General features: G+C 40.0%; 2 long non-coding RNA genes across 3 annotated transcripts; one reads left to right on the top strand and one right to left on the bottom strand.

Annotated features, from left to right (window-relative positions):
* Nucleotides 1-17,346: 17,346 nt before the first annotated feature.
* LOC122026339 lies at nt 17,347-17,717 on the bottom strand. The gene is made up of 3 exons (XR_006124111.1): nt 17,631-17,717; nt 17,455-17,557; nt 17,347-17,381 (listed from the first exon to the last, which is right to left on the bottom strand). It is a non-coding gene; the product is annotated as an uncharacterized LOC122026339 (long non-coding RNA).
* Nucleotides 17,718-42,261: 24,544 nt separating this feature from the next.
* LOC122027503 lies at nt 42,262-44,861 on the top strand. Of its 2 annotated transcripts, none has more exons than XR_006124431.1 (5): nt 42,262-42,520; nt 42,583-42,684; nt 42,771-42,911; nt 43,014-43,132; nt 44,801-44,861. It is a non-coding gene; the product is annotated as an uncharacterized LOC122027503 (long non-coding RNA). The 2 variants fall into 2 exon arrangements; XR_006124430.1 differs by lacking the exon at nt 44,801-44,861 and adding an exon at nt 43,558-43,623 and having other exon boundaries at nt 42,263-42,520.
* Nucleotides 44,862-72,089: the final 27,228 nt, after the last annotated feature.

Consider the following 72,089-nt stretch of genomic DNA (forward strand, 5'->3'; position numbering starts at 1 on the left):
TAATCCATTAGGATGCTGCTGGCCTATGCAGCACACAAGGGGTTCAAGCTATACCAAATGGACGTAAAATCCACATTTTTAAATGAATTTATTAAAGAAGAGGTATATGTAAGTCAACCCCCAGGATTTGAGGACTTAGAATATCCAAATCATGTTTTTAGACTAAAAAAGGCCCTATATGGACTAAAACAAGCTCTTAGGGCTTGGTATGAACGCTTATCCAATTATCTAATATCAAAAGGCTTCAACCAAGGTCAAATAGATCCAACCCTCTTTGTAAAAATCTTAGAAAATGACATCTTTATAGCCTAAATATACGTAGATGATATAATTTTTGGATCAACCAACTCTAGATTCGTAAAAGAATTTACTAAATTAATGGAAGATGAATTTGAAATGAGTTTAGTTGGTGAACTGAACTTCTTCTTAGGCTTACAAATTAAACAAACCAAAGATGAAATTTACATTTATCAAACTAAATATGCTAAGGAATTAGTTAGAAAATTTGGAATGGAAAACTCAAAAATTATTAATACACCAATGACTACCAATATTAAAATTGACTCAGACTTAGATGGAAAACCAGTAGACTTGAAATACTATCGAAGTGCGATAGGAAGTCTACTGTACCTAACTGCAAGTCGACTAGATATTCTTTTTGCAGTAGGTATGTGCGCAAGATATCAATCTTAACCAAAAGAGTCACACTTAACTCATGCTAAAAGAATACTTAGATATATTAAGGGAACCCTAAATGTGGGACTATGGTACCCTATGACTTGCACTTTTGATCTGACTGGCTATTCTGACATAGACTATGCCAGGTGCAAGCTAGATAGAAAAAGCACAAGTGATAGCTGTCAATTTCTAGGTCAGTGCCTAGTAAGTTGGCCAAGCAGAAAGCAACATTATGTTGCCCTATCAACGAATGAAGCTGAGTACATAGCCCTAGGAGAATGTGTAACTCAACTATTATGGATGATGCATACCCTAAAAGACTATCAATTAGAATATCAGAACACTAAAATTTCAATTGACAATATAAGTTCAATTAATCTAACCAAAATCCCAATTCACCACTCAAGAACTAAACATATAGAAGTAAAACACTATTTTGTAAGGGATCACATAGCTAGGAGTGATATTATACTTAACTATGTTGAGTTCAAATCAAACCTAGCTGACATATTCACAAAGCCCTTACTTGAACTTGAGTTCAATGTACTTAGAAGACAAATAGGAATGTGCTTAGTAGAATAGACCTTATGCTCCTTATCTTTAATCAACTTGGTTCTTGTATTCTTCAAAATTTTAGGAAAAATAATGTTTTCAAAATCCCAATTTTATTAAACTTTCAAAATCTGAACTTAGCCTAGGCACTAATTAACCTTAGAAATCATGTTCTTCTAGTTTCAGTCAGAGCATCTTACAAGCACACTAGGCATAACTTGCTTGCGTTTGAGAAACTTAGAACGGCGTGAGATGCATAGGGTACAGCCTAGACTTCAGAATGCTTATTTCTGTGCATCGCAGTAAGTCTGGGCATTAAAAATCAACATTACATTAATCAAGTTAAGTCATCCAAACCTAGTCAAATCTAACTGGATCAATTGACTTAACTTGACTAACCAAGTGAAAGTTGTTGCCCTCTAGGTAATCAGCTAGTAGCTAAATGGTTAGACATGCGGTCAAGAGGATTAAGTGATAAATCTTAATATTTACTCATGCTTGGACTTTAGGACTTCTTGAACTTATGTGAAAATGGCCTTAGTTGCAACTTTACAAGCTAATTTTTTCTCAAAAGCCTTTTAAAACTTAGTCTTTTTTCGAAGTCTTTTCAAAATCCAGATTTTCAAATTATTTTACCAAATATTTTTTTTTCAAATTTAACCTAAATCTTAGCTAGATATCTCTCAAAAGGCTTGTTAAATTTAGCTAAGTGTTTTTCAATTTTTTCAAATATTGGTAAATATTATTTACAAGTTTTCTAAATTTAACTAAGTGTTTTAAAGTTTTTTTTGCTAAGTATTTTCAAAATTCAATTCTTTTTGCAAAAAGCTTTCTAAACTAAGTAATCTTTTAACTTCTTTTAAAATTTAGCTAAAAATTTTTTAGATTCTTTCAAATTTAAGCTAAGTATTTTTCAAAGGCTTTTTTAATTTTAACTTAATATTGTTCAAAAGATTTTCGGAATAAAGAAAATTTCTTTTAAAAAGGCTTTAAGAATTTAAGGAAATATTTTACAACCAAGCCTTTCAAATTTAACTTTTCAAATTAAGCATTTTACAAGCTTTCATAACTTTTTAAGCCTTTCAATATTTTTTCAAATTTAGCTGAGTTACTTTTCAAAGTCAAAATAATTTTTGATTAAAGTCATTTTTCAAACTTAATCAAGAATATTAATTTCTAACAGTTAAACGTTTCACTTAGCTAAAAGTTTTACAATAATATTAACTCCTAAAAGCTAAGTGTTTAAAGCCTTTATCTTTTCTAAACATCTTTGAAAAGTTAAAAACAAGCTAAGGTCATTGATCATTGTTCCTTTTTTTTTTTTTACTTTACTCCCTTGTTTATTTTGATATATGACAAAGGGAGAGAGTAGGGAAAATTATTCAAAGCAAAGCAAAATTTAAAATTTAAATTAAAAAAGAGCTCTTATTAAGGGGGAGTCTTACATCGTTAAAAGTTTAAGTATGTTTTAGCTTAAGTTATGCTTGCATTTAAATTTATTTACTTAAGATTGCTTATGTTTCTTACGTAAACTTTGAAGATTATTTATGCATCTATTTTACTTAACTTTGAATTTCAGTTGCCATAATAAAAAAGGGAGAGATTGTTGGTGTGGGAAGCATCCGATGATCGAACCCAAGTTTTGATAATGGTAAAGGAATCAAAATTAAGCTTATTTGTGATTTAACATGTCTGATGGAGATTGCAGGAAAGTCCTAAGTGTTCTTAGGCAAAAGTCCTAGCTGCGGTTAGGCAAGGTGAAAACCCTAAGGGGAGGCAACCTTAGGTCCTAGGGGGTGGTAACCCTAGGTGGAGGAAAATCCTAAGGGGGGCAATCTTAGGTCCTAGGGGGAGGTAACCCTAGGTGGAGAAAAACCCTAGGGGGCGGTAACCCTAGGCCCTATGGGGTGGTAACCCTAGGTAGAAAGTCCAGTCTGTTTGGAGGACCGAACTGGCGTCAGGTAATCTCTCCTGAGGGGAGTAGGTGATGACGCGTTCCCCAGAAGAGGGAACAGTAGGCGTCGGTTCGACCTAGGGTTTCCGGTCAGAAATCCGAAGTCAGAACCGGACAGTCCGAAGACTGTCAATTTATTTACTTAGATATTTTGCTATATTCTAACTCTGTTTTGCAGGAGAACAATTCTAACAGTTTCTATGCAGGATCAGAATCGACCGAGATCGATCGACCGAACAGGGTAATCGGTCGACCGAACCCCCCCAAGTCGCAGATCAGATGTCCAGCGAGTGGACCGGGCTCGACCAGATGATCGGTCGACCAAACCTGGGGATCGGTCGACCGAACAGGGGATAAGGCTTGACTAGATAGAAGCGGAGCGAGCGGATCGGGCGGATTGGATGAGGAGGAGATCGCCTGATCGGTCGACCGAACCGTGGATCGATCGACCGATCCGCCTAGGGTCAAAGATGATCCCAGATTTCGAGGATCTGGATCAAATCTGCAAAGCTATAAAAAGGAGCCTCGGGAAGCAGCCTAATGATCGAACTCAAACAGAATGACTTGTGCTTTTGAACGCTCTCCGAACGCTTCAAAGTTGTAATCATTAACGCTATTATAGTTGCTGCCCAACGTAAACGCTCAACGAGCGTGGGCCTTGGAGTAGGAGTCACCCTAGGCTCCGAACCAAGTAAATAACTTGTGTTCGGGATTGTTCTTTTAATTCCACTTCTTTACTCGTCGAGTTTTTCAAATCTGAAACGTATGAAAGCCATGAGCGCTAATTACCCCCCTCCCCCCCTCTAGTGCTTTCGATCCAACAGGAACAACCTATAAAAGTAGCATTCGACCAGCACCTTAAAAATATCACTCTAAGCAACTTTCGCTTCTTCGTGCTGTCGTGAAAATGCTTCCTCAACGCTCAAAAGCTGTCTCGACGACCACCGTGTTGAAGATTTAAATTTTCGAGTCATCAGCATTCTTTATTTTTCTAATTTCTTGTAATCATTTAAAATTGTATTCCCTTAACACATTTCCAAGGAACACTTTATGGGTGGCCATGGTGGATGCTTACAAAGTTTCTAAGGATCTGCCTCAAATTAGGCTAGAAGAATTATTTTCAGAATTTGAATTGTATGCATAGGCTAATGCACTTCCGTTCGAGAATGGTATTGCGTTGATTGTAGGTATAAGCAAGACAAACGAGACTATGAAGAAGTACCAGATCGTACCCGAGTCCGAAGATGAATTGGACTCAGAAGAATATGATGAAATTACAGCTGAACTTGTCAACTTAGTCCGAAGACTACACAAAAAGAATAAAGGATTCACTAAAAGAGAGATCAAGAAGGTGATCCAGTCAAAAACGACACAACCAAGCCCAAAGACCAAGCCTGACATAACCTGCTACGACTACAAAAAAAAGGGGCACATCAAAGAAAACTGTCCAAATCAAAAGGAAACAAAGAAGCAATGGAAGAAGAAGGCACTACAAGCGACATGGGATGAATCTTCATCAGAAGACTATAACGATGATCTCGATCAAACAAACTTTGTTGCGCTTCTGGCCTGAGAACAGGTCGTCGAGTCTGAAACCGAAAGTGAATAAAAAATTGAGTCCAAGAGAAGCCACAAATCCGTATCCATTTCCGAAGGACCTAACCACACTGTAAGTTCTTCTCAAGTAGATAAGTTGCATAACCTAGTAAATTATATAATGTGTAAGCTAGCAAAATCCAATGTTCGGGTCAAATCTGTAACGACCCACCTTCTACTGACTAGGCTGTGAAGCCGATCGCTACATTATGCTGTGCTAAATTACTATTGCGGAAATCTGGATTGATTAAAATTTTACTAAACTGATTACTGTAAAATCTGAACTTAATATTCTAGGTGTACCTAAGAGTTGTACACATGCTAGGGAAGATAATCTATGCCTCTCGGATGTCCTGCTAGCTGTAATCAGGCATTTCAATCGATCCATGAATCGATTGGGCTGTCGGATCGATCCAGTGATCGATCCAACTTGATACCGGCACGGAGAAAGACTCTGGATCGGTCGGCTGACCGATCCACAAGCTTTATCGCTTCTGTATGCGGCTGGATCGGTCTACCGACCGATCCAGGAGTAAACTGATCGGTCGGTAGACCGATCCAGTGGCTCACTGATCGATCGGCTGACCGATCAGTGAGCTTTGTACTTCTCTGTTCGCATCTGGATCGGTCGGCTGACCGATCCATAACCGACGCTAACTCTCTGTTCGCGACTGGATCGGTCAGCTGACCGATCCAGTGGCACAACCCAACTCTGATCGATCTGTAGATCGATCTGGGTTTCTGATTTCGAACCAGAACCCCTGATTTGAGCACTATTTCGTGCCTCAATCACATTACATGTTCTAAGATGGCTAGGACACACTCTAACAACCACAACTAACATTCTAACATCATAAAGAACAATGTTCTAAGCAAAATAGAGTGCATGGTTAACTAATTCATAGTGATCAACATACTAAAGTGCAAATTGCTAAAACACTAAAAAGTACTAATGTTTAAACAAAGCTTGCTAGAGTTCCCTAAGATCTTCTTTCCAAGTTTCTGCCCACACACATCTTCATAGCATTGTCCTCCAGCCTCCGCTAGTCCATCTTTCCTTTACCTTTATCTGCAGTATAAGGAAAAGAAAGTATCTATAAGCTTTCGCTTAGTAAGAAACCATCTACCTCACTAAAACATGCATTCGATGCAATATGCTTTTAAAACATGCTGTTTGAAAGTGCACTAATTAGACTGAAACATGGCATGTTATCATACTTAGAAATCAAAGCTAGTCATGACATACTATCATCTAACCATGTGTAATAAAAGCTGAACATGAACACTAAAGCATGGCATACAAAGCTAACCATAACTATCATGTGTAACAACAAGGAAAACTGAGTTGAACATGAATTAAACTAGTCTGGAACTGAATTCAAACTCAACTAACATAACTGATCTTTGTGAGTTTTGAAAAACTATAATATAATATATTAAAATACATAATCATACTGCTAATGGGCCCGACAACTGTACATGCTATGCGCGCATCCTTAACTAGACCCGGGGTTGCAAATCCCGAATTTAGTAAGGTTTACTAGGTTATCTAAACCTAGGGACCGACTATGGGAGCCCAGCCCAATGGATATCTAATCCTGTACAGTGCCACTACTGAAAATAAAATACTGAATCATAGCTAATTAATTTACCTTGCTTCTACTAGGTTATCTGAACCTAGAGGTGACTGTGGGTGCCCACCCATTGAACCGTAGTCCCATATATGCTGTGGCAAGGCTAACTAAACTATTTAAATGCTTCTATTGCATTTACTGAGCTATTAAAATGCCTAAGTTGCATTTTTCTGTGATAAATAATTTAATCGAACACTTAGTATGCACTAATTCGCATCCTTGTGCCGAAAGTCTACATATTACTAAACTAAAACATGGAATTCACACGGAAGCTACTTATACTGCAGGTGAGGGGTTTCTTACCTCGTACGCTAATTTTCTTACAACTCTATTCGCTAGAATTCCGGTGGAGACGATCCTTTCGACAATCTCCTCGCTCCAACGCGTTCTTCTCGTGGAGGGGAACGCTCTTGTGCTGGAATCGCTGCTGGAAGGTGCTCTTAGGGCCCCAGGGAGAGAACCCTAGGGTTGGCGCCAAGAGGAAGAAGGAGAAGGAGAGGAAGTTCTCGGTGGAAACTAAAAATAACCCTCACTTAAATTCCTATTTATATTTAGGAATTAATTCACCCAACTCTAACTTAAATAAAATTGTTTCCCTTTCCTTTCAGCACGGCCCTGCTGGGTTCACTTGGTTACCATGGTTCACCATAAGTCGTAGAACCCAATAGGTCTCGGGTTCAATTCCCGCGTAGGCTATTTTCGTTTTCTATTTATTTTTGCTACTTCCGCTACTCTAAAAATTCTGTAAAAATATCCTAAAATTCTAGAAAAATCATAGAATATTTCTAAAATAGTTTTGAGAATTTTCGGGCATTACAATCCCCCATACCTTATAAAAAGTTTATCCTCAAACTTAAAATAATTCTGGGTACTTCTGTCTCATGCTATCTTCTATCTCCCATGTTGCCTCTTCTGCTGTGTGACTGTGCCAAATGACTTTGACTAATGGTACTTCCTTGTTCCGTAATTTCTTAACTGCTCGGTCTATTATCTGAATAGGCCGACTGTCATAGCTGAGGTCTTCGCGGATCTGTACCAATTGGGGCTCAATCACATGGGTGGCATCTGGGATATGCTTCTTCAGCATAGAGACATGAAATACATTGTGGACAGCTGACATTTCCTGCGGTAGCTCTAGCTCATATGCTACCTTGCCCACTCTTCTGCTGATAAGGTATGGTCCCACATATCGGGGACTTAGCTTGCCCTTCTTCCCGAAACGCATTACTCCCTTCATGGGAGCTACTCTAAGGAACACTGAATCCCCAACTGAAAACTCCAAAGGTCTGCGCCGTATATCAGCATAGCTTTTCTGGCGGCTCTGAGCTGTCTCTATCCTCTCGCGGATCTGCTGTATAGCTGCTGTGGTATCTGCCACTAGATCTGTCTGAAGTTCTAGCTCTTTCTGTTCACCACTCTCATACCAGCAGATTGGAGATCTACACCTCCGCCCATAGAGAGCCTCATAAGGTGCCATACCGATAGTGGCCTGATAGTTGTTGTTGTATGCAAATTCTGCTAAACTCAGATATTTACACCAATTTCCCTTGAAATCTAGGGCACATGCTCGGAGCATATCCTCGAGTACCTAATTTACTCGCTCCGTCTGTCCATCTGTCTGCGGATGGAAGGCTGTGCTAAACTTTAACTTCGTGCCCAAAGCTGTCTGTACACACTCCCAGAAGTGTGACGTGAACCTACTGTCTCTATCCGAAATAATGGTTCGTGGGACTTCATGTAATCTAACGATCTCCTTGAGATACAACTGAGCTAGCTGTTCCATGGAGTAGGATATCCTGATAGCTAAGAAGTGGGCTGATTTAGTCAATCTGTCGACTATTACCCAGATGGTATCAAAACCATTCGTGGTTCTGGGTAATCCCACTATAAAATCCATAGAAATGTCTTCCCACTTCCATTCTGGTATCTGTATGGGCTGCAAAACTCCCCCTGGTCTCTGATGTTCTGCCTTAACCCTCTGACAGGTTAGGCATGTGCTGACATATCGATCGATATCTCTCTTCATCCCAGGCCACCAAAAATGTTTCTTCATGTCCTGGTACATTTTGGTGGAGCCAGGATGCATCGCATAGGGAGTCTTGTGAGCCTCGTCTAGGATTTTCCTCTGTAGTTCCTCCTGATTCGGAACACATAGCCTGTCACCAAAAGATAACACCCCGTTATCTGATATTCTGAACTCTCCACCTTCTGATTCTGCTAAACCTTGCTTGATTCTCTGAATTTCAGGATCCTGCTCCTGAGCTGTCTGGATGTCACCGAGCAAGGTAGACTCTAATGTCATAGTAGAGAGCTGTCCGACTATGAGCTCGAGACCGAAATCTGAGATCTCCTTCTGTAGGGGCGGTGACATGGCTACTAGAGATAATAGGGTAGCGCTGGACTTCCTGCTGAGGGCGTCTGCTACCCTATTCGCTTTTCCTGGGTGGTAGAGGATATCTATGTCGTAGTCTTTGACCAATTCTAGCCATCTGCGCTGTCGCATATTCAGATCCTTCTGAGTGAAGAAGTACTTTAGACTCTGATGATCTGTATACACTCTGCACTGAGCTCCATACAAGTAATATCTCCAAATCTTGAGAGCGAACACCACTGCTGCAAGCTCAAGGTCATGAGTAAGATAGTTCTTCTTATAATCCTTAAGTTGTCTGGAAGCATAGGCGATCACCTTGCCATCTTGCATCAGCACTGCTCCTAGTCCCAACTTCGAGGCATCACTATATATGTCAAAGCTATCTGCGTTCTCTGGTAGAGTCAGAATAGGTGCACTGGTCAATCTCCTTTTCAGCTCGCTGAAACTGTTCTCACAGTCCTCTGTCCACTGAAATTTTCTGTTCTTTCTGGTAAGAGCTGTCAGTGGGAAGGCTATCCTGGAGAAGTCCTCTACGAACTTTCTGTAATAACCTGCTAATCCCAGAAAGCTTCTGATCTCACTGGCGTTCTTGGGTCTTTTCCAGTTGCTCACAGCTTCTATCTTACTAGGGTCTACCATGATACCATCCTTTGAGATGATGTGACCCAGGAAGGACACCTGATCTGGCCAAAATTTACATTTGGTGAACTTGGCGTATAGCTGATTCTGCTGAAGGGTCTGCAATACTGTTTTCAGGTGCTCTACGTGTTCTTCCTGAGTTCTTGAATAGATAAGAATGTCATCGATGAACACGATAACGAACTTATCTAAGTATTCTCAGAATACCCTGTTCAAGAGGTCCATGAAAGTAGCTGGAGCATTTGTCACGCCAAAGGGCATGACTACGAACTCGTAATGTCCGTATCTAGTCCTGAATGCTGTCTTGGGTATGCCCCCTTCTTTAACCTTCACCTGATGATAACCTGATCTGAGGTCTATTTTAGAGAACACTGCTGCTCCCTTTAGCTGATCGAATAGGTCATCTATTCTGGGAATAGGATACCTGTTCTTAATGGTGACTTGGTTCAGTGCTCTGTAATCTATGCATAGGCGCATGCTCCCGTCCTTCTTCTTCACGAACAATGCAGGTGCTCCCCATGGTGAGTGACTAGGACGTATGAAGCCCTTGTCAAGCAGCTCCTGTAGTTGCTTATGAAGTTCCTTCAGTTCTGCTGGAGTCATGCGGTAAGGCGCTTTGGAGATAGGATTTGTACCGGGAATGAGTTCTATCTCAAATTCGATCTCCTGGTCTGGTGCTAGGCCTGGTAACTCTTCAGGGAAGACTGCTGGGTAGTCACATACAACTCGGACCTCTGCTAGCTGTTGGTCCTTGTCCTGACTGGTGTTGACTACGTGTTCTAAGAACCCCGTACATCCTGAATCCATCAACCTCTGTGCCTTTATAGCTGAGAGAAACTTCTTGGCCTTTCTCCTGGGTTCTCCGACGAATTTGAACTGTGCTTCCGCTTCAGGTTGGAATATGACTTTCTATTTACGGCACTCGATGGAGGCACCGTATTTGATCAAGAAGTCCATCCCGAAGATGACGTCGTAGTCGGTCATATTAATCACTATCAGATCGCAAAAGAGCTCTCTATCTGCTATAGTGACCGACACTGCTCTGAGCCAGTGCGTAGACGCCATGATTTCTCCTGAGGGTAACTGGCTACTGAGTACCTCTGGAGGTACTGCTAACTTCTCAGCAAATGCCTTGGATATGTATGAATGGGTTGCCTCAGTATCGAATAAGACAGTTGTACTTTGCTGTAAAATACTAATCTGACCTGTAACAACTATCGAGGCATTTGCTGCGTCCTCTCTGGTGAGTGAGTAGATCCTCGCATTGGTCGTAGCTGGAGGGGCTTCTAATCTGCCCTGGCTTATATGTGGACCATTTAAAGCGGCCTGCATCTGATGTAACTGAGCTGGCTGGCCTCCATACTGAATCGGTTGTGGCTGAGGAAGACTGGTCTTGTTTGGACACTGCTTGGCCATATGCCCTTCCTGTCCGCATTCAAAGCATCCTCGTGTGCCCTTACGACAAACTCCCGGATGGAATTTCCCACAAGTAGCACACTTTGGATAACTGGGCTGCTTGCTGGCTGGTCCTCCTTTTGGGTAACTCCCTGGTTTGCGCTTGTTGCTGGAGTTCCCTTTCCAGTTAGAGCCATGGGAGCTGTGGCCCTGCTGTTTCTGAGTGCCTGAGCCTCCTTGACCTTTAGCTTCTGAGAGGACTTGCTTCTGCTGCTTGATGCTATTCTGGTAATGCTCAGTGATTAGAGCACTGCTCACTAATTCTTCTGTGGTTTGTGGCCTATGAACGCCACCAGCCACGTTCATTGCTATTTCCGGCCTCAGCATCTTGAGCATCAACCGGATTCGTTCCCTTTCTGTGCTGACTAATTCAGGGCATAGACGAGCCAACCTGTTGAATTTCTTCACGGCTTCCTCAACTGATAGGTTGCCCTGACGAAACTCAGTGAACTCGTCGTAGTGACGGTTGGTGACCCGCATGTGAAAGAACTCCTCAAAGAATTCCTTCTCGAAGTCAGCCCATGTCATCTGGTTCACTGGGCGCTTCGCTCTGATTCTCTCCCACCACATACGTGCATCTCCTGTCAGACAGAAGGAGGCGCACTTCACCTTCTCATGTTCTGGCCAGTCCAGAAGCTCCATCGTACTTTCCAGTGTTTTGAACCATGCCTGAGCATCCCATGGTTCATTGCTGCCTGAGAAATTCTCTGGCTTGACTCTCTGCCACTGGATCAGATAGGCTTCTCTCTGCGTTCCTGCTGCTGGGGCTACTGGTGCCGTAGGCTGGACTGGTGGAACCTCTAAGACCACTGGTGTCGCTAAGTTAGGCTCTGCTGACTAGCCTTTAAGGTGGCTATTTCCTGTTGCTGTTCAGCTAACTGCTGCTGTAACTGAGCCACTAGTGTTGTAAGGTCTGGGGGAGGCACTGAACTGCCTGCCTCATGCTGGGGCTCAGTGGCTGGTGCCCTTCTAGCTGGGCGTCCTCGTGCCATTTCTAAAGACATGTAGGACATACATGACTAACACAAGCATAACAGAGAAACTATTGTTATCCTGTTAACTACTATCATAAACAAGCATGCTTTAGTTATCTATAACAGAAAAGCAATAAACATACAAAGTGAGAGGTATTCTTACTTGGAAGCTGCAGGTACAATGCTGATGTGTGTGTAGGAAGTATGGAAATTGCTCTGATACCACTCTATAACGACCCGCCTTCTACTGACTAGGCTGTGAGGCCGATCGCTACATTATGCTGTGCTAAATTACTATTGAGAAAATCTGGATTGATTAAAATTTTACTAAACTGATTACTGTAAAATCTGAACTTAATATTCTAGGTGTACCTAGGAGTTGTACACATGCTAGGGAAGATAATCTATGCCTCTCGGATGTCCTGCTAGCTGTAATCAGGCATTTCAATTGATCCATGAATCGATTGGGCTGTCAGATCGATCCAGTGATCGATCCAGCTTGATACCGGCATGGAGAAAGACTCTGGATCAGTCGGCTGACCGATCCACAAGCTTTATCGCTTCTGTATGCGGCTGGATCGATCTACTGACCAATCCAGGAGTACACTGATCGGTCGGTAGACCGATCTAGTGGCTCACTGATCGGTCGGCTGACCTATCAGTGAGCTTTGTACTTCTCTGTTCGCATCTGGATCGGTCGGCTGACCGATCCATAACCGACGCTAACTCTCTGTTCGCGACTGGATCGGTCAGCTGACCGATCCAGTGGCACAACCCAACTCTGATTGATCTGTAGATCGATCTGGGTTTCTGATTTCGAACCAGAACCCCTGATTTGAGCACTATTTCGTGCCTCAATCACATTACATGTTCTAAGATGGCTAGGACACACTCTAACAACCACAACTAACATTCTAACATCATAAAGAACAATGTTCTAAGCATAATAGAGTGCATGGTTAACTAATTCATAGCGATCAACATACTAAAGTGCAAATTGCTAAAACACTAAAAAGCACTAATGTTTAAACAAAGCTTGCTAGAGTTCCCTAAGATCTTCTTTCCAAGTTCCTGCCCACACACATCTTCATAGCATTGTCCTCCAGCCTCCGCTAGTCCATCTTTCCTTTACCTTTATCTGCAGTATAAGGAAAAGAAAGTATCTATAAGCTTTCGCTTAGTAAGAAACTATCTACCTCACTAAAACATGCATTCGATGTAATATGCTTTTAAAACATGCTGTTTGAAAGTGCACTGATTAGACTGAAACATGGCATGTTATCATACATAGAAATCAAAGCTAGTCATGGCATACTATCATCTAACCATGTGTAATAAAAGCTGAACATGAATACTAAAGCATGGCATACAAAGCTAACCATAACTATCACGTGTAACAACAAGGAAAACTGAGCTGAACATGAATTAAACTAGTCTGGAACTGAATTCAAACTCAACTAACATAACTGATCTTTGTGAGTTTTGAAAAACTATAATATAATAGATTAAAATACATAATCATACTGCTAATGGGCCCGGCAACTGTACATGCTATGCGGTATCCTTAACTAGACCCGGGGTTGCAAATCCCGAATTTAGTAAGGTTTACTAGGTTATCTAAACCTAGAGACCGACTATGGGAGCTCAGCCCAATGGATATCTAATCCTGTACAGTGCCACTACTGAAAATAAAATACTGAATCATAGCTAATTAATTTACCTTGCTTCTACTAGGTTATCTGAACCTAGAGGTGACTGTGGGTGCCCACCCATTGGACCGTAGTCCCATATATGCTGTGGCAAGGCTAACTAAACTATTTAAATGCTTCTATTGCATTTACTGAGCTATTAAAATGCCTAAGTTGCATTTTTCTGTGCTAAATAATTTAATCGAACACTTAGTATGCACTAATTCGTATCCTTGTGTCGAAAGTCTATATATTACTAAACTAAAACATGGAATTCACACGGAAGCTACTTATACTGCAGGTGAGGGGTTTCTTACCTCGTACGCTAATTTTCTTACAACTCTATTCGCTAGAATTCCGGTGGAGACGATCCTTTCGACAATCTCCTCGCTCCAACGCGTTCTTCTCGCAGAGGGGAACGTTCTTGTGCTGGAATCGCTGCCGGAAGGTGCTCTTAGGGCCCCAGGGAGAGAACCCTAGGGTTGGCGCCGAGAGGAAGAAGGAGAAGGAGAGGAAGTTCTCGGCGGAAATTAAAAATAACCCTCACTTAAATCCCTATTTATATTTAGGAATTAATTCACCCAACTCTAACTTAAATAAAATTATTTCCCTTTCCTTTCAGCACGGCCCTGCTGGGTTCACTTGGTTACCATGGTTCACCATAAGTCGTAGAACCCAATAAGTCTCGGGTTCAATTCCCGCGTAGGCTGTTTTCGTTTTCTATTTATTTTTGCTACTTCCGCTACTCTAAAAATTCTGTAAAAATATCCTAAAATTCCAGAAAAATCATAGAATATTTCCAAAATAGTTTTGAGAATTTTTGGGCGTTACAAAAATTATTGAAATAAATGTTTATTTGACTAACTGTTAAACCTAGTCTAACTCAAATGTAAAACAATTCCTTAGACTTCACTACAAGAAAAAAGACAAACAACAACGGTTTTAAACCATTGTCGTAGGCCATTTTGAACTGTTGTTAAAGGCTGTGTTGTTAAAAGGGGTGGCCAACGACAACAGTTTTTAACCGTTGTCTTTGACGCCAAAGTCAACATTTTTACAACGGTGAAAAACTGTTGTCTTTTCCTACAAAGACAACAGTTTTTCACCGTTGTCTTTGAGCGTATGCCTAGGCTTTTCAACAACAGTTTTGAACTGTCTACGACAACAGCTAAAAAGCGTTGTCTTTTTTGCCAATGACATCGGTTTGACAATGGTTAAAAACCGTTGTCTTTTTAGGCAACGATGTTAAATAACATCAGTTTGTCACTATTGTCTTTTAACGCCATTGACAACAGTTTGACATATTTAAACTGATGTCTTTGGGTACAATATACAACATTTTGACAATAAATAAAAAACTTATTAATCTTTTCCTACTCAATGGTTTATAAAAAACATCCAGTGCAAATTTCATTGATAAAAAACCTACATAATCAATATTTACAATGCAAATTTCATTAAAGTACCAAACATCATCATCCAAACATCATTAAAGTACCAAACATCAACATTCAAACATCACAAAAGTTTACACAGCCAAAAGTTTATATATATCACACATATAGTCCAAAATATCATGTTTTGTTGGAGCACGTCTTCTCTACCTGTGCATCTTCTAAACAGCCTGTGCATCTTCTAAACTGCAGCCTTTTCTGGTTTCTCCTCCCTCCTAGCTTCTCTTTTCTTCTCCTTTCACAGAAACGGGTCATTATCTTTTCCCTGAGGTAAATAGCATATGATTGCAAGTTAATTCATTTCCCAGGAGTAAATGGCATAAAAAATGGATCTCTTGGAAATTTCACACCTGACCTTATTACAGTTTTACAAAAACTCAGAGTAGTATGTCTTAAAAGACTAGCTATATGGCTTTACAAGTAACTCTTAAGTATGGTAAACCAAACCTATCAACTTTACATATACCAAAAAAAATTCTATCCAATTTGAAGTCTAGCGAAACTCCATCTACTATGGGTTCAACTGCTTTGTTAGCGAGATAATCCGCCAGCAATTTCTTTAGTAAATCAGCATAATTATTTAAATTAATCTAAAAATCGAAGACTTGCAGATCTACATATATCATTTGCTTAATTAATAGCAAATTCAGGAAAATCTACTTGTAGAAATGGCTTAGAGCAACAACCAGATTCGGGTTCTATCATCGAGCATCAAAAAAGCATTATAGAATCTAGCTAAATTAGACATGAAAAATCAAGTTCCAACTTATTTCCGGAGCATACAAAATCACAAATACAAACAAGGGCTGAAGCAACAAAGCAGCACACAGAGAATTAAGCAAACAAGCTTTACTAATTTAAATTCACAGAGCAAGCAAATTGATCAACCCACAATTATCATAAGGATCTACTCTCTTGATACTCAAATAGACTCAGTAAACGACCTAACTTCTAGCAGGAATCAAAATTCCTAACTATATTAGCATTTTCCCCAATTCATATTCGAATAAAATTCTCCGACAATCATGCAAAAGCATAGAGATGGTTTATTTAGTTTTTACACTGAATAGAGAGTAGAAAAGAGCAATCCAAACATCCAACAACATCATAGAGGATACTGCTAATTAGATCATGGAAATCACACAGATAGAACTAGTAAAGAACATAAAAACCCAAGATTTAACGATGAGACTGAGGGATTTAACAAAGGACCTGCATCTAACCATGTATCAAACCAGAAATTAATATGATCTTCACCTAAACGCCATCTAATCTGCTCTTCTGCTACGTTTCTCATCTGTAACGTCCTTTTCCAACAATGTGAAGCTTTGTTTTTGAGTAAAACCACCATAGGAGAGACTGACCCACAGTACATGCTAGACAGAAATTTCGACAAGTGTGTTCTCTACTCCCAATCCTCCTTCTAGCTTAGGTTTACAAATATCTTTCCAAGAGATCCAGTGAATCTTCCTATTGGAACTGATAGAACCCCAGAAAAAATTGGCCATAATCATCTCAATTTGATGTAAAATACCCCCTTCGTCACTATTAATAATGGAGTCATCTAAAAAATGAAGATGCTGCAATAACAAGATTATTACCCTTCTAAACAAAGACATCTACATTATAAAATTGAGAACCCCAGAAAGTTTGTTATGTAAACCAAAATACAGTATACATATTTGACAAAGGATTAAGGTTAATCAATTTTTATATTTGACAAAGGATTAAGTTATCGGTTTGTATTTGATGTTGGCGCATCAAGTATGCAGTTTAGTCATGCCGATTGGATTTGGTAAATGGACTCAGAGACAGATATCTCCAAATCAAGTGCAATCAAGTATAAGCAGCATGTATTCAATTTAACTGAATATTATTATTGTCAAATGCAATAAGATGAACTCATGTATATACCTATTCATAAATATGATCTTGTATGCATTCTGCTATCTCAGAGCGCACTTCATCAATTTCTTCTTGAGAGTACTCCGCTTTTGTGAACTGTGAACACACATAAATTATATGATCTTAAAGAACAAAATATAATTAATTGGAAAAAAATAATAACTAAATAACAATTCGTGAAGTGATACCAAAGATCATTTTGAGAAATTCGTCCTAGTTGATCTACTAAGATTACCCCAAAGAAGTCATCTGATATGATTCCCATGCTGTGAGCATAAGGTATTTAAGAATTGGTATCGACTTTTCCACCCGTGGATGGATTGCCAATCAAGTAACCCTGAAAGCCAAGGCTTTTTCTTTCATATAAACTATGACATAATTTAAAGATCAAAATTAGATTCTTTCCCTTTATTGCCAGTGGCCCATCAATTCAAGCAATTTACCTGGAGGTTAAGTAATGGTTCTTTCCCTTCATCAATACCTGAATTACAGTAAATGAAAATGACATGTAAATTAACACCCTCATCAATAGTTTACATTAAAAGTAGAGTTACCATCCAATATTCTTTTGGCCACCATAGGTACAATTTTTCCAGCATATGAATCCCCAGCAATGTAGATGGGATTGGAGATGAACTGTGGGTGCTCAACAAGCCACTGCAAAAGTGAAAGATTACATATTTAAGGCACTTACAGTAATTACATCAGGAATATATATGATCTTTCCCACCTGTAAAAGAAACTTAGAAGCCTGTTCGGACCAAATAGTATCGTTGGCATCATACCCTTCATATTTTCTTGAGTATGAGAATCCAGAACCCAACGGGGAATCTACAAAGATAATGTTGGCTACCTGCACGAATGTTTTCACGCAGACAGGACAAAAGCATGTATCATATTGCTTCCTCAATTACTGATCAAGAAGAAGAAGTTACCTTGGTCCAGGAATAAGGATGGTAGACCAAGCTTCCCTTATATGGTTTCAGGAAACTTAAAGATATGGTCCAGGACTATTACATCTCATCATCTCAAGCAAACTTAGCATAGTCAGATATGAACCAGACTGAGTTAGGAGAACATCTTTCAAACTTGTATGACAGCAAGCTAACTAAGGAAACTTCAAAAAGACCGATATGCATCTTGCAATCTTCTACAATTTCCGCCCTACAAAGGTGGACTAAGACATGAGTCACAATCTTTATTAGTCTACATGATGAAATCTAATTGCTTGTAACTTCACCCAGGTAGTATTTGTAACCAAGTCCAACTGGATATAACTTGCAAATTCAAATTCTCAGTCCTCATCCAGTTCTAAGCGCATTTCTTCATCAAGATGAATAACTAAGTTGTAGGTTTGCATACTCACTTTGCCTTTTGAGATCACTTGCCTACTAGAAAACTCTACTATGCAATGTGCACAGGTCAAGATCGTCCCATCAGGATCAATGATAGTGCCAGACCCTATACCCATTATAGGCATAGGACCATATACATCTGAAAAGAAGTATTGGAAAAAGCTCATCGTTCAAACGAATACACCTAAAAAAAATCCACATATTGAGGAAATCTGAAGACACAATAAAGTCCTTTCACCTTCAGTAAGACATATATTCACCACGGCAGGACCAGCTGCCGCGGCCGCTTTGACAATAAAGTTCCTTTTGAGGCATCCACTGCAGCATGCCACGTCCTTACTTGAATCCGGAGGTGGAAGAGGGCACGCGGTTGGAAAATGCCGTGCAATTTTCTCTACGAATCAGATTAAAAGATTATGCAACTCCAAATCGATGAAAGAAAACTTTAAGGACGATAGGTTAGGTTTAAACTTGGATAAAAGACTGAGAATGGAAGCATGAAATCTTGCGAGAAAATCGACGAAGTCAAAGACAGAAATTGCCGAAACGAATCGCGTATCGAAATGGCGACATCTTTTACGAAGGGGAGCACATGCGTGAGAAAGAAGAGAAAATATTGAGAAAGGAGGTGAAGGGAAAAGGAAGAAAGGAGGGTTACTTGTGGGGAGGGAGGGGCCGTCGGAGGAACCGAGAGTGAAGGCGGTGAGAGCGAGGAAGCCAGTGGCGACGCCACGGCGGGGATGCTGCAACAGGAGACGCCGAAACATGATTCACCGCCGCCGATCGTAGACCAAGCTTCCCTTGGTCATGTAGGGAAGGGGGCCTTGGAATCCAGGTAAATAGGTGACCACAGAAGATGAGAGAGCAGAGGAAAAGAAGCAGAGAAAGATCAATGAGACAATCAGGAGAGGGATTTCCATCTTCCTCCTCCTTCCTTCTTCTTCCTTCTTGTGTTGGAACTGGCTGAAAGTCGAGGCGACGAGGAGGAGGCGGTGAAGATGGCTGAAAGTAGAGGCCGCGAGGAGGAGGTGGCGAGGCCGAAAGTTGAGGTGACGAAGAGGGCGGCGAGGAAGGAGGCAGCGAAGAGGGTGGTGAGGAGGGAGGCGGCGAAGAGGGAGGCGGCGAAGAGGGCGGTGAGGAGGGAGGCGGCGAAGAAGGCGGTGAAGAGGGTGGTGAGGAGGGAGGCGACGAAGAGGGCGGTGAGGAGGAGGCGGTGAAGAGTAGGGTTTTGGGAAAGAGACAGAAAAAAACAAAGCGTAAAACAGACAAATGACGAAGGAGAAAAAGTGGCGAAAGAAAAAACAATCACATTCAACAACACTTAATAGACAACGGTTTTTAAAAACTGTTGTCGTAATTCCAAAAAAGTGCACATAGACAACAGTTTTAAAAAACTGTTGTCGTTCCCTTTAAAAGCCATTGTCGTATCCTCAAAAAAGCATAAATTGACAACAGTTTTTAAAAACCGTTGTCATAGGCCAAATAAATTACTAAAAGATAACAGTTTTTGTTAAAACCGTTGTTAAAAGATAAAAAGACAATGGTTTGGTATAAAACCGTTGTCGTTTGAGTGTTGTTGAATGACATTTTTCTTGTAGTGCTTTCATCTAATCTAAAGATAAAATGAACCATCCCACAAAACTTATAAGGTTTCCTGATTGACAATCTTAAAAAGGGTAAGATGGACTTAGATAAAAATTAGGTAAATTAACTCAAATCTAACCACTTAACTTAAATCAGCTCAAATCTAACCAATTAACTTAAATCAACTCAAATCTAATCAATTAACTTAAATCAACTCAAATCTAACCAATTAACTTAATTTAACTCAAATTTAATCAATTAACTTAAATTAACTCAAATCTAACCAATTAACTTAAACTAACTCAAATCTAATCAATTAACTTAAATTAACTCAAATCTAACCAATTAACTTAAACTTACTCAAATCTAATCAATTAACTTAAATTAACTCAAATCTAACCAATTAACTTAAATTAACTCAAATCTAATCAATTAATTTAAATCTAACAAATTAACTTAAAATAACATAAATATAACCAATTAACTTCAGTTAAACTCAATCACCCATCTCACAATCACCCATAGGTATACCATGATTGACAACCTAGATTGGGTGAGATGGAAAATAAGGGGTTGAACTCAATCAATCTATCTTATAATTCATTTAAATTGGATCCAAATCAAATACCTTATGTGTAGGTACATAACGATTTGGACCAATGGATGTTGGATAGTGGATGCTCTAGATCCATGACTGGAGACCGATTGAAGTTCACCAAGCTAAAACTCAAAAACCTAGGGTCAGTTGCGTTCGGCAATGACAGAAAGCTTAAGGTAATCAAAATAGGTAATATCGAACTAAGTTTTGATTTTATTATTCGAAAAGTCCTATTAGTTGATAAATTTAACTTTAACTTACTTAACATAAGTCAACTGTGTGACTCTGGTTACATAGTAACATTTTCTAACTTTGAGTGTTTAATCAAAAATGTTGAAAAATTCAAAAATTACACTTAAGAGAATTAGGAAAAATAATATTTACATAATTGACCTACCAACCTTCTCACTCAAGTGTCTTTTGACACAACTAAAGGAAACCAAATTGTGAGACAGAATACTAGGTCATACTCACATTAGACTCATTTCAAAAATCAGTTAAAATGGCTTAGTTAGAGGCCTACCTAAATTAAAAAAATTAGAAAATATAATTTGTAATGTGTGTCAACAAGGTAAACAAACTAAGTCAACCCACAAACTAACAAACCTAAATCGAACTAACTCAATACATGAGCTCTTACACTTAGACCTATTTGATTCACACGGAGCTAAGTCACTAAGTAGAGATCAATACTACTTAGTTATAATTGATGATTATTCAAAATTCACTTGGGTAAAATTTCTAAAAACTAAGGATGAAACCTTTGAAATCTTTAATAATTTTTGTAAATTAATAGAAAATGAAAAAGATATAAAAACTAAAAGAATAAGAAGTGATCCTGGGGGAATTCAAAAATCATAGGTTTACTGAATTTTATCAAACAAATAGATATAATCATGAATTCTCATGTCCTAGAACTCCTCAACAAATGGTTTAGTGGAACGAAAAAATAGAGTATTACAAGAAGCTGCTTGAACCATGCTAAATGAATATAACCTAAATAAGTAATTTTAGGTAGAAGCAATAAACACAACATATTATATTAAAAATAGAATATTAATTAATAAATTTTACAATAAAACCCCTATGAAATATATTAAAATAAAATTCCTAACTTAAATTATTTAAAGGTATTTGGGTGTAAAGTCCACATACTAAACACTAAAGACTATTTAGACAAATTTACATCAAAATCAACAACAGAAATCTTTTTAGGGTACTCCACAACCAGTAATGCTTATAGAGTCTATAACAAAAATACCCTAAAAGTTGAAGAAACAACTAATGTAATTTTTGATGAAGAGAATAATTTACCTAACTCGATCAATGAAAATATTAATAAAAATACCAGAAACATAGAAGATGATGAAAATAATGAAGTTTGGCCCAAATCAAGTGAATCACAAGAACCAAGTGTTAATCCTGAAATAAGACCACCTAGGGTAAAAATCAACCACTCACCTGACCAAATTTTAGATGACCCAACCTTAGGAGTTCGAACTAGATCATCTCATAGAAATCTAAGTCAAATAACACTGATTCCAAAATTGAGGCCAAAACTATAGAGGAAGCCCTACCTGACCCAGACTGGATAATTGTGATGTAAGAGGAACTAGCTCAATTTGAAAGAAACTAAATCTGGGAACTAGTGCCTAAACCCACAAATAAATCCATAATTGATACCAAATGGGTATTTAGAAATAAACTAGATGATAAAGGAGAAATAATAAGAAATAAAGCTAGACTAGTAGCTAAAGGGTTCAACCAAGTAGAAGGGTTAGATTATGATGAAACTTATGCACCTGTAGCCGGACTTGAATCCATCAAAATGCTGCTAACCTATGCAACACATAAAGGATTCAAGCTATATCAAATGGACGTAAAATCCGCATTCCTCAATGGGTTCATTAAAGAAGAGGTTTATGTAAATTAACCCCCAGGATTTAAGAATTTAGACCATCTAATCCATGCCCTTAGGTTAAAGAAAGTTTTATATGGATTAAAACAAGCACCTAGGGCCTGGTATGAATGACTATCAAAATACCTAATATCTAAGGAGTTTAACCAAGGCTAAATAGATCCAACCTTATTTGTTAAACCCTTAGAAAAAAGATATTTTTATAGCTCAAATCTATGTAGACAACATAATTTTTGGCTCAACCAACACTAAATTTTTAAAAGAATTCATTAAATTAATGAAAAATGAATTTGAAATGAGCCTAATAGGAGAACTTAATTTTTTCTTAGGATTACAAATAAAACAAACAAAAGAAATAATATATGTTCTTCAAACAAAATATCCTAAAGAATTAATTAAAAGTTTAGAATGGAAAACTCTAAAAATATTAACACACCAATGGCAACAAATGTTAAAACTGACTATGACATAGAAGGCAAACCAGTAGACTTAAAGTATTATAGAAATGCAATAGGAAGTCTACTATACCTAATTACAATTCGACTTGATATTTTATTTGTAGTAGGCATGTGTACTAGGTACCAGTCTTGTGCAAAAGAATCATACTTAACAAATGTAAAAAAGGATACTTAGATACATTAAGAGGACACTAAGTGTAGGACTTTGGTACCCAAGGACAAGCACATTTGACTTAGCTAGGTACTTTGACTTAGACTATATTAAATGCAAACGAAATAGAAAAAGTACAACTGGAAGTTATCAATTTTTAGGTCAGTGCCTAGTAAGATGGTTCAGTAGAAAGCAACACTATGTTGTCTTATCCACTACTGAAGCAGAGTACATAACCATGGGAGAATGTGCATCTCAACTATTATAGATGATCCACAGCTTAAGAGATTTTTAATTAGAATATAAAAATATAAAAATATAAAAATTTCAATTGATAACATAAGCTCAATCAATCTAACTAAAAATCTATTACACCACTCAAGGACTAAATATATTGAGGTTAAACATCACTTTGTAAGGGATCATGTAGCTAGGGGAGATATTATACTTGACTATGTTGAGTCCAAGTCAAACCTAGTAGACATTTTCATAAATCTCTTACCTAAACTTGAGTTCAATACACTTAGAGGGCAATTAGGTATGTGCTTAATATAATAGATTCTAAAATTTTCAAAATCATTCCTTTCATAGTGTGTTTTAAAGTTATGATTTTCCGAAAATTTTCTAAAAGTTATGATTTTTCAAAATTATATTATCTTTTCAAAATCAGCTTGGTTTTAAAATTCTAGGATAAATTATTTTATTTTCTTCGAAACTCGAACTCCCAGTTTTACTAGTACTTTCAAAGAATGGGCTTAGCCTAGGTCTTGTTAGTGCAGGAAGCATCCGACGATCGAACTTGTGTTTTGATTATGCCAAAGGGTCCAAAATTAAGTTGTTTTGTTATCTAATGTGTTTGAATAAGTTTGTAGGAAAGTCCTAAGTGTACTTAGGCAAAAGTCCTAGCTACGATTAGGCATGTGGAAAACCCCTAGGGGGTGGTAACCCTAGGTCCTAGGGGGTGATAACCCTAGGTGAGGAAAAGTCCTAGTTGCTGTTAGGCAGGTGAAAACCCCTAGGGGGTGGTAACCCTAGGTCCTAGGGGGTGGTAACCCTAGGCGGAAAGTCTTGGCGGGCCGAGGGCTTCGGGCAAAAGTCCTAGAGTTGGGGACTCTAGGTGGAAAGTTCTGATGTCGCGAACCAGGTGAAAGATAGGGCAGGTCGTGGAGCAGACGCCCAACAGAAAGTCCTGGAGCCTCAGGCACTGAGCAAAAGTCCAATCGGTCTGGAGGATTAGTCTGGCAACAGGTATAATCTCTTGAGTGGAGTAGGTGAGAACGCGTTGCCTGGTGACAAAACAGTAGGCGTCGGTTCAACCGAGGGATTCCGATCGGGAATTCGAAGTCAGAACCGGACAATCCGATGACTGTCAAATACTTTTTTTTACATATCTATATTGTACTAACTTTGTTTTGCAGGATATATTGTTTTGTTGGACTAATGTATTTTGCAGGAAGAAAATTGGGCATCCTTGCCTCGGATAAACAGTACCAGAGGTGCCCTCCATGGAGCTTGGAGGCGCCTCAGGTCGCATACAGAGATAGCCTCGCAGCATGACGCGAGGGCGCCCTGGACACTGGTGCAAGGGAGCCCTCATGGAGCTTGAGGGTGCCCTTGACCTGGCCCGAGGGCGCCCTCCATGGGCTTGGAGGCGCTCTCAGGTGGATAGGCGGCGACTTGGTCAGGGCTTATCCACGCTGCGGATTCGACATTGATGAGGGTGCCCTCCAGGGTGTTGGAGGTGCCCTCCATGGGCCTTATAAGGCAGTCTCGATTAGCAGCTTTGTAAAACAACAAAAATGCAATCCATCTTCCGTGCACTGCTCAAAAACCATCCGAAAAAGTTATAGCAAGACACCAATGACCTGAAGCTTCGAATTTCCTATTCTTAAATTGTCGGTATATTTTCTAACTGTACCTAATTGCTGTACTCTAAACTGTAACTTTTACGAACTGAAGTAGGAGTCGCCCCAGGCTCCGAACTAAGTAAAAGACTTGGTGTTTGCGTGTTTGCAATTATCTTAAATATTTCTGCTGTGTTTTACTCTTAATCTTCCGAAATGAAAGTGAAAGCCATGAGAGCTATACACTCCTCCCCCCTCTAATGCTTTTGATCCAACAATTAGTATCAGAGCGAGGTTGCTCTGAATAGGTATAACTATTGTTGGAGCAATTTTTTGTTTTTTCATCTATTTTTTCAAAAAAATAAAACCTTACGCCTTTAATTTTTTTCCTCTAAAACTATTTTTGAAAATTTCATTTTCATCTTTTCACCATTTGGTCAGTATTAGAGAAATATCAAAATTTCAAAATTTGTAATAATATATATTTTTAATATTTTTATTAATATTTTATTATTTTCTTAATTTTTTTTTAGTAAATTGCTATTTTTTTCTCCCGTACTACTAATCCAAGGCCAAGTCTTGGGTTATTTGGTTCTTTTTCTTTTTATACGCGAGAGTTTTCTCCTAAATGTCCCATAAAAAAGGCTACAACACAGATCGCCCATCGCTCTTCTTCGGAGAAAATTTCGGATACTGGAAAGATCAGATGGAGCACCAACCGAAAACCCAAGTGGAGATATGGACCATAGTTCAGATCAGATTTATACCCCCCACCGAAGGAGGTGTGCCCATTGCCTATGACAAGTGGGATGCACAAACAAGAAGAAAATTCAAGGCAAATGCAAAAGCAACATGGACTCTCCTATGCGGACTAACAAATTCAGAGCTTGATCGAGTTGGAAAGTTCAACAATACTAAGGAGCTTTGGGAGAAATTACTCAAGCTTCATGAGATTCCTTTAGAGTTAGAAGATCAAGTCGAACCAGAGTTTGAATCTGAGTATGAATCTCTAGAGTCAACCTCTGAACCAAACTCAGAAGAATCGGATCAGACCGATTTCATAGCACTGATGGCCAAAGAAGAGATAGCTGAATCTGAATCCGAATTTGAGATGGCAACAACCAAGGAGGAGAGATCTAAAAGGTAATATTGTAAATTCAAATAATAAATTTCATATAACCTGTTTTAAGTGTAGGGAGAGAGGGCACTATAGAAATGATGTGCGTAGATTGTATATTCTTGTTTAGTATGTTTTGACGCGCATTCACATACTTTGCACATGTTTTATCTATACATTTTCGTACTTCCAGCTTTTCTTTTAGCATATTTATTCTTTTTGTTCGGATATCTGTTTTTGTGCATTTTCTATATAAAGCCTTCTTCATGATTTTCAAGGGGATCTTCTCCCCTTTGGGAGAGAGCAAGATTTAGGCGATTCCTCTTCATCTTGGAGGGATTTTTCGGCGATTCAAGGGCAGATCTTCAACATATTGACTCCGGAATCGAGGATTAGATCCAAAGACCATTCTTCATCGTAGATAAGCTTTCTCTCTCTCTCTTTTATTAGATTTGGGAATCAAGAATGCTTGTAATCTTTCTCTTTTCAGATTTCCTTCCTCATTTTATGGATTAGATCTCTTGTTCTACGATGGAGGGAGTATTTGTAAGTTGAATTGATGTAAAACTCTTGTGGATTTGCCAATTTCCTATTTCTATGATTTTGTCCTGTTTATACCTATTCAATCTTGTGTGGATTGCTGTAATTTGGACCTAATTCCCATTCTTGATTGAATGTTTAAATACCTTGTGGATCTTGTAGAGATAATCTCTCATTCAATTTTCTAAGGGACGTTCGTGATAGACAAGCCTGTAAGGATGGTTGAGGGATGATCTTGAGGGTGAAATAGGGTTATTCAAGGGGGTAGGATAGATTGTATGCATTCATATCTTATATCTTGATGCGGTTGAGGAGTGATGAATTCTTATGTTGATTATCCGAGGGATGCACGTGACAGGCAAGCCCGTGTAAGGACAACATAGATTCATTCCTAATTGATCATATTTAGGTATAGATTTTAGTTCTAGGCAGGTTGTCTATTGCAAGAGAGAACCGACAACCTTTTACAAATGATGGACAATTGAGGAATAAGATTTGGTAGATCATTTACACTGATTACCCTACAAAGAAACCAAAACTCCTAGAACATCTATTGATCATAGCCCTTATTCTTGTTTCTATTTCTTTTATTTCTATGTTTGATTTTCATTAGTTGCACTTAGTTTCTGAAAACCAATTGATTAGTTGTTTAGCTAATTCGCGTTGAGAAATCTTTAGTGGTTATTCCAGTCCCTGTGGATACGATATTAGTTGTTTAGCTAATTCGCATTGAAAAATTTTTAGTGGTTATTCCAGTCCCTGTGGATACAATATCTTTCTTTATTACTGACGATGTATCAGTACACTTGCGGATTGTTAACAAGTTTTTGGCGCCGTTGCCGGGGACTGCGCTATAACATTAGAGATTATCAATTGAGTTAGACTAAACATAATTTTTCTTTCCATTAGTGTAGTTGTAACTAATCTTTAGAATGTTGTTTTCATAATTCTTGCATATTTTTCTAATTCTTGACAATTTGTTTTATTACAATTCTAATTCTAATTCTAATTCTGCATTCTTGATTTCTAGCATTCTAATCTAGTTTTCTCTATTTTCCTTTTGATCTAACTGTTCTCTTTCTTTCTTCTCTTCTTTTGAATAAATATATCTTGCAATCTTGTTCTTGTGTATGCGAAGATCTAACTTTGTAGGAGAACTTCTTCCTCTAGACCTAGAAATAGATAGAACATTTCATAGAAGAAGAACTTCACAAAGACATCAAGAAGAACAAGAACATTCTAGCATGGCTAATAGACCACTAAAGGATTATACAACACCTTTTGCTGGGGTTTTTCGATCTAGTATTTCAAGACCTTCTGTTGAAGCAAATAATTTTGAGATCAAACCAGCTATTATTTCTATGGTGCAGCAAAATCAGTTTGGTGGAGGACCACATGAGGACCCAAATCAACACTGGGAGGTCTTCTATGAAATATGCGACACAATGAAAATGAATGGTGTTCCTTCTGAAGTAGTGCGATTATTGTTATTTGGGTTTTCTTTAAGAGACAGAGCTAAGCAATGGCTAAACTCTTTAGCTCCAAATAGCATCACCACATGGGAACAATGCGGGCAACAATTTCTAAACAAATTCTATCCACCTAGTAAAACATCTCATATGAGGAACCTCATTGTAAGTTTCAAACAAGCTGACTCAGAATCTTTATTTGAAGTTTGGGATAGATATAACAGTATGCTTAGACAATGCCCACATCATGGTTTAGAAAAGTGGTTAGTGTTACACACATTCTATAATGACATTAATTATCATACTAAGGTGTCCCTAGATTCAGCTGCTGGAGGGGCACTCATAAATAAAAGCCTAGATGAAGCTGAGGAAATAATTGAAAGTGTAGCACAAAATCATCATCAATGGGAAAATGAGAGAAGTGGTGGCTATTCCTATGTAAACCCAACTAAAGTGTCAGGGAAGTTTGATGTTGATGCAGTCACTTTAATGGCTACAAAACTGGATGCTCTTACAAAAAAATTAGAAAGTATGGGGACTAATTCAAATATGGTCAATGTCATTGTATCTAATTGTGAAGTATGTGGGAGTACTGATCACTTTAGTGACTCATGTCCTTTAAGAGCTATTTCTGCACAAATCAATCAATTGGAGCAATGTGATGCAATCATGGGTTTCAATCAGAGGCAGAACAACCCGTACTCAAATACATACAACTTTGGGTGGAAAAGTCAACCAAAATTTTCTTATAAAAATAATCAAGAGCAAGGACCACCTATGGGGGCAAGACCTAACTTTCAGTCTGGCCAGTAGATTTTTCAACAACAACAATCTTCTCAAGACTTTCCAATGTCTAAAATTGAAAAGATGTTTGAAGAAATTATCTCAAATCAGAATGAAATGAAGTAGGATATTTTGAAGCTAACTCAGAGAATGAATAATTTTGAAAAACATCAAAAGATTCAGGATAGTCAAATTGCCCAATTAACTTCCTCATCCTCTAGAGCACCAGGACAACTCCCTAGAAAATCTAATATTAATCCTATGGAGCACTGCAATCGAATTGAACTTAGGAGCGGACGAACCTTGGGAGATCCCCAAGTGACTGCTCCAAAAGGGATGAACTTTGAAGAAGAGCTTTCTCCTTCAACACAAGAACCTATTCAGGTTCAAGAAGAAGAGGAGAGTACCGATAAGGTTGAAAAGACTCTTCCACTTTGCTCACAAAGTCAAGTAGTACCTTTTCCTCAAAGATTAGTGATGCTAAAGAAGGATGAAGAGTTTGGCAGATTTTTGGACAAAGTTAAAGAAATCTGTGTGGAAGTTCCTTTGATTGATGCAATTCTACAAATGCCAAAATTTGCCAAATTCCTGAAGGACAACACGTCAAATAAGAGGAGAGGAGACAAAGAGACCATAGCACTTACGGAGGAATGTAGTGCTCTTTTTGAAAAGAACATTTCCCCAAAGCTAAAGGATCCAGGAAGCTTTTATATTTCTTGCAGCATAGGAGCTAAATTTATTGAGAAATCTTTTTGTGATTTAGGGGCAAGTGTTAGCCTCATTCCTTATTCTATTTATAATAAATTAGGTCTCAAAAACTTTAAACTTACTACTATGGTACTGCAACAAGCTGATCATTCCTGTAGGTACCCTATGAGTATAGTTGAAGATGTGCCGGTAGAGGTAGGTGGGAGTATAATTCCCACCGATTTTGTAGTACTTGACATGGAAGAGGATCCAAAATTTCCTATCATATTGGGAAGCTCATTCCTTGCTATAGTTGGAGCTATTATTGATGTTAAAAATCATAAACTATCTTTGGTAATTGGTAAGGAAGAGACCATTCCTTGGCCGGAAGCACGACGACTGACCTGGTGTGCTAGTGCGGTGAGGTAGACTCGAATTAGGGCTCGGCTCGGCCAAACCTGTGGGTAGCTAACGCGCCGGCTGACTCCTGATCGAGATCATCCTCCAAGGAAGAGAGGGTCGGACGCACACGATCGAAGGATCCAAGACTCCTCACTCAAGCTCCGACAAGTTCCAGATGACTCCGACCAGGAGAGGAAAGATAAGGCAACGCGATAGAAGGGTCGACATTGTCGACTCCTCACGACGATGATGGCTACGGCATCGCCGGTCGGGTGACACTGTGATGACCCACGACGTCGAGTAGAGACACAAGAGGGAGAGAAGAGAAGATAGGCGGCAATGAAGAAATGAAGAAAGCCGTCGGCGATGGTGGTTCGGGAGGAGATGGAGACCGTTGGCATTGGATTGGGAGAGGAAGGAGGAAAGGGAAGTGGGGTGGTCGGCGTGAGATTAGGGCACGGGTTAGGATGGGTGAGGTTTTTAAACATAGGTTCAATAAATTAAACCCTAAGTTGGTTTCCTCAATCAACTCCCACTTTTGGGTATTCTAAACAGGCTTTTCCCAAGCCTATGAACGTATCCTCTCCAAGTACGTTAGACGAGCTCCGATTAAATCCCAGAAAATTTCTAAAAATTCCTAAAAATTCAAATAAGATTATTTCTCCAATAACCTTATTATTTATTTATTATTTGAGTGCCGTATTTTACATTCTCCCCCACTAAGAAAAATTTGGTCCCCAAATTTACTGCTCAACGCAAGGATCCTCATCTAAGGGTAGCAACTAAGCAACAAATCTCCACCCGTAAAGGATGATTCTGAGGGTTATGAGCTCACCCTACTTCCGCTACTTTCACACTACTATCTAGCCAACCGTGCGTAAATCAACTACCTCTGAAATCCATAATCCACTACTAACAGATTCTCTATCATCAGTATAGGGTGCTCAAACTAACCATCAGTCTGAGGGTGAAAACCACTACTACAACAAAACTTTATACTCACGATGCTATAAACTCTACTAGGTACGTAATGTAAATCACGGACCTCGATCTGATACAATACTCAGAAATATACCATAAAGTACTGTAATCTCTATACAATATATCCCTGCTAAGCGATCCAAAGGGTCAGCTCTATGGATCAGTAGAAAGTGAACAAAGCTAATCAACCAATCAACGATTACCCAAATCGTATCATATCCTTTATAAGTCTTGGGTAATCCCACAACAAAGACCATCATGATAAGCTCTCATCTCCATTCCAGTATTCGAATCTACTGGAATAATCCTGCTAGTCACTGATGCTCATCCTCACTTGCTGACAAACTAGACATCGAGCAACAAAATCAGCGATGTCTTCCTTCGTGTCATTCTATCAATAGGAATGCTCTGAGTCCCTGTATATCAGGTATCATCGCATGTATCATCCATCTGGTGGCTATTGCTTCTTGTTACGCCTCCGGATGGATCTAACTTGAAATACATAGCCTCTCCTGTAGTATGTCACCGAATTGAAGAATGTTACCAAAATGAAATTGGATTCGAAATCATCATGAGTCGGATATATATATATATATATATATATATATATATATATATATATATATATATATATATATATATATATATATATATATATATATTCTCATGATCTTTAAGAGATTCCTACTCAGCTACATACATCAAAACTACACCTAAATCCTAATATAATACATCTGTGTAGAGTATAAATCCATCTACATGAGAAGATAAAACTAGGACAGTGCAGTTATTAGTTTCGTTTCAACACCTGAAACTGATCTTGTAAACATCTATTTAGGAAAGTTTCATACCCTTCCTAGACAGTCTAGTCAATGACATAACACTGCTACAGAAACTCTCAACCAATCTCCGATAATATCAGCCCGACCAAGGAAACTGCGAGTATCCTATATAGACTACGACTACTCCCAATTGGTAACCGCTTCTATCTTCTGTGAATCCATAGGTGTACACCAACTGGTGACCATGTGTTCCAGAAATCTCGCAGAAGACAATCAAAATACGTACTACTGAACTTCGCATATAGATGTTCCCGTCGAAACATCTCTAGAACTATGCGAGGATCGTGTATGTGATCCACCTCGGATTAGGAATAGATAACAATATTGTCACTGAAGACAACATCACTGATCTAAATACCCTAAGAATACCAAATTCACCAAGTCCATGAAAACATTTAGGGCACTATAAGCCTAAATGGTAAACCCAAAGACTCATAATATCTGTACAACGGACATTCTCTACCGTAAGATCACGAGCACTAGGTCTGTAATCTGATCACTAACTATATCCATCAATCTCAAATCATCCTCAACATCAATCAAACCTGATAATCCCCTAAACAATGATAAAGAAGAAGGAAAACATTCATCCTTCAACACCCACTGCTAATAAGCTTAGATATATTCGTCAGGCTTCAACATTGCACGTCTATGTCGTACAACTACAGTGACTATATCTACTGGGGAAGTTTATTATCATATATCTTTAGTGAGACCGGCCAGTCATGTCCTCACACAAATCTAACTACTAGTGACCCGCTCTCATCATGGGGTACTATTGAGATGTAAAAATATATCACCATCCTACCAAAAGTGTAGCACAACTGAAATCCAAGGGCATCCCTTGATTTCCTGATCAATGGTAGAGATATGGTCAACCATGAGATATGAGTATACAAAACTCTACTCATCTTATTCAAAATATCCAGAGAGTATGTCGAATCTCATTCCTTTCAAATACTCCAAAAATCCACCGTAAAGAAATGATGATCCAAAATCCAAAAAGGGTCACTTAATCTTCTGACTAAAAGTCTACCCATCAAGAGAGTATCTCCACAACCCTTATAGGCGTGCCACAAACATCCTCCGTCAACTGTCGACAAAAGGTCGAACACCCTGATCCGACATATAGACTTCAAGACCTTCAGTAAATGATCAGGTGATCAATGTCTTGAGCTACTTATAGAGAATGATTGTTGAGACGACTAACCATTGCCTTGTAACCCATACTACGATTGCTCTACCTGAGGTTCAATAACCTTTAGTGGCGAGCAATGGGTACAAGAGTAGAGGAGCACCATCAACAAATAGCTAATCGACATAACCGTCGATCATCACTCTGCTCCTTGAAAATTATCATCTGACATTTCCATTCGGTGATGGTGGAACTTCGTAGGTGTTAGGCAACTAACACCACATGCTCTGCATCACTACAGATCATACATCAATATGTACCGTCGAGGATATCTACCCATATCCAATCGGTCCATGAGTTAGGATCCCCCATGGAACAACATTAAGCGAATAAACTGATCATCGCCTTATAAACCAATACGCTTCTAAAGGAAGTAAAGTACTCTCTCAAAACATCTCAAAATAATCACTGAGATGTTTTGTTCTCCAAAAACTGTCTTCTGCTTCTTCCTTTACGTGGTGCCTGGTCACGTAAAGGATATGCAGCTAACATCATATTTTTCGTATCAGTACATGTCATATATCTGAATGTACTCACCATTTCATACACCTATATAACAAATGTATCACGTAAGTGTTAAGCAGCTACTCTACACTTTTCCCACATCAGTGGGGCATCTATCCAAATGTACCCTCTAAATCCTACCAGGTACATACAGTCCATGGTAAAAGTCCCCATGGAATATGATACATCGATCATCTTCAGACTAATCAACCCAACAATGGTATGCGACCAATTCAGTCCATTCCACGTCTGTACAAATCATGAACTCAAATGTGCCTTTTAGGTTATCTAACCGAAAACAAATAACCCAAAGGTCAGAATCTTCATGAAATGGAGTAAGTCGGTCTCCTACTGACTGAACTACTGACTGAACTAATCACATAAGAATGGATCAGTCCTCTACTGCCCAAGTCAACAAAGGTAAATCGAACCTCTACAGGTTGAAGCAACTAGGATAAATCAATCCTCTACTAACCAAACCAATAGAGTAAATCAACCCTACTAAGCAAGTCGACAAGGGTACATCGGTTCTCTACTAACCCAAGCAACAAGAGTAGATCAATACCCTACTAAGCAAGTCAATCAGGGTAAATCGGTCCTCTACTAACCAAAGCAATAAGAGTAACTTGGTCCTCTACTGACCAAACTGCTAAACATAAATCGGTCCTCTACTGACGGAACCTACACGAGTAATTCGATACTCAACTAACAAGCCAACATGATATTTAGCAGATACTATCCACTACCAACCTAGTGATAACAGAAGCTACTAATACTGGTGGTATGGTAAAAACAAATACCATGAGACTGTAATCCTTGATCTCTAGTAGGGTCAACTGTGATCAGTGCTTGACCCAACACATGTGATGTATGCTACAAACAACTAGACAAGTGCTAACAAAAGAGTTCTAATACATGACATAACTATCAGAACAACTGTGCATGCACTAACAAAAATGTAAGATAACAATATGCAAACATACCTTCTATAGTTTGGAGATTCCTGTCGCTGCCTAGTCCCAAAACCCGAAAAGTCACATCTAGAAACCAAATCGCGAAAAAAATCCAAATAAAAAAATAAGCCTCGTAAACCTACGGCTCTAATACCAATAAATTGTCACGCTCCCAAAGGAGTACCTATCGATAAAATTTCGGCAACTTCTCCCCTATACCGGTGACAATATGAAGCATAAGTACATATAACCACAGACATACTCATCAGCAGTATATAACAGCCCACACAGCTGGATAAATAACACAACCACGCAATTTTAATATGCAGCCCACACGGCTGAAACATGACACAACAGAAATCACAACATAAGGAACATAAAACAACAGAACAACTAACTGCGAGTCAGCTCGACTTGAAACAATATTAACAAACCAAACACAAAATACAACAAACAATACTCCAAATAATAGAATACACAAATACAAGAACAAGTACAAAACCAAAATACAAATAGCATAAGGAATACCAAAAATCATAAGATCATCCTCGAATGTGACGTGGGACTGGTGGATAGGTTCTCCAGGCGACTCCATAAATCCTTTACCTGCTACTTGGTGAAATAACCAGTTTATGGGGTAGTGAGTATAAAGACTCAGCGGGTAATAGACAGATAGTGCATGAGTATAGTAAAGAACTAGAGATACATAAAGGTATATAGTCTCGTAGGGAAAATAGCAGATACTGGGATATCATAATAAGTGTCCATACCTGAAACAATATCCTAGGCTAGTAATAGAAGGTAAGATGTAGCAAAGACTTGCTACAGTACTGCTCATATCTACATGGGTAACATGTGAGGTATATACCTAATAACCATAGGTAAGCCAGTGTCTAAACACATATCACAGATATATATCTCAACCTATGTCAGCATAACAGCATAAGTAAGCAACAGTAGCATAAATAAGCAACAACAACATAAGTAAACAATAGTAACAGCAGGTATAATAATAACAACATATGCACGGAAGGTCACTCCCGCCCACCCCCCTGTACCATGACCCCTGTGTTGGGTTTTTCGGGCCGCGAAAACCGCTTTTCGCGTCGCGAAAACCCCGAATCGCCCAAGCCACGGATCTCGTGCAAGGTAAAATCGAACGAAAATACGAGTACGAGTTTGAAAACTTTAATCTACAGTAGATCTACATAAGGATAAACCATTTATACCTTTGATGCGATGCCCTTCGCGTTCCCGCTCGTCCAAATGATGCCGGATCTCAAGACCGTCAAGCGCCGGTCCTCTAGAAGTATCCACACGGACACACTAGATGGAGATGACCAAAAACCAAGGTGTGCTAGCACCTATGTGGTTCGGCCAAGGGAGGAGAGGGATAGGGAGAGCTTGAGAGGGAGAAGGAGGAAGATCCACACAAGTGAATGAAAAATGAATTTCTTCACCCAAAAACCAAGTGGCCGGCCACTTTTCAAAATTCACATTAATTGCATTAATTGCAATTAATATGAAACCATAAAATCACATTAATTGCATTAATTGCAATTAATATGAAACCATTAAGAGAGTGGCTTTGTCACTTCCATGAGGTGGCACCCATGATGATGTGGAACATCATTATTGGTCCACCTAATGCCAACTCACCAATGAGGTGGCAAAAGGTCAAGTCAAAATTGACCTTTGGTCTTCCTTCTCATGTCAAGTCAAACTTGACTCAATCTCTACCATGGTGGATCTAATCCAACCATTTGATTCGAGCCAACTTAATATAATGAATCTAATTCATTAAATTAAATTGATTCAATGAGTCAAAATCTAAATTAGACTCATTTAACACATGAATCAACTTGAGTCGAACTCAAGTTAGCCCAATTAGGATTACTCTTAATCCAATTTGATTCATCAAATGAATCTAATCCTCTTGGTTCATCATATGAACCTAATCTCCACCTAATTGTCCTAAGTGTGTGACCCTATAGGTTCTTGTAACGTTGGCAATGCCCTAAACCCATTTAGGAGCATAAGTAATGAGCGGTATCTAGCAACACATCATTACTACCCAAGTTACAAGAATGTCGAGATCCGACATCACCTCGTGACTACCAATTGTGACTACTCACAAAATAATGACAAGTGTCCTTCTATCCTAGACATCTAGATTGATCAATGTGAGGCATAGATCGTGTCATCCTCTAATCAATCTAAATCTTGAACTCCAAGTAGACTCACTCGATCAAATGAGCTCAACATCTAATGTTGACTCATTTGGGCATGGCCATGCACTTAGTGGTCTCACTCTATCAAGAATACCGATGTCGCTCCCGTTATATGGGAGGGATAGATCCCATCTACATCACTCACATCCCTCTACATAATTCGTTATATATCCAGTAATCGCCTTTATAGTCCACCCAGTTACGGGTGACGTTTGACGAAACTAAAGTACATAACTCCTTATGTAGGGATCCATGGTGACTTCAGGTCTAAGGACTAATAGTCATAATAATAGCCACATGAGAAAGTATATGACACTCATATAACGATCCATGATACTTTCTCATGGCGGGTCATTCAGTATACATTCTCTAATGCATACCCATGTGTCAGCTTGATATCTCTATATCCATGACTTGTGAGATCAAGTCATCGAGCTGACCTACATGCTAGTCTTATTGTATTAACATTGTCCCTGAATGCTAATACTCGACTAGGAATGATTTAGAGTAGTGTTCCCTATATCATCTCACTATCGATTCAACTAATCGATTGATATAGGTATGAACCTTCTACTCAAGGACGCTATTATACTTAGTCTATTTGGCACTAATATAAATAAGTATAATAACCAAACAAATGCCTTTATTAATATACAAGAATATGATATACATGAGTCCATACAATCATCAAATGATTGGCTCTAGGGCTCTAACTAACACCCTGTATGGTCGGGAGGCCGGGACAATGATAGACTGTACACCACTCCAGCTACCACTACTCTCGAGTAGCCGAGGGGACAGTTGTGTAGTAGCTGAATAGCTACGTCTGCGACGGGGGTCCCTGCTGCCCGCGACTCCAACTATCACTACCCATGAGTGTGTGAGTGGGGGGCAGGACAGGACAAGCGGCACGCTCTAGCCACCACTACCCATGAGTGGCCGAGTGTGCGGCCCAGGCCAACGACCGTCTCAACTACAAGTTATGCTACATGAAGCCAGCATGCTCAATAAGAAACATGAATAAATAACAGTCAAAGCAAGTAAACATGGTATCTGGTATCTGTATATCCAGTATCCAGTAACTAGTATCTGGTTTATGGTATCTGCTAAATATCATGGATAACAACGAGAGACTGTATAGATACAGAAACGAGTAGCTCAAAGGTTGAGTGGAAGTATCAAACGCAGAAAAAATACGAGTGGAGTCAAGATAAATACAGGAACTATCCGAAGGTATAGCTTATGCACTAAGAACAATGTACTTAAGAGATAAAGCAAGAAGTACCCACCTTTATCTATCGATCATGCTAGATTCCAAGTCCTGCGATCACATAGTATATTTAGCTAATTACATAGAAAGTAATTAACTAACCAACTCCAAGCTGAAATACTCAATACTAACCAGTTAAATTCACAATCCACTAAATTAAACAAACTCTAACCATTCCACCATCCAATTAGATTTAAATCCATACATAAATCAACCACAATCCATAAACAGCACAACTACATTGATTAAGAATTCCATAATCAAAACAGATTAAGCTAAACATAGAATCTATACCCACCACTCACTGGAGTTAATACCTCAACCATGAATTCATAATTGGAATAATTCACTGCCGAAGAAGATGAGATTATTGTCCCTGCAAATCAACATACTGCTCATAGCCCCAATCAATTGCTAACCAATCTAGAATCAACATAATTCCAAGCACAACTTACCCAAGTTCAGAATTCCAACCGCTCGGTGAAGAACTCGAATCAATATGTGAGGAAGTGGAGCTCCTCTTCCTCGGTGACCGATCATGGTTCCAACAGTAGATCGACAGGCGACGGAGAGCCGACAATAGTGGCTCATCAAACGAAGCAACAACCAAAGAGGGTTGCAACAACTGGGAGGTCACACAGTAATCCTTCTACTCGAAACAATGTCGCGAGAGAAGAAGGACCGACTGATTTGTGAGATGCTGACAATGGATCTTCACTTAGGGCACGACCCAAAGGAAGATAGCTTTGATGCTAGGGAACGGCGACCTACCTACTCCAGCTATGACAAGGGAGGATGAAGATCACCAATGGTGAAACGTCAACTAAGGCTCAGATCTCCTTCTCTTGGCCAGAAGCACGACGACTGACCTGGTGTGCTAGTGCGGTGAGGTAGACTTGAATTAGGGCTCAGCTCAGTGAAACCTGTGGGTAGCCGACACGCCGGCTGACTCCTGATCGAGATCATCCTCCAAGGAAGAAAGGGTAGGCCACACACGATCGAAGGATCCAAGACTCCTCGCTGAAGCTCCAACAAGTTCCAGATGACTCCGACCAAGAGATGAAAGACGAGGCAACTCGATAGAAGGGTCTGCATCGTCGACTCCTCACGACGATGACAATTGTGACATCACCGGTCGGGTGACACTGTGATGGCCCACGGTGTCGAGTAGAGACACAAGAGGGAGAGAAGAGAAGATAGGCGGCGACGAAGAAATGAAGAAAGTCGTCGGCGATGGTGGATCGGGAGGAGATGGAGACCATCAGCGCTGGATTGGGAGAGGAAGGAGGAAAGAGAAGTGGGTTGGTCGGCGTGAGATTAGGGCACGGGTGAGGATGGGTGAGCTTTTTAAACTTAGGTTCAATAAATTAAACCCTAAGTTGGTTTCCTCAATCAACTCTCACTTTTGGGTATTCTAAACAGGCTTTTTCCCAAGCCTATGAACGTATCCTCTCCAAGTACGTCAGATGAGCTCCGATTAAATACCAGAAAATTTCTAAAAATTTTAAAAATTCAAATAAGATTATTTCTCCAATAACCTTATTATTTATTCATTATTTGAGTCTCGTATTGTACAATACTTATGCTTAAATTTCTTCATTTTATTATTATGTTTTACTTAACTTTGAACCATGTTGTCATAATCAAAAGGGGGAGATTGTTGGTGCAGGAAGCATCTGACGATCGAACCTGTGTTTTGATTATGTCAAAGGGTTCAAAGTTATGTTGTTTTATTATCTAATGTGTTTGAATGAGTTTGCAGGAAAGTCCTAAGTGTACTTAGGCAAAAGTCCTAACTACGGTTAGGTAGGTGGAAACCCCTACGGGGGTAACCCTAGGTGAGGAAAAGTCATAACTGCGGTTAGGCAGGTGAAAACCCCTAAGGGGTGGTAACCCTAGGCAAAAAGTCTTGGTGGGTCGAGGGCTTCGGGCAAAAGTCCTAGACTTGGGGACTCTAGGTGGAAAGTCCTAGTGTCACGAAACAGGTGAAAAACTGGGCGGGTCATGGAGGGGACGTCCAGCAGAAAGTCTTGGAGCCTCAGACACTGAGCAAAAGTCTAGTAGGTCTAGAGGATCGGTTTAGCAATAGGTATACTCTCCTGAGTGGAGTAGGTGAGGACGCGTTCCCCGGTGAGGGAACAATAGGCGTCAGTTCGACTTAGGGTTTTTGGTCGGGAATCTGAAGTCAGAACCGGACAGTTCGATGACTATCAAATACTTTATTTTACATATCTATATTGTGCTAATTTTGTTTTGCAGGGTATGTTGGTTTGTTGGACTAACATATTTTGCAGGAAGCAAATTGGACATCCTTGCCTTAGATGAATAGTACCCGAGGCACCCTCCATCGAGCTTGGAGGTGCCTCAGGTGGCATACAGAGATAGCCTCGTAGCAAGATGTGAGGGCACCCTCATGGAACCTGAGGGCGCCTTGGACACTGGTGCAAGGGCACCCTCATGGAGCTTGAGGGTGCCCTGGACCTGGCGCGAGGGTGCCCTGGACCTGGCGCGAGGGCACCCTCCATGGGCTTGGAGGCACCCTCAGGTGGATTGGCTGGGGCTCATCCATGCTGCAGATTCGGCATTGATGAGGGTGCCCTCCAAGGTGTTGGAGGTGCCCTCCATGGGCCTTATAAGGCAGTCTCAAGTAGTACCTTTGTAGAACAACAAAAACGCGATCCATCTTCCGTGCATTGCTCAAAGAACCATCCGAAAAAGCTGTAGCAAGACATCGACGACCTGAACCTTCAAATTTATTATTCTTAAGTTGTTGGTATATTTTCTTACTGTACTTAATTATTGTACTCTAAACTATAACTTTTGCAAACTTATAGTGATTGCCCAAAATAAACGTTCAACGAGCGTGGGCCTTAGAGTAAGAGTCACCCTAAGCTCTGAACCAAGTAAAAAACTTGGTGTTTGCGTATTTGCAATTATCTTAAATATTTCCACTATGTTTTACTCTTAATCTTCCGAAATGAAAGTGAAGCCACGAGCGCTATTCACCCCCCCCCCTCTAGCACTTTCGATCCAACAGGTCTTTCCTGTTGGTGCGGGAAGCATCTGACGATAGAACCAGTGTTTTGATAATGGCAAAGGATTCAAAGTTAAGGTTATGTTGTGATCTAACAGTTTGAATAAGATTACAGGAAAGTCCTAAGTGTACTTAGGCAAAAGTCCTAGCTGCGGTTAGGCAGGTGGAAAACTCTAGGGGGTGGTAACCCTAGGTCATAGGGGGTGGTAACCCTATGAGGAAAGTCTTGGTGGGTCGAGGGCTTCAGGCAAAAGTCCTAGGGGGTGGTAACCCTAGGTGGAAAGTCCTGGTGTCGCGAACCAGGTGGAAGACTGGACGGGTGGGGGAGCGGGCGTTTAGCAGAAAGTCCGGAAGCATCGAGCACTGAGAAAAAGTCCAGTCGATCTGGAGGATCGCACTGGCAACAGGTAACTCTCCTGAGAGAAGTAGGTGAGGACGCGTTCCCCGTAGAGGGAACAGTAAGCGTCAAGTCGACCTAGGGTTTCCGGTTGGAAATCCGAAGTTAGACCCGGACAGTCCAGAGACTGTCAAACACCTTTCTTATCATATCTATGTGTGCTAACCTTATCTTGCAAGGTATATGTGTATTTTGTAGACTAACACGTTGTGCAGGGATAAAAGAGCACACTTGGCCTTGGATAAACAGTGTCCGAGGCACCTCCATGGAGCTTGGAGGCGCCTCGAGTGTAAGCCAGAAGAAGTCAGCGCAGCAGAGCTGCAGGCGCCTTGGACCAGAGCTTGGAGGCGCCTTGGAGTGGCTTGAAGGCGCCTTCAAGTGGATGAGGTGTGACCGGATTAGTGCTGATCCACGCGGTTGGCTCAGCGGGTTGGAGGCGCCTCGGATGGGCTTTAAGGTGCCTTCAGCAGTGAATAAAAGGAGGTCTCGAGCAGCAATCTAGCACGACACCTTCTAAGCGATCCTTTTGCGACAAGCTGCTAACGAGAAGTTTCCGAAGTGTTGTAGCAACATCCCGATGACCCGAAGCTCCAGATTTGATATTCTTGTTGTCGGTATTGCTTTCTTTACAGTTCAAATTGTAATTAGTTTGTAATAACTTTTCGAGCTTATAGTTGTTGCCTACCGAAAGTGATTAACGATCGCGGGCCTTGGAGTAGGAGTCGCCACAGGCTCCGAACTAAGTAACTCCTCGTGTCTTTGTGTGTGATTGTCTTTTTAATTTCTGCTATGTTTATCACTCGAGTTGTGAGATCTCGGAAAATTTAAATAAATAGGGTTATTTCAGAAATAGCCTTATAATATTTTCCGAAATTTTTAGAAATTTTTTGGGAATTTATCGGAGCTCGTACGACGAGTTTTGAGGGGATTAATTTTGGGTATAGATAAAACCTGTTTGGGATACCCGTTTAAGTGGGAAAATGTTTTAATATATAAATATTTCCCTTTTTATTTATCTTTCCCTCAGCCCATCTCCGAACCCAACCCCGTGCGCTCTTCTTCTTCCTTACGATTTCCCGATCCTCTTCCCCGATCTCTCCTCTCTGCCTTCTCGGTTCTCTCTCGCGGACGGGCGACGGCGACGGGAGCAAGGCTCCAGCTCCGGCGATCTTTCCTTGCCGGCATCATCTCCGATTGAGCTTAGGCCGGCTGGCGTTTTCCTTTCCGGGTCGCAGCATAGCATCGTGTCTTCTCACGCCTGCCTGCCGAGCCCTAGTTCTTGTTCGGCGCTGTTGGATTGAGCTCAGGTCCGGCCGACGCCTTTCATTTCCGGTCTCCTTCATGTTCCGATTTCTTTCTTTCTTCTCAGGTCTTCCCCGAGCCTTTCCTTCCCCGATCCTTCGTCTCTGTTTTACCGATCCTTTCTTCCCCGATTCGATCGCCGGCTTGAAGATGCCCTAGGGTTTCGAAGGTAAGCTATTAAACCTAGCTGTGGATTTTAGAGCTTCGGTTTTCTTCTCTGTTTACCGATCCTCATCTTCTTGGCGATGGAATTAGGTCACGGATTTGGAGAGGTTGGAATCAGGGAGGTGTTGTTGGATTAGGGGAAGGAATCGGATCAGACTCGTGCTAGGTTTTCCCTTGATCGGATCAGTGGACCTCCACCTCCTTGCTGTTGATTGAGGTCTCAAATTGAAGGTGAGTTCTAGTTGGAATTATGTGTTGCTTGATCAGAGATCACCATTTCATGTTGATATGTGATCTTTGCTTGATTCCTTCTTGATCCGGGTGATCCAGCAGGTTAGGTACTGTGGGGTTTTGGTTGGTGGTCAGTAATTGCATCCGGGCAGAAAGGTAGATTCTAGCAGCTCATCCGGCAGGACCTCTTTCCGGCAGCCCTCTTGTTGACTGAGCTTGAGGTATTGTGTATTGATTGATACATGTTTTAGAGGAATTAGGTTTCGTGTGATTGATTAGTTGAATGTAGGTTTTGTTCTTTGTTTTAGATAATTGATCTTAGATGTAGATCATATTGAATTAGGGATAATTGGATTTCATGGTCATGTGTTAGATGATTAGATTTAATTGCTTAGATTAAATTAATGGAATGATTAGGGTTAAGACAATTAACCCTAGTCAACTATTGGATTTAATTTAAGATTGGATTTCTAATCTAATTGGTGATTAGGGATTAGGTAACTAAACCCTAATTAACTGTTAGATTTAAATTAGGTAGGTTGAGATGATATTAATTAGGGTTTTCGCCCTAATTTAGTTTTAGGAATTTTATTTAGCTATTTCATTTAGATTTAGCTAAATAAAATATATATGTTGTTTGACACAGGATTTTGATTCGAGACAGACGTCTTGACGTTGACTTCGGATTTGAGATTGTACCTTCTATTTGAGGCGGGTACCCTTTGACTTATCTTTTGATACTGTCTTATGATATGTATAGTTTATATATAGTTACTAGTGATAGGTGGTAGATTTATTTCTTCCCTGGTCTTAGCTTAGTTGATACCTATCACATGCTTCTACTGTTAGATGCTTTACGTTAGTCTGGTTTACTTTTATCTCTTGCCATGTGTATATGTGTTTGTGGTTATGGTTACTTATAGTGCTCATCTACCCATGATTAGATACTGGAGATACTTGTTATATATTGTTGGATTCATGTTGTTTATATCTCTGTTATATATCTGCGTTTACCTTTATGGCACCTACGCATATGGAGGAGGATACGTTCAGGTATGACATTCTGTAGCCACATGCACCATACCGCATGATTGCATGCTGGGCGATGGACGACTCCATTATTGTTGAGCTCGTCGGCCGGCTACATGAGGGCCTGCACACAACGTGTCTACTGCATGGGTAGTGGCACAACACTCAGGGTGTGTATGGCAGGTTGCTCGGTGGTGCACCGCCGGGGTGCTCATGGGTAGCACGACACAGCGGGGTTGCAGCCGGGATCCCTCCCCGTCATCGCGTACCGGGAGTTGAGAGCATTGCGCTCCCTCACTATGTTTGAGGTAGGAGGATAGGTGTACTCCGACAGCATCCCGTCCACTCGGTCACTCTTTAGTGATGGCAGAGTGCACGGTGTCACAGCCCTACCCACGCGGTCTCACCATTGTGTGTGAGATACAGACTGGCGTCAGGGGTGACCATGTCATATTGCATCATATGCACAGATTGCATTTATTGTGATTGTTGCATATTGGATGATGCACTTGGGTGACTGCATATGATTGACATGCATACAGGATACATGCGTATTTGTTCTGACTATCTTTATCTGTGTATGTCCACAGTCATTCGCCCAAGCCTCGTAGGTGAGTACAGTTTATTTCAGTTATGCATTTCTTATTATTCTTGCTGTAAACTGTATTCCATGCTTCTGGTTACTCGTTACAGTTTATTCAGCTATGCATACCTGTTATATTGTTAGGAGACTGTACTGTAGGTCCTATGGTTTAGGAGACTGTACCTTAGGATATTACTGGTAGTTATATGTTGCTGTACATATCTATTGGATTACCTGCTGAGTTCTTTGAACTCACCCCGTTGTTACTATTTTTCAGGTTGAGGCCGTCAGGAGAGATTCCAGTCGCTAGCCCCATTATCGCGAGGATTTTCTTTATCGGATTATATTTTGCCTTTGTATCTTATATACTTGTGATGTGGGTTTGTATTGTGGACTTTATATCGAACATTCGGGTTTGTCACTTTGTTTTCCGCTGCGAATATTTCATTACTTCGTGGATTTTGTTTCTTCGTTGTAGTGGAGTAGGATGTGTACGTATATCTTCGTTGATCTCTATATCATCTTTTCTTTATATAACTGCGTGGATTGTTCATATGATATCTGTGTGGAAATGTTGAATATAACTGCGTGGTTTGTTTACTTTTCATTGTATTGTTCCGCCCGTGTGTGGCCGAGGTATAGATATATGTATACTGAGATTCATATTGTCACCCGTACAGGGGAGATGCTGCCGAAATTTCTTCGGACAGGGACTACCTGGGGCGTGACACAAGTATTTTGAATCGAACGAAATAGTCATGAGCGCTATTCACCCCCCCCCCCCCCCCCCCCCCCTCTAGCACTTCTCAATCCAACAATTGGTACAGAGCGGGGTCGCTTCAATTTGGTGCAACCACCAATCAAGCTATTATTTTTGTGGTTATTTTTAGTTTTACGGAGTCAATTAGAATTATCTTAATAGATAAATTCTAATTCTTTTTACGAACCGATTTTTACTCGAAATTGGTGCAACACCACTCGAGCTCGTTATTTTAACTTTTTCCCGCACTACTAATCCAAGACTTAGTCTTGGGACATCTTATTTTTTTTGTATTTGCGTATTAATTAAATGGCCCAGCAAGAAGGATACAGTACCGTTCGTCCCCCACTTTTCAACGGAGAAGATTTCGGGTACTGGAAAGGACGGATAGAAAATTTCCTAAAATTCCAGTTCGAGACGTGGATGATCGTCAAGACTGGATTACAACTTCCAACCGAAGAAGACGGCAAGCCTACACCCTGCGAGAACTGGGAACCAGCTCTAATCAAGAAGGTGGAAGCCAATGCCAGAGCCACCTGCACCCTCTAGTGTGGCCTGACCAAGGAGGAGCTCAACAAAGTTGGATCGTTCTCCAATGCAAAAGAGCTATGGGAGAAGCTGATCGAACTCCATGAGAGCACCTCCGACACTAAGGTAAGCAAGAGAGATTTATTATTTAATAAATTGTATAATCTCAAAATGCACGAAGGAGAGACAGCAAGTCAACTCCACTCACTGATTCAAGACATTCTCAACTCCCTCCACGCGATCGGGCAAAAGGTCGAGAACAGAGACATAATAAGGTATGCTCTCAACGTGTTTCCGAGGAGTACATTGTGGGCATCAATGGTAGATTCTTACAAAGTCTCCAAGGACTTATCTTCCATTAGACTAGATGAGTTGTTTTCTGAATTCAAACTACATGAGCAGACTAATACACAGCCAACCGAGAAGGGCATTGCTTTGATTGTAGGTACAAGCAGAACACGTGAACCAAGAACTTGGCGAAGATCCGAACCAGAGTCGGAAGAAGAACCTGACTCAGATGATGAAGACGACGAACTAACAACAGAACTTGTGAACCTTATGAAGAAACTGTACGACAAAAAGAAGAGTTTCAACAAGAGAGACCTAAAAAAGGCAGTACAATCCAAGGAGAGTCAACCAAGCTCAAAAGTCAAGTTCAAGGTAATTTTCTATGGGTGCAATCAGAAAGGGCACATCAAGGCCAACTGCCCAAATAAAAAAGAAGCAAAGAAGCAGAGAAAGAAGAAGGTGCTGAAAGCAACTTTTGAGGAATCTTCAGAAGAAGATACTGACGACGAGCTCAACCAGACGAGCCTCCTCGCGCTGATGGCCCGGGATCAAATCAACGTGTCCGAGAGCGAGAGCGAATCAGAAGCTGAATCGGAAAGAAGCCACGGATCCGTATCCGTTTCCGAAGGGCCTGACTCCACTGTAAGTATTTCGCGATTAAATAACTTAGTCAATTATTTATTACGCAAATTAGCAAAATCAAACATTCGGGTCAAATCACTTCTAAAGAAAATAAAAATCCTTAAAGAAGTGACTAACTCTAAAACCTTGCCGACCCAGTTCAGACTGGAAATTCAACTCAAGTCCAAAAGCTTGAGAAAGAAAATTCTAGTATGAAAACTCAGGTCAAGGATTTGGAGAAGACCTTAGAACGGTTTTCTTTGGGGTCCGAGAACCTTGACCTAATTCTTGGGACACAAAGAGCCATTTACAATAGAACTGGACTAGGTTTCAAAACCAAGCAGAAATATAGATCCTATGTATCCTTAGTCAATTGACCAAATAGTAAACTAGTCCAAGCATGGGTACCCAAGTCCAACTTGGTCAATCAAGTTGGACTTGGTAAGTATTGGGTCCCCAAGGATCAAGTACATTACCTTGATAAACCTTATCGAGGCTATGATCCAGGGGGAGCAAAAAGAAAAATTATTTTAATTAATAAATAAATAAGAAATTATCTTAACAAATAAATAAATAAAAATTATCTTAACAAATAAATTAAAAGAATCTTAATAAATAAATAAATAAAAATTATCTTAACAAATAAATTTAAAGGAATATAATTCAAAATTAAAACTTTAAAAACAAGTTAAAAGGAAAATCAATAATGGAGGCTCCAGAATAGCTGGCACCTCCAAAAGGAATCTACCCGAAAGGGTAACCAAACGCAACCTACCTGACAGGGTAATTAGGGCTAGAATAAAAAGGGCTAAGTTTAACTTGACCCACGGTACTAGTGAAGCATTGGATGATAGTACTATTGGTGCAACATCCCTCAGGTCAAGGTTGACCTGGTTGACCAAGTTTGAGTCTTGGTTTGGGTTTCAATGTTTGACAATACGAGACTTTGATGATATGAACAAGTGCAGGTGCAGTTGTTCATTTGGGGAGATTGTATGGTGCAATTCCCCTCTGATCAGGGTCTGATCAGGTTGATTGAAGAAGAGTCAAGTAGGTCAAGGTTGACCGGATACTTGACTGGGAAGTCCTAACTGGGATGTTAGGCTGAAGCTGAAAAACCTAGTGAGTGAAGCTAGGTGAAAGTGCTAGTGAATGAAGCTAGGCAGAATGGAAGTCCTGGTGAGTGAAGCCAGGCAAAGTAGAATCCTAATGAGTGAAGCTAGGTGAAATTTCTGGTGAGTGAAGCCAAGCACGGGAGAAATCCATATGGGTCAAGGTTGACCAGACATCTGGTGAAAAGTCCAACTAGGTCAAAGGATTGACTGGATACTTGGTACGGAGAAATCTAGATGGGTCAAGGTTGACCAGACATCTGGTGAAAGTCCAAGTAGGTCAAAGGAGTGACCGGATACTTGGCATGATGAAGAAAAGTCCAAGTGGGTCTAAGAGGTTGATCGAACACTTGGTGAGGGAGTCCTAGCAGGTCAAGGGTGACCGGATGCTAGGCATGATGAATCAACAGGTCAAGGTTGACCAGATGTTGGTTTAGGAGGTTTGGGACTTGGTTTTGGTTAAAAACCAGTAACCGGATCGATCAGCCGATCGATTGGCTGGATCCCAATCGATCGGCCGATCGATTGGTGTGTCCCTGTGACAAGCCTTCGTCCCAATCGATCAGTGGATCGATTGGGAGGCAGTCGCGAGCACATAGTAGCCTTCTGGATCGATCAGTGGATCAATCCAGAGGTCCCAATCGATCAGTGGATCGATTGGGAAGGTGTTGTATGTCGCGATAAGCCTTGGATAGATCAACCAATCGATCCAGGCGAATTTCTAGAGCACAGAGGCACTCTGGATCGATCCGTGGATCAATCCAAAGCCACCCCGATCGATTGGGAGCAATCCAATCGATCGGGATCCGACCGTTAGCGCAGATAAAGGCCGTTGGCGTGCGTTTTCTTCTGCACAACTTCTACTATTTATTCCCGATCTTCACCAGCGACTCCACAGCATCTCTTGAGGTTCAGATCGCCAGTTCTTGAAGGATCTTGGAAAGACATCCAAGTCAAGAGGCGAGAACACAAGAAGAAGGAAAAGCTAGGGTTAGGGTTTTCAGCTGTAAAACCTGTAAGATTTGTTGTATTTATTGTTCCCTTTGCTCTCTTCTTGTATTGAGAGATTGTAGGGCTTCTCCACCTTTGGTAGTTACCATAAAGGAGTGTTTATTAGTGGAGGGTGCATGAGTAGGTGTGGATCCTTGGACTAGTCACCTCTTGTGAGGTGGATACCAAGTAAACCATCCTTGTTAGCATTGTGTGTTTTTGTTTCTTGTATTTCCGCTGCATATCCTTGAAGAAACAAGCAATGACGAGCACCTAGCACGCGACGAGCTATTCACCCCCCCTCTAGCTACTTTTCGGTCCCAACAAGTACGTTAGGGAAGCTTAGTCTATGCATGTCTAGGAAGATATGGCTTCAACCTGGTGCATTTGGCTAAGTGGAACTGACCGAAGCTATCCTTTATGGATCCTAACTAGTTAGACCAAGGTTTTGTACTAAGTTCAGTGGATGGGACTATTTGGAAAACTTCGAAGGTATGATTACTTTAATGATGTCCAAGTGACTCACCATAGCCAGAGGTTTATCAAAAAAATGTCTATTTGCTGAGCCTAAAGCTAAACCTAAATCTAACACAAAGTTAAACCTAACCCTATAACTGAACCAAATTCATCTCACAAAAATTATACGATCCCCTGATTGGAAAGTCTATATCGGGTGAGATGACTAAAGACAAAACTAAAACTTAAATTACAATTAAAATTAAAATTACAATTAAAATTATAATTATAATTAAAATTACAATTAAAATTAAAATTAAAGTTAAAATAAAAATAAAATTAAATTGCAATTAAAATTAAATTAAATTAAATTAAATTAAATTAAAATTAAAATTAAAATTAAAATTACAATTACAATTACAATTTAAATTTAAATTACAATTACAATTAAAATTAAAATTAAAATTAAAATTAAAATTAAAAATAAAAATAAAATTAAAATTACAATTAAAATTAAAATTACAGTTACAATTAAAATTAAAATTAAAATTACAATTAAAATTAAATTAAGTTAAGTTGAGTTAAATTTAAATTAAATTAAATTAGATTAACTTAAAGTTTTTTTTGTTCAAACTTAAAATCTTCTTCAAATTTAATTAACAGATTTTTTTTAAAAAAATTTAATTAACTTAACATGTTTCAAATTTAATTAACTTAACATGGTTTTAAAAAAAATTTAATTAACTTAAAATTATTCAAACTTAATTAACTTAAAATCTTCTTCAAATTTAATTAACAGGATTTTTTTTAATTTAATTAACTTAACATTTTTCAAATTTAATTAACTTAACATGATTTTAAAAAAATTAACTTAAAATTGTTCAAACTTAATTAACTTAAAATCTTCTTCAAATTTAATTAACAGGATTTTTTTTTTTAAATTTAATTAACTTAACATTTTTAAAAATTAATTAACTTAATATTTCTCAAATTTAATTAACTTAACATTTTTCAAATTTAATTAACTTAATATTTTTATAATTAATTAACTTAATATTTCTCAAATTTAATTAACTTAACATTTTTCAAATCTAATTAACTTAATATTTTTCTAATTAATTAACTCTTTCAAAATTTAGTAACCTGAAATTTTTCCAAATTAAATTAACTGAATTATTGTCAAAAAATTATTTTTTAAAAAAATCATCCTTCAAATTTAAAAAAAAAAAAGAAAACCCAAATATACCATCTGAGGCGCCTCTGTAGTAACAGAGGCGCCCTCGATACTCAGCGGGAAAATTCCCGCCGAAAACCTCAAAGGCGCCTCGGACCAAGTTAATGGCGCCCTACACATGGTATTAAAGGCGCCCTAAAAGGGCTTGAAGGCACCTTCAATGCCGAAATATTCAATGAACAGAGAACTTTCTATTCGTTGTTTTTCGCCAAAACTCTTCGATCCAAGGTGGCTTCACGCGGATTTTCCCCTTTTAAACTCCTTCAAATATCCTATAATGCCTCCTAGGTATATCTTAAACCATCCTATTGTCCTTATATGTTATTTTTGTGCTCTTTTTCCTAGTTATATATTGCATAAATCAGAAAACGCCGACATGTTAATCCTACACCGGCTAGGACCCCATCTACGGATCCTAGATTCCCCTCAGAGCGGCATAGGGTAGACTTTACTAAATTACATTTGAATCTATTAAACCTAGGTACATTGGTAAGTCATTTTTTACCCAGTTCTGTCACCCCGCAATCCAGATGATAGAACACTATCAGTTAGGGAAATTGGTTTATTGCAACAATACAATAAACCAGGATTTGTGTGCACAGTTCTATCACATCCTCGAGAAGGTTGATGATAGTACATATTCCACCAGAGTTGGTGGAACAAACTTCCAGTTTACTCCCTCCCTGATTCGTACTAGTTTAGAGCTTAGGGAGTCTACATGTACATTCCTATGCTACCCTAGTAGAGATCTACCATTTGGTGATCTCTATTCCCATATCACATTAGACACCATCTATATGTACTTTTTCGGGGAGGAGAGACCATTTGGCCTGACTGAGTTCAGGTTAACTCTTCTAAGGGTTCAAGACTGCGTTATGTATAGAGTCCTGACAACATGCATCTTGCCGATCATATCTCGGGACGTCATCACTCATTCTTTCTGTACTGTAATGACCCAAAATTTCCTTGTTTTAAGTTCTAAAAGTCCTTATTAATACTTAGAAATGCTATAGAAATATTCTAGGGATTTTTAGAAATTTTAAGAGTATTTTTATGTAATTTTTGGAGGTCATTTGGTATTTTTACCAAAAGAAAGAAGTTGAAAAAAATAAAGAGGTTCAACCGAGGATCGAACCGGACACCTCCGGTTAAGCAAAGCCTTAAGTTGTCTTGGCTGACCAAGTGCCCAAGCAAGCGTTGCTGATCAAAGAAGGAGCGATATTAATTTAAGTAATAGTTAATAAACAGAAAATAAATAGGTATAAAAAGGGTTTGGCTGAGATTCGAACCCGCGACTTTGACCCGACCCGAACCTTAAGCAAATCCGGCTGACCAAGTGCCCAAGCGGGTGGTTCTGTTTAGAAAAGATAGCAAAATTTATTTAAGAGGTTAACAGAATATTGGAGATTATAAAAGGGATAAGTTGATGTTGATTCCTCTGTGACCAAAAACCCCTCTCCTTCTTCTCTCGCTCGCGACGGCAGAGCTCGGGCAGAAAACAAAGCAGCGGCTAGGTCTTGTCTCCGGCGATCGATCAGGAGTCCAATTCGAGAGCTCTTCGCCTTCCCAAGATCCTCTCGCCGAGGAGAAGCTGTAGGCGCAAGAAGAGGCCGGAAAACTCGAGTTATCCGAACCCTAGAAGCCCTTTTCTCCTTCGGTAGTAAGTCCAAGAACGCATGGTAAGTTGCTACTCACCTGCGGTAAGAGTAGTTTGAGCTTTGATTTAGGTTTTCTTTTAGTTCAAGAACGCATGGTAAGAACATGCTATTGAGGATTTCGGATTTCTAGGGATTTTGGTTTCCTGTTTGCTTTCGAAACATGCTGTTTAGAATTGTAGATTGCTAGGGATATGGTTCTTTGGCTTTCGGAATATACCGAACAGATGTAGTTTTCCAGCGAGTTCTAGTTTGATAGAAGCATCCTTTCCTTATGCTTTGTTTTGTTGGAAATGATTTAGAATGTGCAGATTCTTGTTTACTTAGTTCTTGTTCTAGTGTATCACGTATCAATTTGAGATAGCAGCAGTAACATGTTCCTATGCTTTGCTCGGTTGGAAACAATTCAGCATGTGTAGATCTATTGAGTGCACGTTTTAGTATATCACGAATTAACCTTTGATAGCAGCAGTAACTTTTCCTTAGGCTTTGCTTGGTTGAAGATTTGGTTAAAGATGGGTGCTTTATGTACAGAATTATGATTTGGAAGAGGTTAAGAATAGCATGCGTGATTTGCTTCTGATTTCCAATATCATGCTGTGGTTTGTCTTTTGGTTTCCTTTGCAATTCTGTTGAAGCATGGTTAAAAGATTTTGATTACCTTATAAAAGCTTAGCTGTGAATAAGTTTTGTATAGGTATTGTTTTAGTTTTCCAGTAAGCTTAAATGGGTTGTGTTGGTTTGAGATAGCATGGATATCTGGAAGTGTTCAGATTGTAGTTTTGAGCCATTGTTTGAGTAGTGCAGTTTCAATTCCAGAATTTGCTTATGTTAAATCTGAGCATAAGGTTTAGATATGCTACTTTCATTCAAGTATACAGATTTGAGGTTCTTTATTCTAACATGAGATTTAGATATGTTTCCTTGCTACCGTTTATTCTAGCAAACTTCACATATGTTTAGAGTCAGCTAGTTTAGTTCTCTTAATTCGAAGCATGCAGTATAGGTTTTAATTCCAACAAGTTTTAGATTTAGTTTAAGCTTGTATGGTATGCAGATTTTTATAAGTATTGCTTGCAGATTTTGAAAAGTATTATATGCAGAACTCCAATCTTAGAGCAGATTTTGATAAGTTTGTAGGCAGATTTGATTAAGCTTATAGTGCAGATTTGATTAAGCTTATAGTGCAGAATTTTAATTAAGCTTATAGTACAGAATTTTGATTAAGCTTATAGTGCAGAATTTTGATTAAGCTTATAGTGCAGAATTTTGATTAAGTTTATAGTGCAGAATTTTGATTAAGTTTGTAGGCAGATTTGATTAAGCTTGTATGCAGATTTAGTTTTAGTGTAGTTTCAATAAGCATTTCAGTACAGTTTTATTAAGTATTTTCATGCAATTCTGTTAAGCATTTTAGTGTAGAGTTAATGTAACGACCCGCCTTCTACTACTAGGCTGTAGGGCGAATCGCTACCCTCGTTCTACACTATACTGTGCGGAAAGCTGGGGTAATTAAAATTTTACTAATTATCTGATTAATGTTAACTCTGACACTAATATTCCGGGTGTACCTTGGAGTTGTACACATGCTAGGGGAGGTATTTACAACAGGTAACAACCTCCGGAACGGTCCACAGACCGATCTGCTGATACTGGTACGTCACAAGACCCTGGATCGGTCGGTTGTCCGATCCCGAAGCTACATCGCTTCTGTCCCCAGCTGGATCGGTCTACCGACCGATCTAGGTGTGGCCTGATCGGTCGGCACGACCGATCTAGGTATGTATGGATCGGTCGGCTGACCGATCCAGGCACCTGGAAATCGGGGACTCACCACTGTATCGCGCTGGATCGGTCGGCTGACCGATCCAGGAGGATACAGTAGCATATTGTATCTGGCTGGATCGGTCGGCTGACCGATCCAAAGGACAGCCACGATCGGTCGGAGACCGATCGTAGTCCGATTTCGCACCGGAAACTCGATTTCAAAGACTTTGGCGTACAAAACCCCACATAACATCTAACTAATGCATCATAACTATTCTAACAACATGTAATAACATTCTAACGACGTAAACTAGTAATCTAACTTAACATAAGGCATAGTTTAGGAATTCATGACAACACACACAACTAAAAGTGCCTAGAACATGTAAACCAAAACCAATAAATAAAATGCTAAAGTAAATGCTAAAGAGTCTAATGCTCAATTTGCTACGTCCCCCAAGGACATTTGATTCCAGTTCCATACACACCCACCATCTTTGCATTGCCCTCCAGCTTCCTCTCCTAGTCCATTTTCCTTTTACCTATATCTGCAGTATAAGGAAAATAGTATCTGTAAGCCAAAAAGCTTAGTAAGAAACCATCTACCTCACAAAAACATGCGACGATGCAAATATGCTTTGAAATCATGCTGTTTAAAACATATGCTGAATGTACTGAATAAACTAAGCATGGCATGGCATATAAGCATACAATCATGGCATATCTAAAGCTGTACTTGAAATCAATGGAGATAATTGAACTAAACATATAAAAGCTAACTGGAGCTAAACTGATACTGAATTCAAACTCAACTAACAAGACCAATTTTGAGTTTTGAAAACTAATTCGTAATAAGTGAAAATACATAATCATACTATTTTGGGCCCGGCAACTGTACTTGCTGTGCGCGCATCCCTAACTAGACCCAGGATTGCAAGTTCTGAATCTAGTAGGGTTTACTAGGTTGTCTGAACCTAGGGACGACTGTGGGAGTCCAACCCAACGGATATCTGATCATGTACAGTGCCTACTGAAAATAAAATACTGAATGTAGCTAATTACTGTGTAACTTACTGATTCTAGGTTATCTGAACCTAGAGCTAGGTTGTCTAAACCTAGAGGCGACTGTGGGAGCCCACCCGTTGGACCGTAGTCCCATATAGCTAAAACAAACTGATTTACTATTTTAAACGCTTCTAATGCATTTAACTGTACTATCAAAATGCCTAAGCTGCATTTTTACTGATCTAGTTATTTTGTCGAACACTTAGTGTGCCCCAACTCTCCTCTTTATTAGGGAGATCACCTTTAGGCACCCGACAACGTCTACCACCCCAACTGAAGAGGGTAATCGTGTCCGGCCCATCTAAAGGTGCTCAACTAAATCCCTAAATCTGAGAGGAGGGTTAAAACACCCTACATGTCCACAAAATCTGCATATTACTAATCTAATGCATAGAAAATCCAAACGGAGCTATTATACTGCAGGTGAGGGGTTTCTTACCTCTTGATCGTAATTTCTTACGATTCTATTCACTAGAGTTCCGGTGGAGATGATCCTCTCGACGATCCGATCACGTCTTCGCGTTCCTCTAGCGGAGAAGAACCTCTTTCGTGTTGGAGTCGTCGCCGGAAGATGAACCTATGGACCCTTGCCTTGGTGTGCCGTGCGTGAGGAAGAGGAGAAGGAGGGAGAGGCGGCGGTGAGGTTTTGGAAGGGAAAAGTGGCGTGAGGTGAGGAGGTGCCGAACCAATTCTAAAATAAACCAACCCAACTTAAGTTCTTCTATTTATATTAAGTGGGTAACTAAGCTCAATTCTAATATAAATATAATTGATTCCTCTTTCTTTCAGCACGGCCCTGCTGGGTTCACCGGTTACTAAACTTACCCGTAAACCATAGGTCTCGGGTTCGATTCCCGCCTAAGCTATTTTACTGTTCTAATTATTTTTGCTACTTCCGCTACTCAGAAAATTCCGAAAAAATATCTAAAAATTCCAGAAAAATCATACTATATTTATAAAACAGTTTTGAGAATTTTCGGGCTTTACAATCCCCCATACCTTATAAAAAGTTTGTCCCCGAACTTAAAACAATTCTGGGTACTTCTGTCTCATGCTGGCCTCTGTCTCCTAAGTCGCCTCTGCTGCTGTGTGATTTTGCCAGCTGACTTTGACTAATGGTACTTCCTTGTTCCGTAATTTCTTTACTGCTCGGTCTAATATCTGAATAGGCCGACTGTCGTAGCTGAGATCATCACGGACCTGTACCAACTGGGGCTCAATCACCTGGGTGGCGTCTGGAATATGCTTCTTCAGCATGGAGACATGAAATACGTTGTGGACGGCTGACATCTCCTGAGGTAGCTCTAGCTCATATGCTACCTTGCCCACTCTCTTCGTGATAAGGTATGGTCCCACATATCTGGGAGCTAGCTTGCCCTTCTTCCCAAAACGCATGACTCCCTTCATGAGAGCTACTCTGAGAAAAACTGTATCCCCAACTGAAAACTCTAGGGGTCTGCGTCGTGTATCAGCATAGCTTTTCTGGCGGCTCTGTGCTGTCTCTATCCTCTGGCGAATCTGCTGTATGGCTACTGTGGTATCTACCACTAGATCTGTCTGAAGCTCTAGTTCCTTCTGTTCACCACTCTCATACCAACAGATTGGTGATCTGCACCTCCGCCCATAGAGTGCCTCATAAGGTGTCATGCCGATAGTGGCCTGATAACTGTTGTTGTATGCAAATTCTGCTAAACTCAGATATTTGTACCAACTTCCCTTGAAGTCTAGGGCACACGCTCGGAGCATATCTTCGAGTACCTGATTTACTCGCTCCGTCTGACCATCTGTCTGAGGATGGAAGGCTGTGCTGAATTTCAAATTGGTGCCCAATGCTGACTGTACACACTCCCAGAAGTGTGATGTGAATCTGCTGTCCCTGTCCGAAATGATGGTTCGGGGGACTCCATGTAGTCTGACGATCTCCTGGAGATACAACTGAGCTAGCTTCTCCATGGAGTAGGATATCTTGATAGCTAAAAAGTGGGCTGATTTAGTCAACCTGTCGACTATTACCCAGATGGCATCAAAACCATTCGTGGTTCTGGGTAGCCCCACTATGAAGTCCATCGAGATATCCTCCCACTTCCATTCTGGAATCTGTATAGGCTGCAGAACTCCTCCTGGTCGCTGATGTTCTGCCTTGACCCTCTGACAGGTGAGGCAGATGCTAACATATCTGGCGATGTCTCGCTTCATCCCGGGCCACCAAAAACGTTTCTTCAGGTCTTGATACATTTTGGTGGAGCCTGGATGCATCGCATAGGGAGTCCTGTGAGCCTCATCTAAAATCTGTCTCCGTAGCTCCTCCTGATCTGGAACACAGAGTCTATCACCAAAATACAACACCCCGCTGTCGGACACTCTGAATTCTCCACTTTCTGATTCTGCTAGCCCTTGCTTGATTTTCTGAATTTCAGGGTCCTGATCCTGAGCTGACTGAATATCACCAAGCAAGGTAGACTCTAAGGTCATAGTAGAGAGCTGTCCGACGATGAGTTCGAGACCAAAATCCACGATCTCCTTCTGTAGGGGTGGTGACATGGCTGCTAGAGATAATAAGGTAGCGCTGGATTTTCTGCTAAGTGCATCTGCTACCTTATTGGCTTTCCCTGGGTGGTAGAGGATGTCTATGTCATAATCTTTGACTAGCTCTAGCCACCTGCGCTGTCGCATATTCAGATCCTTCTGAGTGAAGAAGTACTTCAGACTCTGATGATCTGTATACACTCTGCACTGAGCTCCATACAAGTAATGTCTCCAAATTTTGAGAGCGAACACTACTGCTGCAAGCTCAAGATCATGAGTAGGGTAGTTCTTCTCATAATCCTTGAGTTGTCTGGAGGCATAGGCGATTACCTTGCCATCTTGCATCAATACTGCTCCTAATCCCAATTTAGAGGCGTCACTATATATATCGAAGCTGTCTGTATTTTCTGATAGTGTTAGACTAGTCAATCTCCTCTTGAGTTTGCTGAAGCCAGTCCTCTGTCCACCGAAATTTCTTGTTCTTCCCGGTGAGAGCAATGGGAGGCTATCCTGGAGAAGTCCTCTACAAACTTTCTGTAATATCCTGCTAATCCCAGAAAGCTCCTGATCTCGCTGGCGTTCTTAGGTCTCCTCCAGTTACTTACTGCTTCTATCTTGCTGGGATCTACCATAATACCATCCTTTGAGATGACGTGACCCAGGAAGGACACCTGATTTAGCCAAAACTCACATTTCGTGAACTTGGCGTATAGCTGGTTCTGCTGAAGGGTCTGCAATACTAGTTTCAGGTGCTCTGAGTGTTCTTCCTGAGTTCCTGAGTAGATAAGAATGTCATCGATAAACACAATAACAAACTTATCTAAATACTCCCTGAATACCCTGTTCATGAGATCCATGAATGTAGGAGCATTTGTCACGCCAAAAGGCATGACTACGAACTCGTAATGTCCGTGATCCGGTCCGAATCTTGTCTTGATATCACCCTCCTTGACTCGACTTGGTGATATCCTCGATCCGAGGTCAATTTTGAGAACACTGCTGCTCCCTTTAAGCGGTCGAGCAGTGTCATCTATTCGGGAAGAGGATACCGTTCTTGATCGTGACATGATTCAGTGCTCTGTAGTCTATACATAGCCGCATGCTTCCATCCTCCTTCTTCACGAATACAGGCGCCCCCATGGTGAGTGACTAGGGCGTATGAAGCCCTTGTCAAGTAGCTCCTGAAGTTGCTCGAAGTTCCTTGATTCTGCTGGAGCCATGCGGTGGGCGCTTTGGAAATAGGATTGGTGCCGGGAAGAGCTCTATCTCAAATTCAATCTCTGTCTGGTGCTAGGCCTGGTAACTCTTCAGGGAAGACTGCTGGGTAGTCACATACAACTCGGACCTCTGCTAGCTGTTGGTCCTCGTCATGGCTGGTATTGACTACATGTGCTAGGTACCCCGTACATCCCGAATCCATCAACTTCTGTGCCTTCATAGCTGAGAGAAATTTTCTGGCTTTTCTCTTTGGTTCTCCGATGTACTCGAACTGTGCTTCTGCTTCGGGTTGGAATACGACTTTCTGTTTACGGCACTCTATGGAAGCACCGTATCTGATCAGGAAGTCCATTCCAAGGATGACGTCGTAGTCAGTCATTTCCAGCAGGATCAGATCACAGAAGAGTTCCCTGTCTGCTATAATGACTGGCACTGCTCTGAGCCAGTGCGTGGATGCCATGACCTCTCCTGAAGGTAGTGCCGTCAGAAACTGACCACTGAGTACCTCTGGGGGTATTTCTAATTTCTCGGAGAACACCCTGGCTATATATGAATGGGTTGCCCCAGTATCAAATAGAACAGTAGCACTATACTGAAAAATGCTAATCTGACCTGTGACGACTGTCGAGGCATTTGCTACGTCCTCTCTGGTGAGTGAGTAGATCCTCGCGTTCGCCATAGCTGGAGGGGCTTCTAATCAGCCCTGGCTGATAAGTGGACCTTCTAGAGTGGCCTGCATCTGATGTAACTGAGCTGGCTGGCCTGCATACTGGATCTGCTGTGGCTGAGGAAGACCGGTCTTGTTCGGGCACTGCTTGGCCATGTGCCCTTCTTGTCCACATTCAAAGCATCCTCGTGTGCCCTTGCGACAGACCCCTGGGTGGAATTTCCCACAAGTGGCACACTTTGGATAACTGGGTCGCTTGCTAGATGGTCCTCCTTTTGAGTCACTCCCTGATTTGCGCTTGCTGTTGGAGTTCCCTTTCCAGTTAGAGCTGTGGCCTTGCTGTTTTTGAGTGTGAGAGTTTCCTTGGCCCTTGGACTCTGAGGAGGCTTGCTTCTGCATGTTGTTCGGTAATGCTCTGTGGTCAAGGCACCGCTCACTAACTCCTCCGTGGTTTGTGGCCTATGTATGCCACCGGCCACGTTCTCGCTATCTCCGGCCTCGGCATCTTGAGCATCAACCTGATCCGTTCCTTTTCCGTGCTGACTAGCTCTGGGCATAGACGAGCCAACCTGTTGAATTTCTTCACGGCTTCCTCAATTGAGAGGTTGCCCAGATGAAACTCAGTGAACTCGTCATAGTGGCGGTTTGTAACCCGCATATGAAAGAACTCCTCAAAGAATTCCTTCTCAAAGTCAGCCCATGTCATCTGGCTCACTGGGCGCTTCGTTCTGATTCTTTCCCACCACATGCGTGCGTCTCCTGTCAGGCAGAAGGAGGCACACTTCACCTTCTCGTGTTCCGGCCAGTCCAGAAGCTCCATCGTGCTCTCCAGTGTTTTGAACCATGCTTGTGCATCCCATGGTTCACTAGCGCCTGAGAAGTTCTCTGGCTTGACTCGCTGCCACTGGATCAGATAGGCTTCCTTTCTTGGCTCAGCTGCTGGGGCTACTGGTGCTGGTGCTGGTGCTGTAGGCTGAGCTGGTGGAACCTCTAAGACTACCGGAGTCGTCAAATTCGGTTCCGGGGTGACTGTGGGGGTGTTCTGCTGATTAGCCTTTAAGGTGGCTATCTCCTGTTGCTGTTCAGCGAGCTGCTGCTGTAACTGAGCCACTAGTGCTGTAAGGTCTGGAGGAGGCACTGAACTGCCTGCCTCTTGCTGGGGCTCAGTAGCTAGTGCCCTTCTAGCTGGGCGTCCTCGTGCCATTTCTAAAGACATAGAGAACATAGGTATAACTAACACTATCACAGTTATCTAACTACTGATATCATGTTTAAACTATCACATACTAACAAGCAGTAGGTATATAAACATGAACTGTAATAATAAACAAGAAGCATAAATAAAGTAGAGGTGTTCTTACTTGGAAGCTGCAGGTACAATGCTGATGTGTGTGTAGGAAGTATGGAACACTGCTCTGATACCACTCTGTAACGACCCGCCTTCTACTACTAGGCTGTAGGGCGAATCGCTACCCTCGTTCTACACTATACTGTGCGGAAAGCTGGGCTAATTAAAATTTTACTAATTATCTGATTAATGTTAACTCTGACACTAACATTCCGGGTGTACCTTGGAGTTGTACACATGCTAGGGGAGGTATTTACAACTGGTAACACCCTCCGGATCGATCCACAGACCGATCTGCTGATACTGGTACGTCACAAGACCCTGGATCGGTCGGTTGTCCGATCCCGAAGCTACATCGCTTCTGTCCCCAGCTGGATCGGTCTACCGACCGATCCAGGTATGTATGGATCGGTCGGCTGACCGATCCAGGCACCTGGAAATCGGGGACTCGCCACTGTATCGCGCTGGATCGGTCGGCTGACCGATCCAGGAGGATACAGTAGCATACTGTATCTGGCTGGATCGGTCGGCTGACCGATCCAGTGACACAGCCAGGCTCTGATCGGTCGGGAGACCGATCAGAGTCTGATTTCAGACCCGGGAAACTCTGATTTCAGCACTTTGGCGTGCCAAAACCCCACATAACATCTAACTAATGCATCATAACTATTCTAACAACATGTAATAACATTCTAACGACGTAAACTAGTAATCTAACTTAACATAAGGCATAGTTTAGGAATTCATGGCAACACACACAACTAAAAGTGCCTAGAACATGTAAACCAAAACCAATAAATAAAATGCTAAAGTAAATGCTAAAGTGTCTAATGCTCAATTTGCTACGTCCCCCAAGGACCTTTGATTCCAGTTCCATACACACCCACCATCTTTGCATTGCCCTCCAGCTTCCTCTGCTAGTCCATTTTCCTTTTACCTGTATCTGCAGTATAAGGAAAATAGTATCTGTAAGCCAAAAAGCTTAGTAAGAAACCATCTACCTCACAAAAACATGCGACGATGCAAATATGCTTTGAAATCATGCTGTTTAAAACATATGCTGAATGTACTGAATAAACTAAGCATGGCATGGCATATAAGCATACAATCATGGCATATCTAAAGCTGTACCTGAAATCAATGGAGATAATTGAACTAAGCATATAAAAGCTAACTGGAGCTAAACTGATACTGAATTCAAACTCAACTAACAAGACCAATTTTGAGTTTTGAAAACTAATTCGTAATAAGTGAAAATACATAATCATACTATTTTGGGCCCGGCAACTGTACTTGCTGTGCGCGCATCCCTAACTAGACCCGGGATTGCAAGTTCCGAATCTAGTAGGGTTTACTAGGTTGTCTGAACCTAGGGACGACTGTGGGAGTCCAACCCAACGGATATCTGATCCTGTACAGTGCCTACTGAAAATAAAATACTGAATGTAGCTAATTACTGTGTAACTTACTGATTCTAGGTTATCTGAACCTAGAGCTAGGTTGTCTAAACCTAGAGGCGACTGTGGGAGCCCACCCATTGGACCGTAGTCCCATATAGCTAAAACAAACTGATTTACTGTTTTAAACGCTTCTAATGCATTTAACTGTACTATCAAAATGCCTAAGCTGCATTTTTACTGATCTAGTTATTTTGTCGAACACTTAGTGTGCCCCAACTCTCCTCTTTATTAGGGAGATCACCTTTAGGCACCCGACAACGTCTACCACCCCAACTGAAGAGGGTAATCGTGTCCGGCCCATCTAAAGGTGCTCAACTAAATCCCTAAATCTGAGAGGAGGGTTAAAACACCCTACATGTCCACAAAATCTGCATATTACTAATCTAATGCATAGAAAATCCAAACGGAGCTATTATACTGCAGGTGAGGGGTTTCTTACCTCTTGATCATAATTTCTTACGATTCTATTCGCTAGAGTTCCGGTGGAGATGATCCTCTCGACGATCCGATCACGTCTTCGCGTTCCTCTCGCGGAGAAGATCCTCTTTCGTGTTGGAGTCGTCACCGGAAGATGAACCTATGGACCCTTGCCTTGGTGTGCCGTGCGTGAGGAAGAGGAGAAGGAGGGAGAGGCGGCAGTGAGGTTTTGGAAGGGAAAAGTGGCGTGAGGTGAGGAGGTGCCGAACCAATTCTAAAATAAACCAACCCAACTTAAGTTCTTCTATTTATATTAAGTGGGAAACTAGGCCCAATTCTAATATAAATATAATTGATTCCTCTTTCTTTCAGCACGGCCCTGCTGGGTTCACCGGTTACTAAACTTACTCGTAAACCATAGGTCTCGGGTTCGATTCCCGCCTAAGCTATTTTACGGTTCTAATTATTTTTGCTACTTCCGCTACTCGGAAAATTCCGGAAAAATATCTAAAAATTCCAGAAAAATCATACTATATTTCTAAAACAGGTTTGAGAATTTTCGGGCTTTACAGTTAATAAGCATTTTAGTGCAGTTTTGTATGAGACATCTTTTTAATAGAGGTATTAACAAGTATAAGCAAGATAAAGAAAAGAAAGAAAAAGGCCAAGGCCTTAAGTAGATCCCAAAGTCAAGACTTTAGGAATTTTGGCACACAAGGTGCTTATTAAAATGTCAAGACATTTAAAGAAGAAGTAATTAAGATATTTTACTTTGAAGAGGCTAGTACCCGACTTCCGAGGTTGTCGTTAAACAAATCCAGGTGTCCAATTCCGAGGTCTTGGCCCTGGTAGAACAAGGTCTACTCTTTTAGGATTGGTGGCTCGCTACCCCAACCTATTAGGGAACGCGTATAAGATGGTACTACGCCTGGGCTCAAGAAGAAGTTGATTATTATTTTGAAGTATTAAAAGTATAAGCTTTTGAACAAGTAAAATAAGTTTCACATAAATATAAAAGTATAAAGTATAAGATTTTAAACAAGTGAAATAAGATTCAGAAAGTGTTTAAAATTCAGCAAGTTTAATTCTTTATGCTAGCATGATTGTATAGATTTGTTTTACATGTTTAGCATTTCAGTATGTTTCTTTTGCTTGTAGATGAGCATGAGTAGTTTTCCTTTTGAGCATTTAGCTTTTAGATTTCAGTATATTCACATGCATATTCGAGTTTTGTGAGTTAGATAGCGCTTACTAAGTAATTTTTATTATAATTTGCATTTCCTCTTACTGCAGATGAAGGAAAGGAAAAGCTATAGTCAAGAAAGGTGACAAGGAGGTGTGGATGGATGTGTGATTCCTGGACTATAGAAGCCTTGGGACTTAGTTTAAGAATTTGTTTAGATTAATTCTTTATTTAGGTTGATAAGAAAATTTTAGAGTTAAAAGTTGTATTTCATTATGTTTCCGCTATTCATTACTTGCATGATCTGATTTTATTAAACTGCGTGGTGATGTTATTTCTTTTGTGTATGTATGCTCCATATAGTCACCGGTACAGAGGAGATGCTGCCGAAATTTTTCGATAGGAACTTCTCTGGGGGCGTGACAAAGTTGAGTATTGCTAATATTAGCATAAGTAACACTAGTAAGTAGAGTTAATAATTAAGTAACGGTCACCTTAGAGAGTAGTAAGGAAGGTGGGTCGTTACATGTACACCCTGAGTCAGTGTTTAGATATAGACATTGTACTACATATATTCTAAAACTTTATACATGCATCTAGTATAGTCACATCAGGAGTAGTCCACAAGCCCTACTGTCATATCTTAACTCAGATCTTTTCGACCTTTAGGATAGACACGACAATAGGGACACTTATCCCGCTTACACCATATGACGAGTTAGGGCAGCATAGTCTTCGGTTAGCCCGTATAGAGGTTACTGCTGAGGTGATTCTAGCCTGGAAAGGTCGGCCACAGCCAGCTACCGCTCTAATTGAGGTCGAGGCGGACGATGAGTTTCAGGCCTTCTTCGCTCCAGCCGAGGGAGAGGACGTGTTAGAGTTCACAGCCAAGGACTTTCATGGGCAACCCTCCAGTTCGGCAGGGCCCTCGACCTCGACTCGACGATCCACCTCCTTATCAGTCGAGGACCGACTCACACATCTCGAGGCTTACTCTGCTCAGACACGATGGCTTATGCTGGATGAGTTTCGCATGCTTCGCATAGAGGTAGCTTCCGTCTTTGCCTCTCTTCGTCAGGGATAGCCCACTCCCGAGCAGCCTCTTGCACCACCTCCAGCTGACGACATTCCAGCTGATGATCCTACTTATTAATACTCTCCTTTCATGAGTTGTACCTTATACTTTGGAGACAAACACTTTCTTTTGCTATTCTAGTTAAACCTTTGCAGATCAAGGTTCATTTACACAACTTTCTGCTTACTAGTTCTTGCTATAAGACTCTTGCTTAGTAGAATAGAACTTATTCAATGCCTTTTTGTATTTTTTTTAACTTCTAAGAAAAATAATGTTTTCAAAATCCCAATCTTATTAGTTTTTCAAAATTTGGACTTAGCCTAGGATCTTCCCCTTAGATATCATGCTCCCCTAGTTTCAGCCAGAGCATCTCACAAACACCTTACGATTAACTTGCTTGTGTTTGAAAGAAACTTAGAACAACGTGAGATGCATAGGGTATAGCCTGGACTCTACAATACTTATTTCTGTGCATCATAGTGAGTCTGGGCGTTAAAAAGAAACATTATCATAATCAAGTTAATTTATCTAGCCCTAATCAAATCTAACTGGATTTTGAACTTAACTTGACTAACCAAGTGAAAACTGTTGCCTTCTAGGTATTCAGTCAGTAGCTAAAGGTTAGACAGTTGGTTAAGGATATTAAAATTTCAAGTTGACTCATGCTTGCACTTTAGGGCTCTGATACCTCACTAAAGGAAATTGGTTAATTTGAAATCCATTTAACTTAACTCATGCTTGGACATTAGGTTCTTAAATAATTGCTCATCCTTTGCCTTTAATTTAAAATTCTTTATTCGTTTAAATATTTTATGACCTCTATAGCCGTCTTCAAAATTAACTAGGTCAAATCAAAAGATTTAGTTATTTAATATTATTTAAATAAAAAATCCTTTCAACTTAGCTAACCATTTTCTAAAAAGTTCTATTCAAGCATTTTACAAAAAGTTTCAAGGTTACCTAATTTTTTTTGAAGTTTTTAGAAATTATTTAAAAATCTTTTCGAAATTAATGTCGTTTAAAAGGCTTTAAAAATTTAACGAAATATTTTTCAACAAAGCCTTTCGAAACTAGCTAAGTTATTTTTCATTGCAAAACTTAAGCTTACTATTTTCAAAACTTGCCTTTCGAAAATCGTTTGTTTTATATTTTTTTAAAAAAATTTGGCTAAGTAAAAGGAGTTGTTCAAAACTAAAGTAATTTCAATTTAGCTATCTTTCGGTTCAAAAAAAAATCTTTTTAGCTAAATTACTAGACCTAGTTTTCTTCTTCATTAATTTGTTTACTTCAAAGTTTTTTACTTAGCCAATGTTGTTTTAAAAGTATAACCTTTTTGTTGAAAACGTAATTTATTGGTTTAAGGGTTTAGGGACCTTTCATCTTATCTTTTCCCTACAAAAGTTTTTTGATATATGGCAAAGGGGGAGAGTAGGACAAATTCAAATTCAAATTAAGGATAAGAAAAAGAGAGCTCTTATTAAGGGGGAGAGTAGGACAAATTCAAATTAAGGATAAGAAAAAGAGAGTTCTTATTAAGGGGGAGCCTTATAAATTTAGCTTATTTAGCTTGCTTACGTTCTTACTTAAACTTCATACTTAAAAAGCTTGCTTATATTAATTGATACATCCGTTTACTTATGCCTGTTTTACTTAACTTTGAATTTAAGTTGCCATAATCAAAAAGGGGGAGATTGTTGGTGCGGGAAGCATCCGACGATCGAACCAATGTTTTGATAATGGCAAAGGATTCAAAGATAAGGTTATGTTGTGATCTAACAGTTTGAATAAAATTGCAGGAAAGTCCTTAGTGTACTTAGGCAAAAGTCCTAGCTGCGGTTAGGCAGGTGGAAAACCCTAGGGGGTGGTAACCCTAGGTTATAGGGGGTGGTAACCCTATACGAAAAGTCTTGGTGGGTCGAGGGCTTCAGGAAAAAGTCCTAGCGGGTGGTAACCCTAGGTGGAAAGTCCTAGTGTCGCGAACTAGGTGGAAGACTGGACGGGTCGGGGAGCGGGCGTCCAGCAGAAAGTCCGGAAGCATCGAGCACTGAGCAAAAGTTCAGTCGATCTGGAGGATCGTACTGGCACCAGGTAACACTCCTGAGAGGAGTAGGTGAGGGCGCGTTCCCCGTAGAGGGAACAGTAGGCGTCGGGTCGACCTAGGGTTTCCGGTTGGAAATCCGAAGTCAGACCCGGACAGTCCAGAGACTGTCAAACACCTTTCTTATCATATCTATGTGTACTAACCTTGTCTTGCAGGGTATATGTGTATTTTGTGGACTAACACATTGTGCAAGGACAAAAGAGCACAGTTGGCCTCAGATGAACACTGTCCGAGGTGCCTCCATGGAGCTTGGAGGCGCCTCGAGTGCAAGCCAGAAGAAGTCAGCGCAGCAGAGCTGCAAGCGCCTTGGATGATTCTGAAGGCGCCTTAGACCAGAGCTTGGAGGTGCCTTGGAGTGGCTTGAAGGCGCCTTCAAGTGGATGAGGTGCGACCGGATCAGTGATGATCCACGCGGCTGACTCGGCGGGTTGGAGGTGCCTCGGATGGGCTTTAAGGCGCCTTCAGCAGTGAATAAAAGGAGGTCTCGAGCAGCAGTCTAGCACAACACCTTCTAAGCGATCCTTTTGCGACAAGCTGCCAACGAGAAGTTCTCGAAGTGTTGTAGCAACATCCCGACGACCCGGAGCTCCATATTTGATATTCTTGTTGTCGATATTACTTTCTTTACATTTCAAATTATAATTAGTTTGTAATAACTTTTCGAGCTTATAGTTGTTACCCACCAGAAGCGATCAACGATCGCGGGCCTTGGAGTAGGAGTCGCCACAGGCTCCTAACCAAGTAACTCCTTGTGTCTTTGTGTGTGATTGTCTTTTTAATTTCCGCTGCTTTTATCACTCGAGTTTTACGAATCGAACGAAATAGCCACGAGCGCTATTCACCCCCCCCCTCCAGCACTTATCGATCCAACATTTCCTCCTAGAAAGCATGTACCCATAGGTTTCAGCTAGAGCATCTCACAAGAACACTAGGAATACCTTGCTTGTGTATGAAAAACACTTAGAATGGTATGAGATATATAGGGTACTGCCTGGACTTCAGAATGCTTATGTTTGTACATCAACATAAGTCTGGGCCATAAATACCAATTCAAATTGATCAAGTTGAGTCATCCTTATTAGTCAAAACTAATTGGATTAAATGTTTAACTTGACTAACCGAGTGAATACTACTATCTTTTGGTAAATAGTTAGTAACTAAAGGTTACACATTTATTCTAAGGGAAATAGATGAATGTTTTAAAGTTATCTTTTAAAAATCCTTTTTTACTTTACATACTTGGACTCTAGGAACCTTAAACTTAGATAATTTACTTAACATTTTTTAAGACATTAATCAAGGGAGAGTGAAAGGAGTTAAGTTATATATTTAAAAAAATTCTCAATGTTAAAGTATTTTGTTAATTAAGTACTATTTTTCAAAATTAAATATCTCTTTAAATTAAAGTATTTTTTCATAATTTTAAAGTTAATTTTTTAAGGTTTAACTATTTTTGAAAAGAAAGTTTAAACTATTTTTAAAAAAGCAAGTTTAAATATTTTTTTTAGCTAAGTTTGTTTTGAATATTTTCAAATAAATACTTAACTAAGTTTTTTTAAAATCTGTAACTAAGTACATACCTAGGTTTTTAAAGATAAGTACTTAACTGAGTTTTTTTTTATCAAAATTAAATCCTTTTCAAAGCTAAGTAAATTTTTTTTTATACTGATGAATTCAAGGGGAGTTTAAATTTAAAATTTTAATCGAGATTAAAAGTAAGGTTTTTTTTTTTATCTTTACAAATTAATTTTCTCTCTAACTTAGTACTTTTTTTTATGTATGTCAAAGGGGGAGAGAAAGGTTAAGTTAAACATATAACTTTTTATTAAGGGGGAGCATAAGGGAGAATTTTTTTAAAATATGTCAGATTGTTTTACTTATGCTTATGCTCAAATTCCTTATATTACATTAATTGTTGTTATGTTTTACTTAACTTTGAACCAGGTTACTATAATAAAAAAGGGGGAGATTGTTGGTGCAGGGAGCACCAGACGATCAAACCTGTGTTTTGATTATGGAAAAGGGTTCAAAAGTTAAGATGTCTTGTTGTCTAACAAGTGTGATTGAGCTTGCAAAAAGTCCTAAGTGTTCTGAGGAAAAAAGTCTTAGTGGATTCTAGGCAAGTGGAAAACCCTAGGGGAAGATAACCCTAAGTCCTAGGGGGTGGTAACCCTAGGTTTTGGAAAGTCCTAGCTACGGTTAGGCAACGAAGCCCTAATCCGGGGGACTGGACAAAGTCTTAGCAGGTTGAGGGTGTCAGGCAAAATCCTAGGATCAAGGATTCTAGGTGGAAGTCCTGGGGGTTGCGAACACCAAGCGGAAGACTAGACGGGTCGGGGATTAGACGTCCAGCTGAAAAGTCCTGAAGCCTCGGATGCTGAGCAAATGTCCAGATGGTCTGGAAGACCAATTTGATAAAACATAATCTCTCTTTAGAGGAGTAAATGAGGATGTGTTCCCTGAAGAGGGAACAGTTGCCGTCGTTCTAACCTAGAGTTTCAGCGAAACTCAAAATCAGGACCGAACAATCCAAACACTGTTAAAACTTATATTTCATTATATATTATTTCTTGGACTAACCTTGTATTGTAAGAAATTGAAATGCTGGAACCTGGTGGTTCGAGTGCCCAGGAAGCTTCCGCCTGGGTAAGGTGCTTGGGTAGGCACCTTCACGGTCTAGGTGCTCGGAGCTGGTCCGGACGCCCGGAAAGACAAACTTTATCTCGTCGCCAAGTTGGAGCATGCTGATTGGATGTGCCTACGTCACAGTCTAGGCGCCCAGAAGGGATCCAGGTTCCCAGAATAGCTTATAAAAGTAGCATTCGACCAACACCTCAAAAACATCATTCTAAGTAACTTTCATTTCGTCGTGCTACTGTGAAAATGCTTCCTCGATGCTCAAAAGCTGCCCTGACGATCATTGTGCTAAAGATTTAAATTTTTGAGTCGTCAGTATTTTTTTTTTCTAATTACTTGTAATCATTTAAAATTAGACTTGTACTCGTTACGATTGATTAGTGATTGCCCTTCGAAAGCAATCTCACATACGAGCCTTGAAGTAGGAGTCACCACATGCTCCAAACTAAGTAACTCTTGGCGTGTTAGCATTGCTCTTGTTTTCTTAATTCTCTTGCTTTCTCTCAATTATTCTTCAATTGTTTTAAAATGAATGTGAAAGTCACGAGCACTGTTCATCCCCCCTCTAGCGCAACGATCTTACACTTTGCAAGATCCCGTATCTCGACTGCATACTGGCCCCAGGGTCGCTTCCGGACGCCGCAGTAGTGTGCCGCCACCTTGCAATTGCCTCCACCACTATCGGGGTTGGGGACAATGGCCTTAGGAACCATGGGAGCGAGTTGGGGCGGAGGGCAAGTGGAGTATTAATGGAAGAGGGAAACGAGGGTGGAGAAGGATTGGCGCAGTCGGCGGGTGGTTTGACTGTCCGCGGGCGCTGCCCATTACGAGCCAATCTACTACTCCCACGGTCCTCTAGACTATTTCTAGTTGGAATAAAATGATAAGGTCATGTATGGTCACTTGTTTGGGATCGGACAGTCAACCAATTGAAATTGATTGATCAACGCTTGATTTAATTTGAATCTTAAACGTGATTGCTGATGTTGGCAGGACGCATAAGGCAGCAAAGGCACTTCATTGTTGGATGAACAACCGTAAGCCAATGGCAGTTCAAATAATAATGTACGATTAGTGCCTAGTTGGCACAGTGATATAGGTAGAGGTATCAATTCAGATGTGTCCGATCGTATTAAGATTAAATTTTCTTTTAAAAAAATCTCAATCTGAATATGATCTAAATTTAAATTCAATATGAAATTTCGAAATTTGAATTCAAACCTGACCAATCCGAACCTGACCTGAATAACCCTATTCAAAATAATTTTTTAACTATTTTTTTATAATTCTTCATTTTTATTTTAATAATCTATTATTAACATACTAACATTAATATTAATATACATAAAAATATTTTAATTTTTCAAATAAAATTTAATTTAACCCTAAAAAATCTATTAATCCCTAAATTTGGGTCAATCCAAATCAACCCGAATTCGATCCAAATCCGATAGGAAAAATTTCAATCCAAAAATCCTCCATCCCAAATTCAAAAATCTCCAAACCGAACTTAATTTTTTTTCGGATCAACTCAGATCAAGTCGCCAGACCAAGTTTATTTTCGACACCTAAAGATAAAGGAGAGCACATTAAATAAACATGGTTAAATTCTCAATTGGGAGATGTGTTAAATTTATTGGAAAAATTTGGACAGATGGATTGAGTGCCCATCGAAAGAAACATCTCACGGATTTATCTTCAAGAGCAAAAGTACTTAGTTTGACGTCGAACTACTTTATAGAGACGACAAACACTACGGAGGTCAACTACCATAGCACTACTGTGGCATTTTCTAGATTTTTATTCTTGGGGATCATAGAAATTTTTTTATAGAATCGAATCGATCAACTCCAAAATTAATAGAGTTGTATGGGATGCTAAATATTTTATTGGGTGTCTGACCTCCCATGTAAAAGATTGATCTACTATGACAAATGCTCCTTGTGATTTATCTTCTTTCAAAAAAATATGGAGCTATTCTACAAGTCGTTAGGATGATGACTTTATATTTTTATCCAAATAGAGTTGTATGAACTGAAAATCTAAGCTATCAAAAATAAATAATGTAAGATTAATCATCCACGTAGAACCCTTTATGCCTCATATTACGAGGGCATACTAGGGAACAATTTCCTTCAAATTAAATGGAGGACCTGATATCCGATCGAAATGGAGAAGGATATGGAGGGACTATATATCGATATCTAATATTCAACATGAATACTCGATTAAATAATATATATATATATATATAAAAGATTTTTTTTCAAAAACACAATGATTATTTTTGTTGATGTTGGAGTATGTTATATAGATGTTTAATCTATATTTTTAATTATATTTTTTTAATATAATGTTAATTCTAACATGTTTTCTTAATGGTAATAGTTTGATTGAAAAAGAATTTATTAGTACATATGCATGCGGTCTTTTAATGGATATGCGTATGAAAATGGAT

Source organism: Zingiber officinale, chromosome 10A, assembly GCF_018446385.1.
Source record: "Zingiber officinale cultivar Zhangliang chromosome 10A, Zo_v1.1, whole genome shotgun sequence".
NCBI lineage: Eukaryota > Viridiplantae > Streptophyta > Magnoliopsida > Zingiberales > Zingiberaceae > Zingiber > Zingiber officinale.